This window comes from Mastacembelus armatus, chromosome 9 (genome assembly GCF_900324485.2).
Source record: "Mastacembelus armatus chromosome 9, fMasArm1.2, whole genome shotgun sequence".
NCBI classification, from domain to species: Eukaryota; Metazoa; Chordata; class Actinopteri; order Synbranchiformes; family Mastacembelidae; genus Mastacembelus; species Mastacembelus armatus.
In genome coordinates this window covers 19,120,403-19,191,882 of record NC_046641.1, presented here as the reverse complement: position 1 = coordinate 19,191,882, position 71,480 = coordinate 19,120,403, and the positions used below count along the sequence as shown (strand labels likewise).

The 71,480-nt window shown below is 39.0% G+C and overlaps 4 protein-coding genes across 8 annotated transcripts in view; all 4 read right to left on the bottom strand.

The window, feature by feature from the left end:
• castor1 (cytosolic arginine sensor for mTORC1 subunit 1) overlaps positions 1-8,759 on the bottom strand; it is a 16,256-nt gene extending 7,497 nt beyond the window's left edge. For both annotated transcript variants that reach the window (XR_003296508.1, XM_026321949.1), the window contains exons 1-2: positions 8,501-8,759; positions 1,463-1,533 (exon numbers count right to left, since the gene is read on the bottom strand). Coding sequence is in view for 1 of the 2 variants with exons in the window: in XM_026321949.1 (XP_026177734.1) it covers positions 1,463-1,533; positions 8,501-8,631 (202 nt within the window). In the remaining variant the exon portion in view is untranslated. The remainder of the gene's footprint in view (positions 1-1,462; positions 1,534-8,500) is intronic.
• Positions 8,760-9,560: 801 nt separating this feature from the next.
• nipsnap1 (nipsnap homolog 1 (C. elegans)) lies at positions 9,561-16,633 on the bottom strand. 2 transcript variants are annotated; one of them, XM_026321959.1, is made up of 10 exons: positions 16,513-16,633; positions 14,625-14,752; positions 13,987-14,032; positions 13,475-13,569; positions 12,939-13,009; positions 12,613-12,753; positions 11,948-11,979; positions 11,726-11,820; positions 11,129-11,212; positions 9,561-10,359 (listed from the first exon to the last, which is right to left on the bottom strand). In XM_026321959.1, exons 1-10 carry the CDS (start codon positions 16,587-16,589, stop codon positions 10,295-10,297), a joined length of 834 nt encoding a protein of 277 aa, XP_026177744.1. In that variant the 5' UTR covers positions 16,590-16,633; the 3' UTR covers positions 9,561-10,294. The 2 variants fall into 2 exon arrangements, with proteins under 2 accessions (XP_026177744.1, XP_026177745.1); XM_026321960.1 differs by having other exon boundaries at positions 11,777-11,820.
• A 493-nt stretch (positions 16,634-17,126) lies between these two features.
• On the bottom strand, positions 17,127-27,281 carry lrrc74b (leucine rich repeat containing 74B). 3 transcript variants are annotated; one of them, XM_026321941.1, is made up of 10 exons: positions 27,039-27,281; positions 25,988-26,177; positions 25,209-25,351; positions 23,257-23,389; positions 21,970-22,176; positions 20,099-20,208; positions 19,251-19,366; positions 18,733-18,811; positions 18,197-18,292; positions 17,127-18,098 (listed from the first exon to the last, which is right to left on the bottom strand). In XM_026321941.1, exons 1-10 carry the CDS (start codon positions 27,129-27,131, stop codon positions 17,982-17,984), a joined length of 1,284 nt encoding a protein of 427 aa, XP_026177726.1. In that variant the 5' UTR covers positions 27,132-27,281; the 3' UTR covers positions 17,127-17,981. The 3 variants fall into 3 exon arrangements, with proteins under 3 accessions (XP_026177726.1, XP_026177727.1, XP_026177728.1); XM_026321942.1 differs by having other exon boundaries at positions 18,760-18,811; XM_026321943.1 differs by having other exon boundaries at positions 25,287-25,351.
• Positions 27,282-30,591: 3,310 nt separating this feature from the next.
• nos1 (nitric oxide synthase 1 (neuronal)) lies at positions 30,592-61,854 on the bottom strand. The gene is made up of 28 exons (XM_026321919.1): positions 61,133-61,854; positions 57,921-58,020; positions 54,118-54,252; positions 50,506-50,651; positions 49,884-50,046; positions 49,537-49,628; positions 46,997-47,138; positions 46,767-46,906; positions 45,679-45,853; positions 44,894-44,995; positions 44,180-44,374; positions 43,585-43,670; positions 42,836-42,980; positions 41,864-41,968; positions 41,723-41,781; positions 41,516-41,632; positions 40,063-40,237; positions 39,684-39,822; positions 38,250-38,328; positions 37,891-38,084; positions 37,304-37,473; positions 35,823-36,033; positions 34,837-34,924; positions 34,522-34,643; positions 34,054-34,202; positions 33,423-33,617; positions 32,085-32,203; positions 30,592-30,683 (listed from the first exon to the last, which is right to left on the bottom strand). Exons 1-28 carry the CDS (start codon positions 61,849-61,851, stop codon positions 30,668-30,670), a joined length of 4,278 nt encoding a protein of 1,425 aa, XP_026177704.1. The 5' UTR covers positions 61,852-61,854; the 3' UTR covers positions 30,592-30,667.
• Positions 61,855-71,480: the final 9,626 nt, after the last annotated feature.

The window sequence follows — 71,480 nt, the reverse complement described above, 5'->3', positions numbered from 1 at the left end:
TGGCAATATATGCCTTTACCAAGTGTGTTGGTGTAAAAGGACTCAATAAAAAAGGCTGGATGACGACTGTAAGGTGCACAAACAAAGTTCTATTATTAGGTGTCCCAAGAGTGTCTTCAGGCAAAGCAGGGTACATTCTGATAGAGGGCTAAACTAACAAATATAAATAATAATTGGTTACTCTATTATCTTTTTGACTGATCTAACAATTTTTAAATTTCAGAAAAACTGTTAATGACCAATGCTAAGAAAATACAAACCTAAAATAAAGTGAAAGAAAGAAATCATGTATGATTTTTATAAAGTTACTTTAAAAAATGCCCCTCATCAATCCCAACTCTGACACACATACCATGGCATTGTTTGTGTGTACATTAACTACTGCTTGTGTGCTTTTTGCTTGTGCACATATCAAACTGCCCTTAAGTCCCTACAAATTGTTTAAATGAGGGCAGATTAAACTTTCTATTTAAAACCTTTGTAGGTATGAGGCACCAAATAACAGCAGCTGCACACAGAAACACTCATATCCACCAACCTTTTCCATCGGTGGAGGTGTACCAGCGAGGCAAAAATAGTTGGTTAAAAGGGCCATAAAATAGTTGAAATTCTTGAGAGCACATGAGCTCTCTTTTTTCAGGTACTCTTGTAGATTATATGACTATATACACCATTTCTACCGCATGAGGTCTGTGAGGGAAAGCAGGAAGGAAGGAAATAACAATGGTGTGGTAAAACACAGCAGTCCTACAGTATGTTGGGGCCCAATTCTAAATTGCATACTACTTCAGACCATATTCTGTAACACACAGAACACATCTTCCCTGAATCTTTAGAGTGGTCACAGTGGATTCTGGAGGAGCTACTCACAGCTGATTGTAGATAATGGTGAGGCAGCTCCGTGAAGACCCAGCAGACAAATATCAAGGTACTGAATCTTTTGAAGACCAGCTTATTTTTTTGTGCAAAAGAGCACTCCTGTGATTTAGTATTGCAGCTCAGGAAAAAAAAAGCTCATAATTGATGCAGAAGAGGAAGATTTCCTGACTTGCAGCTCCTGTAAAAGTGATGAATCCTATGATTTCCATAATGCAAAACCATGGCACTTTTTCTAGATCATCCCAGTCTGGCCAATGCAGACCTTTTGAACCCCACATCCCAGTGTGTAAGTGATTGAATAGGAATCCACATAAAGCATCAAACTGGTTTTAGTTCCCCTTAAACTTTCCAAATTTGAAACTGGCAGCAGCTTCCTTAAATCATCATTCAGTTGACACCCATCAATGTATTTCTTGCATCATTTTCTGTTCTGTACAATATGTTTTATTACATTAATATGTAGCTGCCAAACATAGCAGTGCATGGATGATTATATGATAAAGACTTGTTGTCTATGTTGTCGGCCTGTAGTGTAGAATTGAGAAGAGAGGACAAAAGATGCGTGTCCACAAGGGTGTGTTACCTTTGAATCCTTCCTCATCAAGGACGACGGTGTAGTTCTCTGGTGTCTCTGTCAGACTAAAAAACTTACATCTGAAACAGAAGCGGAAGTACAGTTGAAAGGAGAAGAGGGGTTGGAAAAAACACAAAGGAAGAGGTATGGAGGAGAGAGACAAAGACAGTGGAAGAACAGTGTTATTAATTTGCAACAGAGGTTTATATTTTCATAGTATCAGCCACCAGGAACTGAATAAAAAGGGTTTTTCAAACTATGCACTGGGTTCAGGATGGTCACTGATGCAGCACTGGCCCAGGCTCAGCATTATGTCTACACAGACCCTTTGTTCACCACAAATAGGGTTTAACAAACCGAAATGGGGCAGTTACTAAATGCTGCATCAATGCCCGACCAGGCAACACCACTCTAAATGTGACATTATGCATTTAAGTTTTAGATTATATACATGCATCTGCTATGAAACTCAAGTTGGAACTTGTTCCAGTGACTCTGCACCAGTTTCACTAAGGTCTGCATTTTACAGGCTTTGACTCATTCACTTATCCGATCTCTGAATGTTACTTTTGCAAACTACTTCTATCTTGTTCTAAATAAAGAGCCACATGGATTAAATACAGTATGTGAGAAGACAATGCAGTTTTACTAACTGACACAGCACATTGGGGTTACAAACATACAAAGGCACGGGAGCATTGTATGTATAACTTTTATAGAGTTGTTAAAGGAACATCAAATTCTTTGATTACAGTTCACTGTACTTTCTCTCTCCAGTTTGGTATTAGTATCTTCATTAGGCTTGGGGCCAAAAGCATTTGCTTTCAAAGGCTGCTGCTCGGTCTGGCCAGTGGTCAGTTCTAAATGTTGCAGGAGAGCAAGAAAAAAAATAAAATTAAATAAATAAAGAAAGAAATGAAAAGCTCCGATTTGCATCTCTGATAAGTGTCTTCTCCATAGCACTGGCGGCTTGGGCTCATTATGGATATTGCGGGATATGTTTCTCAAAAAAGCTGATAAAAAAAGAAAACAAGTTGTCATAACTTAAATCAAAAGTGCAGATAAAAAAAAAAAAGACTGTATGATGATTTCATTGATAAGGAACATTGTGAATGTCATTTAAAGAAAACATTCAAACTACTCTCACACCCAAACACTCATCACACTTTGCAGCTCTTGTAGTGCAAACATAAACTGGAAGCGTGTCAATTCCTGGATTAAAACACTCTATTTCAGGCCAACTTTGTGATTTAGGCAAATAAAGTTTGCATTAGATACAGTGGGTACGGAAAGTATTCAGACCCCTTTAAATTTTTCACTCTTTGTGTCATTGCAGCCATTTGCCAAAATCAAAAAAGTTCATTTTATTTCTCATTAATGTACACTCAGCACCCCATCTTGACAGAAAAAAACAGAAATGTAGAAATTTTTTGCAAATTTATTAAAAAAGAAAAACTGAAATATCACATGGTCATAAGTATTCAGACCCTGTGCAGTGACACTCATATTTAACTCACATGCTGTCCATTTCTTCTGATCCTCCTTGAGATGGTTCTGCTCCTTCATTGGAGTCCAGCTGTGTTTGATTAAACTGATTGGACTTGATTAGGAAAGGCACACACCTGTCTATATAAGACCTTACAGCTCACAGTGCATGTCAGAGCAAAGGAGAATCATGAGGTCGAAGGAACTGCCCAAGGAGCTCAGAGACAGAATTGTGGCAAGGCACAGATCTGGCCAAGGTTACAAAAGAATTTCTGCAGCACTCAAGGTTCCTAAGAGCACAGTGGCCTCCATAATCCTCAAATGGAAAAAGTGTGGGACGACCAGAACTCTTCCTAGACCTGGCCGTCCAGCCAAACTGAGCAATCGTGGGAGAAGAGCCTTGGTGAGAGAGGTAAAGAAGAACCCAAAGATCACTGTGGCTGAGCTCCAGAGATGCAGTAGGGAGATGGGAGAAAGTTCCACAAAGTCAACTATCACTGCAGCCCTCCACCAGTCGGGGCTTTATGGCAGAGTGGCCCGACGGAAGCCTCTCCTCAGTGCAAGACACATGAAAGCCCGCATAGAGTTTGCCAAAAAACACATGAAGGACTCCCAGACTATGAGAAATAAGATTCTCTGGTCTGATGAGACCAAGATTGAACTTTTTGGCGTTAATTCTAAGCGGTATGTGTGGAGAAAACCAGGCACTGCTCATCACCTGCCCAATACAATCCCTACAGTGAAACATGGTGGTGGGAGCATCATGTTGTGGGGCTGTTTTTCAGCTGCAGGGACAGGACGACTGGTTGCAACTGAAGGAAAGATGAATGCGGCCAAGTACAGAGATATCCTGGAAGAAAACCTCTTCCAGAGTGCTCAGGACCTCAGACTGGGCCGAAGGTTCACCTTTCAACAGGACAATGACCCTAAGCACACAGCTAAAATAACAAAGGAGTGGCTTCGGAACAACTCTGTGACCGTTCTTGACTGGCCCAGCCCAGTCCTGACCTAAACCCAATTGAGCATCTCTGGAGAGACCTGAAAATGGCTGTCCACCAATGTTCACCATCCAACCTGACAGAACTGGAGAGGATCTGCAAGGAAGAATGGCAGAGGATCCCCAAATCCAGGTGTGAAAAACTTGTTGCATCATTCCCAAGAAGACTCATGGCTGTACTAGCTCAAAAGGGTGCTTCTACTCAATACTGAGCACAGGGTCTGAATACTTATGACCATGTGATATTTCAGTTTTTCTTTTTTAATAAATTTGCAGAAATTTCTACATTTCTGTTTTTTTTCTGTCAAGATGGGGTGCTGAGTGTACATTAATGAGAAATAAAATGAACTTTTTTGATTTTGGCAAATGGCTGCAATGACACAAAGAAAAATTTAAAGGGGTCTGAATACTTTCCGTACCCACTGTAAATATCAAGTCCACTAACGCAAGGAGACTGGAAACAGCCGTGCTATTGGACTATAAAGCTTTTTTTTTATGTTTCATGCTAGACAGAAGCCATGAGTAATTTCTCCAGATAACCTCTCTTTGTTTTCTGTGAAACCCTTAAGGAAGCACAACATATTCCTGTTTTCTTAAAACATCTCACTGAAGAAACGCCTTCCTCTTCGTCTGCTTATCAGTCAGCTGAGGTCATTACAGTAGAGACAGGCAAATTCATGACTTTGCAAAAAGTAATCCCTGCCATGAGATGGGACAATCACACCACAGAGAAACAGAGAGCCCTGTAACACTAACTACCAGCTGTGCTAGCAAGCTTGCCAGCTCATTGTGTTGTAATACCCTCCTCGTTTCCCATTAACCCATTTTTCCCAGCTCACAGTTTCCTGCAGGTAGTGTATGCCAAGCATCAGCACTGCACAGGACAGTCACCAAGTATGGAGCTTTGCCATATGGTGTGTTTTTTGGAGAAGATGGTGGAGGCTGTTATATTACACCAGCAAGGCAACCAAACTCTGGCAACACATTGGTAATGTACTGTAAAAGCATCCTGAGGGAAATCCATCTGTCAGACATCTGTGCTTGTTTGGTTTCTTGTTTTTGATGTACAGATAAGGTTCATTACATTATACTGACAGGCACACTGGAAAATTCATCATCTATTCTAAAGAATGACATTTACTTACCACAAGTACACCAGTTCTTATGAAATCAACTATTACTTGATATATCATGTTGCAGAAATGGAATCTAAATTTTCCTCCACCTTCCTTCCAAAAAAAAAATCTTCTTATTAAAATTAGGACTATGTTATATGTCACATAGGATAAATGCTGTGTATGTAAATATCTCCACACAAAGCTTTCTGCCCATCCACCATTCTCTCCACAAAAGCAAATAAATGGAGAAACAGATCCAGTGAGAAAACACAGCACCTAAGGGTCGGGTTAAGCTCATTAATGTCACTCCCTGATTACAGTCACTGAAGATTTGCAAGGTTCAGCCTATCAAGTGTGAGAAATTGCTGCTGCTCTCAGTTGAAGACATGTCTTTGGGCTGTTGGAACTAATCTGACATGTTTGTACAGCACTCTGTAAAACACAGTCTGTATGTGATCATTGATAGTAACGAGTATGTTCTATTTATGCATGAATAAACACAAAGGGAGGCAGACTGAACATAACCAAAACAGACAAGCAAGCAACAAACAGCGAGAAAGCTGCTGAGTGGGGAAGATGAAAACCAAGCACATAAGAGTTGGGACTTTGATCTGGCTGCACAAAACAATAGGAGGCAATGGCCCTGGTGGCAGTGTCTCTGCAACTGACGCTCCAGCTGAAGAAACATGATAAGAGTGCAGTAACAGATGTTTCAGAGTGTGTTCAGAATGTGGAGAGTGAGCCTCAAATTGTTTCTGCCCCACCTGTGGACAACCAAACTGTCTGCTGCCTTTGTAGAATCCTACAAACTGATTTATAGCAATGTCACAGGCTGCTCTTTGGGAAAGACAATGGAAAGACTTTTTTGTTTTTTAAAACCCTGATCGTTGTTAGGGGTGGTGGGAATTGAGAGGGGCAGCCTTGAGTATATGAGGGCAGCTAAGCCCAACCTTGACAGTTCACTCCCCAGTGGGTTAAAGGCTCAGTTAAGGCATTGTTCCAACCTATGTTATTGTTAATGAGCCATTGGAGCGAAGAGGGGGGGGGGCTGCGTGGAGCCTGTAGGGCTGCATCCAGAAAAGCAACCACTGATTGTTATCAGACTCATGACTCCAAACAACTGAAGACTACAGACTACTTTCAAACCCAAGGTCCATACTTTTTTCTATGGTAGGAGAATTAATTCACATGTTCAGACATTTAATAGAATCTAAATATACAATACTGTGCAAAGATTTTAGGATGTTTGGATGTTTTAGATTCTTATCACACAACACCATCAGGTGTCTGATTGATCCCAGATTCATAGTGCAGCCCACTGTGCAGGACAACAAGTCCATAAAGAACTAATTACAGCTCATAAAGAACTACTTTCAGGGGCAAGAAGAACCCTCATCTGCAGCAGATGGTCTGACCCCCACAGAGCCCTGATCTGGGCAGTGTGGAGTCAGTCTGGGATCATATGATAGACACAAACACTGGGACAGCCTGAATATACAGAAGGACTGCAGCAGCTTCTCCAAGGTACCAGGAGAAACTGTGGAGAACCACTGCAAATACTGATTAGATTTAGGTTTGGTTCCCTTTATGAAGTTAACTGATAAATGAAACACTATTTATGTCATTTATGTTAATCATCATCTGTGTGTTTTTAGTGCCTAAAAATTTTGGACAGTACTTTACGTGGCTGAAACATATATACACTTTTTTTCAAGGAGACAGCAATTTCCACACTTAATCTCGACCATATAAGCCATAAGAGGACACAAATGCCAGGCCTCAAAACTGACCTAAACTTGCCGCTTTTGACCTGTAGTTGTATGACTACAAACAGCTGATGTTCACAGCTTAACAGAATAGTTTGTGTGCCTCATCTTATTTCTAGACAGAGGAAAGATTTCTCTGACCTCTTTCATCCTGTATTGGATGGTTCTAGAGGAAAATCTACCTCGTACCAAGTGGGATAATCCTGGCTCCTACAAGTGATTGAAATTCTACTCAGGACTGTTTTCAAATCACTTGGTGCAGTTGGTTGTTTTATAATGAATAACAGAGGCCTGAAAAAGGGACATGATGAAAATGAACCAAGGAAATCAGGCTGTTCTTGCTCCACAATTGTTCTGAGTAGCCATGAAGTCGATTTTCTCCGCCACTCCCCATTCTGTGTTGCCTACAGATTACCCCTCTATCGAAACAGAACAGGAAAAACAAGGCAAAACACATCCACACCACAGTATGATGACATAACTTTAAAGCCCACAAAACACACTGAAAAACAAACAAGCCTGTTAATCCAAGGAAGTGCAGCACAGCAGGGCTCTCCTGGTTCATTCTGGGCTCCGTTTACTTTGTTTTTTCCAGACACAGTACTTTACAGATCCTGTTCAAATGCAAATGTAGGCTCACACTTACATAGAATGAAGTACTGGCTGTATACTAACTGTGTGGACACAGTTCTGTTGTATCTTGGAAATACACATGCAGTCACAGTAAATCTCTACAAGATTCAGTTATTTAGTAAATATATGGTAAAAGTCAGAGACACTGTGCCTGGTATGGACATGTGGAAGGCAACAGTATTGACAAATACTCAGAGACAGATGACTACTGGTGAAGACAGCGAGGCCTGAACAGATGCGAAATGTTGGATACACATATGAAACTCAAACTGCATTTCTTACACATCACATGACAAGATACAGAAAATGAATTCCAAGAAACATGATTCACTCATGCAGTCATATTGCCTGGAAAAGCAGGAGCTGTTCTGTAGCCGAGACACGGTGGTTACTTAGAGTAAATGTAAGATCTAGACTTCTGATGTAACTAAGTGCAAAGGTTATGAGGAGGAACATTTTCCCACACACCTTGTTCATGACAAATGTTGCTGAGCCACTACCTGACCTACAGTAGATATGTGTGTCTGCCAGAGCAACACACAATTATATAACAATGAGAGGATATCCAGGGATTAACTGAAAACACATACTTATGCCAACGTGAGAGCAGGGCAACAGGCAAACTGGATGAGTGTTGGTAAATGAGGTCTGAGGTCCAAGAGAAACAAGATCCAACAGAAATACAGTTGGCTGCATTTGACTGACTGGAGTACAAAACAAATGCGTATGAACATATTGCGCTAATGAGCAGCCTTCACTAAAACGGTGCAGGTTTTAGTGGAAATGAAGACTAGTAGTTTTTGGAAACATTCAATTCAAAGGAATATTCTATATTTGCATGATATGTAATTTTCCAATGTGAAATATCGGCGGTGAACTACTGTGAACCCCTCCAGCTCACATTACAGACAGTGCAGTGCATCATTCATGGAGACAGAGCGGGACATGCACAGACATACAGCCCAATAAAGGCCCGGCCACACAGTGAATGACTGGATTACCAGGCTGGTTCACGCCGAGCTGATATAAAGTCAATGAGTCTTCTTACCGAGTCCTGTTCCGGAGAAATATCAGTTTAATCAGGGGGTGTGTGAAATTCACCAGTCCGTTCTTGGATATACTGGTGACCCGCAGCCTGTGGTCCAGTATGTGCAAGTCCATATTCTCGTCTGGGAGCATGCGGCGCAGTAGAAACCCTCCTAGCTGACTGATATCATTTCAACAACCAATTTAAGCCTGCATGACGAGCACTGCCGACGAACAGAGCAGGCACGTTCCGCTGTGCTCACCTCACAAGCCGAAAAACATCCGGCGCAATCCGAGACCAGCCCCGCTGAGCTAGTGTATATTCAAATAAGGGCCACCCCCACGCAGGACACGCCCCCCTCCGCTTAAAGCAACAGGTTTTATGAACATGTTTCTCACATGCTGAAGGTGTGGAAAGTAGGGTTCCGATTTGGCTCTTGAAAATAAAAGTCACACCCTATTATGACAGGTATATATCCAAAACTACTAGACTGTCTCTACAGGTATTAATAACTCTAAGAGGTTCTCAGGCTGTTTTAAGGGTGGAAAATACAGAGTGTTTCAGAAAGGCAAAAATTATAGCATAGTCTGGATACAAATGCAATTTTATGTTGCAGAATGTTGATTTTATTTCTGACCCCAAATGATCATACTTAACCTACAGGGAGGGTTGGGAACACATCGTATTATATCAGACATTCGCTTCCATTTACATTTACTTATTGCCTTATTGTAATGACATGTGCATTTACATCAACACTGTTTCAACATTACACGGCCCCCTAACACATATTATGATACATAGATGAATTACTTAACTAGTTTGGTATGAAAGAACTGGACAGGACACCTCTAGGATGAAGTGGCTTTCATCACCCAAGATCCATGCCCAACCTCACTAATGCTCTTGTGCCTGAATGGGACCAAATCCCTGCAGTGAGTCAGAAAAGACTTTGCATAAGAGTGGGTGCTATGGCTGCAGTAGCTGTTTATTTTAAGGTAAGAGGCTTTTCTTTGGTGGACTCAAGATTTGTACTACCCTCCCAAAACACATTGATTTTAAATCAACTGAAAAGATCTTCTATGACATATCAATTCAACCATTTTTTAGTAATCTATTAAATTACAGTAAATTTTTTTTTTTTTTGAAGGAAAATTTCAAACATATTCTGTGAATGTGGTATTTGCTTATCACAAATTATTTCAAGACAAGACACTAGCCTTTTAGAACATGGAAACCTAAATGCTTTTAAAACTAAAATTACTATCAAATCATTAAGCTTAAAACTTTAATTCCCATCAACATAGTTTAGCTTAGTTCAGATCCAGTTTCTCTATTCATTTAACACTCTTAAGTCAACCTTTATTTTGAAAAGACTGGTCACTTTATACCAGAAGTTGCACATGTTTGTGCATTTAGCAGTTGTGAAGCTCAGCCTGGTTCACAAGAGTGTAAAAGGTTGGATGGAGCCTGTTCTTGCACTGTGAAAAACAAATACACAATACAATACCATAACTCATGATTAAAATGCAGTAAACATAATGAACCTTGCTCTACACAATCATAACATAAATTTTATCATATTGTGCCACACCATATATACAACGTCAGTTTGTGTTTTGTTGGTTCCATTCGTCATTCTTTTCTCCACATTTTGATCTAAACCTCTGGAAATGTAAATATTTCAGGATTGGCCCATACATACTTAATAAGCCAGGTCATCCAACAGATCAAAAATTACAGTAAGACCAAAGGTGTTTTAGTGTTGCTGTGGCTGTAGATGAATAAGTTTTGGTCATCCAGTTCACGGTCTTCTCATTGCAATGGGGAACTCTTGGTGGGAATCATTATTCTAGACTCCATGCTTCTGATCAAAGGCACTGTGAACAAAGAGTTAAAACAGACATACTTGAAACTTTGATTTAAAAATTTTACACCAATAAATCATTTGTAATCAAAGTGAAGCAAAGTATCTGATCCTCTCGAGTTTAACTGTGGCAAAATAAATTGATTTGATATAATATAGAAAGATTCACAGCTAAAACATGATGTCCAAGCAAGTTTCTGTAGACGGCCATGATAAAACTGTGGAAAAGGTATAACACCATTCCTAAAGCTCAACTCTTCCAAGAGTTGTGTTGGCCAAACTGAGTAACCAGACAACAGTCTTGGTCAGACCACTCTGCCTAAGCTGTAATGCTGTCTTCTGCAGAAATGTGAGAACAGAAGGACAACTACCTACGCAGGACTCCATCAATCAGCTCTTTATGACTTCTAGCTCTTTATTGAAGCCACTTTAAGTAAAAGGCATACAATAACCTGCTCAAGCACTATGTCAAATACCAGCCTTACATCCGTAATTACTTGAGAAAATGTAATACCACAATTGCTGTAATTTATACTCTAAACATTTTAATCGAAAGATTATACTCTAAATATTTCACAGTCCAACCCAAATAATTTACAATCAAAACTTACTGCACTGCAGACATCAACAGACATCAAATCACCCTAGATAGGTGGATTTGTGACAAATACATATTGCCTCATTCACATATTTCATAGTTTCATATTAAAGTACTTTAATTGGCATCATAGGAGTTCTGAGTAAGAGCTGGATTGGTTTTTGTGTGGGTAGAGTGCTGTTACCTGTGTAATACACATTTGCATCCCATCCCTCCTTCTGCCAAGCAGTGTTTCTCGTATCCTCCCGGGACTGGAGGTTTTCATAAGCTGTTAAGAGACCAAACTATCTTCAATATTCAAGATTTAGGTCAGTGTAGTAAAACAGTCTGCATCACTGTGGCCGCAAAAAATAATGTGATATGTTATTCAGACTATTGCAATTACATCCCTTTTCCATTTGCCATGATCTTTGGCAGAGGTATAGTTTTATAACATAAAACAAATAACTCCCATTCTTTCCTTGAAGACTGCATGCTTTGTTAGTTTTGTTTGTAGTTTTTGTTATTACAGACATACAACTTAAAGACTGATTTGATTGTATATAGTTAATGCAGACTTATAGGCCATTCATTAACTGTGTCATGTTTCATTTGTTCAGGTTATTGTGAATTTGTTTTAACATGAAAACATATGACCTCTAACCTGAGTGTACAATAAACGATCCATTTCCACCCCAAATACATTATATCTGTTTATAACTATAATTTATTATTCACTTCACTAACTTATGCCCACTTCCCAAAAATGATGTGACATTATACAGTACATATATTTACTCACCCCACAAGTGATGAACAACATAGAGGTCGCCAATCTGTGAAAAGAACCCACCTACTGCCTCATTGTTTTCTTGTCGGTATTTGATTGCCCTTGCCCTGTTTTAAAACATGTTATTTTCAGGATTATATTGATTGGACCATGTCTAATGATGTTTAGACTGGAATGAGTACAGGTACAGTTTATTATTTATATTTTAAGGAAACAAAGCTTGTCAGGCCTTACCAGTGGTTGCCCCATTCAATCATGGTTCCTGGCTAAAACACATGAGGAGGTAAAACGTTAAGATTGTTCAAAATCTAACATAAGATATTATGTAGCTCTATTATCCCTTCAAAGAGATTTTTTTTACATGGAGTCACACATCCTAAACACTGAAAGTGTGAGCATTTTATCCAGCATGGTGAAACAAGTTCAAATAGAAACATACTGTATATCTTGTTCATGTTAAGCAGTCAGTTCTATGCAAGATTTACTGGCTATATTGAGAATTTATTAAAATTAAAATTTTTACTACTTCACCTGGTACTTCTCTTCTCAACTTCTAACTACAATAGGTCAACTATGAAAAAGTGTGAATCAAATAGGGTGTCTTAGAAAGACTAAAATAAAAAATAAAAAATTGCATTACTCAGTAAACAGGCAGCCCCAAACTATACAAATTCAAAAAAGATGGAAAATGGGTTAAAATTCTATGCTGCGTGATGTATAAGAAGTATACTACATATGTTATTTTGTCATATTAATAAGTAGACTTGGATTTTTTTCTTAAATGAAAGTACAGCTTGAGAGGAACAATGCTCATCAACTACCAATGTAAACTTATGCAAAAATATTCAAATATATGTATGTCAATGTAATTTTAATATATACTTAACATATGTCAATACCTTGAGGTAGTAGGTGCGCATTTCATAGATGTTTGGACCTGGTCTAGGCAGGGGTTCATTCCAAAAACTGAATTCTAGAAGAAGCTGATTTCGCCTTGAAATCAACATTTTTGCCCGCTCTTTCCGAAACTCTAAATACTCCTGAAGAAAGACACAAATGTTTTTAATAATAATAAAAAAGAAAACACAAAGCTCTACATAAATTCAGCTAAGTCTGGATAAAACTCAAATCATTGACGATTGCATTTTTAATATCAAGCTTTTCTTTGCCATCTCTACATTAAATTTATTATTGTGTGTAACAAAGGTAAGATGCAACAGTACACCTTGTTATTGTTCAACTTCGTCAGGCATTCAGTCAAGGCTGGGTAGCCTCCTCTGTATCGCCATATGTGTACTGCAAAAACAAAACAGCAGATGTCACTGTAGCACTGTGTGAGGACTAATGCCACCCACACGTCTAAGAGAAGAACCTCTATCAACATGTGATCCTTTTCTGCTTTCACTGAATGCTCTTAATGTATATCATACACTGTAAATCATAGATGGAAGTGCACCTGGTGAGTCATCTAGTTGCATCTTTACATTTTTCTATGATGCTGTGCAAAACAATTCACAGCTAAACTGCAGCCACTCAAAGTAAGCATTTATGAGGCCTTGAGACAGAAAATGTAACGCAGTCTTTGGAGCAAACACTGACTGTGATCAATAAGAGGTGACAATTAACACTGACTGTGATCAATAAGAGGTGACAATTAACACTGACTGTGATCAATAAGAGGTGACAATTAACACTGACTGTGATCAATACGAGGTGACACTTTTCATCAAGCTTTCTGTTTAGCGTTTCACTGCTCCTTACCAGCTTGGTCCTGTTCTCCATACCAGGTATTCCAGCTACCAACCACCTCACATGGGTAGTCCTGGTCCTGATGGAGCCTCTTTTGCACCTCAGCCCTGAAGTCAGCATATAATAAGTACAAACCCTTAATTCTCACACTGATCCAATCAATATGTGTACTGTTATTTGTTATCAACTCACCACAATAACCAACTAGAAGCCTTGGAGAAAACCAAAAATGTACAATTATCCAACCTGCTATTATACTTGGACATTATACATATAGACTCAATTTTACACGAAATTAATCTTTTCCATTATAATGGAATAAAGACACAATCTTGTTAATAGGGAAAAACTTCTATCATCAACAAAATTAACTAGTATATGTATAGGTATCATCATTTGTCCACTTGAATATATAGATAAATAAATGTATATCATTGATATACATTGCACCACTGACAGAAATGCAATAAAACAAGCAACAGGCAGAAAACAACTACAGTGGTGAAATTAATGCAGGAACTCACTCTAGAGTGTTGTATGCTTCCAGGCACTCTGGTTTGATGTTGTGAACTGAAAAAAAAAAAAAATCAGACTTATCAGAAATGGGTGTTTTTTAAAATACAAGCAACAATCAAATTCTTCAACAAAGTAATTTCACACTCCGATTCAGCAAAGACTTCTATATACAAGATAGATTTGCTTTCAATAGGTTATAGGCTACGGCTGATAGAGTGTTCAAATTGAAATCCCTACATGATGTGATGTACGCCACAGAAAAGATCAAAGCCTAGGAAGAATGATAGGTTTCTCTGCAAGAGTCAGACAGTTATTACTGTAGACTCAAAAGAAAACCAGACAAATTGTTTGGATGTGTCTTACAAAACTTCACAGCCTTGATGCATCATAATGTTAAACATCAACTTATTGCCTGTGTGCAATTATATTACTTTTAGTTTTCACATAGGTCAATTAGGCCAGTGTAGAACTGAATTAAGCAAAGACAAATGGATACCAGACTGCTGAGACTCAAATTAAAATCTACTACATTATAATATGCTGTAAGTGTATCACATTCACTGGCCCCTTAGTGCTTCGCCCTATGCAACTGCATGCTTAAAAAAAATAAACCTTCACTTGGGTGTAAGTAAAGTCTTATGCCTACATTGAATTTTATACAGGTTGCTGGTCTCTTTCTTTGACAGCAGGTTGGAGTGGGCATCTTTCCTGGCATCGACTTTGTGCACAAATAAGGAACGGAACCAGCCTTTGTCGCTGCTCTCTGAAAAACTCCTACACAGAAACAAGATGAAAGAAAGTTTCACAAAGGCTCAAAGCAACAGCATTAAACAGAAGAGTTGTTAAAAAAAAACACTTAAAAGGAACATGAGGATGTGTGTGACATATGGGCTAAAAGATAGTCATGCTAATATCCTTTGATAGGAAACACATGAACACCGTATGAGTGAGTGGGCTGAATGCCATAGCTTGTGTCTTTGGCACAAAACTTCAACTCACCCACTGCAGATGCAGAAAAAGGGAATATGATTCACTTTAAGAAACTTTATTACAGTCTAAGTGGCATTCAGCATTTGAACAGAGTCGGACATCAGAGAAATAAGACTTAAATCTCTCTTGTGTTCTGGCTTTTCTTTCAGGATCTCTTCCAAGGAAAGTGAATTATAGAAGAGTGTAATGAGGCATCTCAACATACAAGGACCCTTGTAACCAGTAATATTATTACATCTATGTGTTTTACTTTGATGTATGTATTACTATTGGTCAAAAATCACAAAAATATGGAACGACGGGGTGGAAGTTGGAAAAAAGTTAAAACTGCCATTATATATATATATATATATATATATAGAGACAGACAAAAATATAACTACTACTTCTTCTTTTCCTTTCTGCTGCTCCCTTCAGGGGTCGCCACAGCCAATCATCTGCCTCCATTTAACCCTATCCTCTGTATCCTCCTCACCCACACCAACTATCCTCATGTCCTCCTTCACTACATCCAAGAACCTCCTCTTTGGTCTTCCTCTAGGCCTCCTTCCTGGCAGCTCTAACCTCAGCATCCTTTTACCAATGTATTCACTGTCCCTCCTCTGAATATGTCCAAACCATCTCAATCTGGCTTCCCTGGTTTTTTCTCCAAAACATCTAACATGAGCTGTCCCTCTGATGTCCTCATTCCTGATCCTAACAATCAACACAAAAAAAGTGTCATTGAAAACATGAAAAATGTCAGCTGCTTCAACAGCCACACAAAATATGCAGTATTACACACTGCTCCCACACTCGGCATATCCAAGGACATTTTAATGACTTTCAAAGCATTTTTATAAACTCATAACTCTGAAACCATTTAATGCTGCTTCAGTGTCAAGGATAACCTCAATTTCAGGATTTTTCACAGCATTTGAAGAGTTGACCTAAAACCAGCCCAAGGAGAACAGTACAGGCACACTTATGGATTAGGGAGCTATATTTTGCATATTTACTTCAATGTGGCACTTTCAAGGCTGTCTGCTAATTCACAAACATTTCTTAATGCTTAATTTTGTCATAACTTTCAAGGTCAGTGGGACGTCTCTTTTAATAACCTCATGGGATAATGCCTTTAATTGGGAGCTATAATTAGAACTAAATTTCCCATGGCACCATATCAAAAAATAGCATAGTATAGGATTCAACCCAGGCATACAAATGCATACAGTGTGTGAAGGCACAGATACAGGTCTGTACCGATTTAGATAGTTGCTGTAACTTACAGGCCAAAGTTCAAAGGTCCCACAAATGATTAAGTTAAAGCTGTTTGTCTTAGTAATGACCCTAATTTATGACATAAAGCTAGAACATAATGTTTTACACACTGGACCACTTTTAGCCAATTAGCAAAACCTTTCACAAGGGAGATAAATAAAATAAAACGTGGCGCTAACAAAAAGACCACGAATAATAAAGAGTAAGGCTAAACGTCTGGTTTAACATTGTTAGTTAACTTGGTTAGCAAACATGATTGTTAGCTAACATGAAAACACGTTTACCTGGAGACCTGGCGCAGATTCACACAACACCTGAACAACATTTGCCCTTTAGACACCACTGAACCAGTCGTCGCCATGTCTCTGTGTCGAGTAAAAACTTCCGTCGACACGTAAACACGCTGTTCTGGTTAGTCTGGTTAATGTTTACCTGCGTGTCTCGGATCGTTTCACGGAGAGAGCGCATTTTACCGTGGGCGAACCCGCCGGAGATTTAAAAACGCGCGTACCCGAGTGACGCAGTACGCATTAATCAATACGCACAATCGATCAGACTTGATTAGTTAAATGGGCTTTTCTAAGAAAATGAGAAAGTTAGAAACAATTAAGCGTTGCTAAAAACTTATTTAAACCTGTCACTGAAAGCATAACATTCAAATTTAATGTTTAATGTTCAAGGCTCATGTTATTTTATTATAAGACATGATTTTAGTCATATTTATATAAAGGCCACATAGGCATCTATATTACATACAGGATCAAAGTTAGAGAAATGCTCCCTTTCAAAAAGTAAAACTAAATTGCTTAATATATGAACTGAATTATTGTAATAATGTGGAACTAGCTTTGGTTTTGTTGTGCTTGTTTTTAATGAAATAAAACTATCTCTGGGTTGGTACTTTTTATTCATATATTTCAAGATTATAAATGTAAGTAAGTAAGTCATAAACAGCAAGATTATACACAAGTGCATACAATAGGACCTTTATTACTAGATATTTAGCTGTTTTTATAAGTAATAATATCACATAAAATAACTGGGTTAGAGATGGTTTTTGAATGTGTGTGTGTGTGGGAGGGATACATGTCTCCTAATGACAGCTTACTCTGGCTAACACTGTTTGAGTTGTTCTGCAGTAAACAGGTTTCTCATCTAGGCTAGTAGTGGGCCATTCTTTCTAAGCTGGTTTTTCTATTAGACTAGTCATGCAGTACTTAAATCCTTTTAATGCAACCCACTTTCACTTCTTTTCATACACAATGCAGTGCTCCCTGATCCTCTCCATCATTCTACCCACTGACATTATATAACATCAAATCAGACCATACCTAAAAAGAATCAAACTCGATGTCTGTATTGTATGCCCATTTTAAATGACTTTAACAACACTATATTTCAAGCTGTTGCTGCTCTGTATATAATGTTTCTTTTGAAAAATGTACAAACTACCTCTTAATTATCTTTAGTTTTATTTGGTTGGGCATTTAACATATTTAATTAATCTAAGATAAGATGAGAGAAACTTTATTAGTCCTTGAAAGGAAATTCAGATAGCTATAGACACATTTCTTCCAGAAGGATATGGTCTAATGGTTCTTTTTTTTTTAAAAAAAAGACATCTTTTTAAATGTGATATACTTGCAGGCATCTGTCCTTTGATTCATCCGTTGATGACAACGTCCACAGGGCTTTGATAAGACTTTTTCCAATCTTTTCTGGCATAAAAATACAGCAATTGCAGTAACACTATTCAAGTTTTTGCTTTCCTGAATGTACCAATTCTTCCCCTGTGCTTTACTGTAAGTGCAGGGAATATTTCTTTCACTGCTGTATACAAGTCTTCAAAATCCTGGTTCACTGTGATGTCCTAAAAAGAGTGATAAAGAGAGAGGGAATACGTTTGTCTACTGCAAAAGGGAGAAGATGCAGAAAAATTCTCACATAGGTGACATATGTGTGGCTTACTGGAAAGTCTAATATCTCCATGGCTGAATGAGGGTTTTCCTGTATAGACTTGAGGATCCCATAGCACCCAGCATTTTGGATAGGATTCATATCCATCTAGCCAAAGAAGACAAACATTAGCAGTGTAAGAATATGGCAAAATGCAGATGGGATTTTGGTTATGGGTGATAAAATAAGTTGTTAGGGCTATGGTGGATTCCCAGCCCTTGCACCATCATGTATGTTTGAACTTTGAAACTTTTAACTAATTGATCAAATTTTTTAGATCCTGAACTGCCCACATTTATATTCTTAGTAAACTTGGGCAATCAACCATTCAAACTCTATTTTCAACTCAGGTGAGCACATGGAGTCAATATCAGATGCTCAAGATCTAACTTAATTTAGTGTATTCTCAGCTGAGATGGGTCCCTGAAAACTCTGCTTGGGCATTGACATTAAAACAAAGTACAGTGATCCATTTATTTATTCCATTTTATCCACTGATGCCCCCCATTGCTTTTGAAGCTAGAACCAATCTCTTTTCAACAGCTTACATTCAGGAATTTGATAGTCTTGTTTACTTTAAGGCCCATGGCGAGATGGATGGCTCCTTCAGGGGGTATTCGATTGTTACTGTGGTGAAAAACAAAAGCAGAAATAAGTGTGTTGGAGCATGAGGGAAGCAATCATAAAGTGTGATGTTTTAAATAGCATTATTTATCCATGGAGCACACATGTCTGGAAATTTTTGAGGCAAGCTTTGTTTTGCTTGAGAAGTTAAACAAAACAAACTTACTTGAACTTGATCTACAGTAGCTGTTTTTCTTTAAGAAAAAGTTGACCAGTCTTTAAGATTTACTGTTAAAACCACAAACCTGGTGAAGCAATCTGACTTTACCATAAAGGAGAGTTTGTGTAAACTTTGTTTCACAGTTAGTAACAAACAAAACTATTTACCATCAATTGTGGCTTATTAAAGAATGATTTAAACTGAAATTCCAGCCTCTCTTTTTTAATGTTGTTGCTGTTATTTAGTCTAATTATCAGATTCCAGCATTATTAAGGCTCATACCTCACATCCAACTCCTCCAAAACGTTATTCTCTTTCAGAGCCTGTCCTAAAGCGATGGCCCCTTCTTTACCAAAGCCATTAAAAGACAGATCCACTGTTCGAAGGAAAATGTTTCCCTAACAAACAGAGAATGGATGATATTAAGTAAAGCAAAATTGAGAAAAAGGATAAGTGAGTTAGCCAGGTAATGATGTCTATGGATAGTTGTATTTGTATAGACTGTATAACTTCCTATTTAGGGTCACGGGGATCTGCTGGAGCCTATCCCAGCTCTCTTTGGGTGAAAGGCAGGGGTACACCCTGGACAGGTCACCAGTCCATTGCAGGACTTGGAACTTTATTTCCTGGTTTAACTAAGGTCCCTTAGTTACAATCAAGGAAAATCTTAATGCTAGACAGAGCAAGGTTTATCAGACTTCCAACTTCGTGGTAAGTGTTTCAGGCAAATTGTTTTTCAGTTTCAATGTGATGATTTTTGAGTTGGGTGTGGAAAGACTTGATTTGTCTGCAGTGACCTTGATTAAACTGTAACTTGGCCTTAATGCCCAACTTCAGTGTTGGACCTCATTAATACATTCATGGCCAAATGGGAACAAACGCCAGGAAATGAAAGTCTGTGTGAGAAGTCCTCCCACATTAATGGAGACTGTCAGCAGCACATTGCTGCTCAAATGTTTAGCATGAGTTCTTTAATACTCACACAAATGTAATATTTAGGTGTCCACATGCTTTTGGTCATGTGCTTTATGAATAATGTAAATTCATTTTCGAAAAGTGGTATTATATGTGTTATTAGTTCAAAAACTAATTTAGCCAAATTTTGAAACACTACTTTCCAAGTGTTTTACCTCCAGTCCATTGGCCAACATCACAGCCCCTCTCCCTCGAATGCAATTCCAAGCCAGACTTAGTGACCTCAACCCTGTGTTCTCTGATAGAGAGTCTCTGAGGGTTTGTCCTTGGCACAAGAAATAAAAGAAAAATTAATGACAGTATGAAAGCTAGTCAACTAATCAGGTTTTATAAAAAGAAAAGAATGGGTCTAATTTGCACTAAATTGTAATTGTTTAGATTTGCTGTCAGTTATTATCATTCAGATTTGTGCACAATATTTTAGATATTTAAAAAGTTTTAGGGGTGGCCCTGCAGTGATTAGCACTAATGCCTCACAGCACGAAGGTTCTGGGATTAAACTTGGATTCCTGCTGCAACCTAACCTTCCATGTGCAGGTTAGGCTAAGTGTTGACTCTAAATTGCCCATAGATCTGTCTGTGAGTGACTGTCTGTGTCTATGTGTGAGCCCTGTGACCTGGCCCAGGTGTACCCCATCTTTCACTCAGTGTTAGCTGGGATTGGCTGTAGCCCCTTTAAACAACCCTTTATAATGTGTAGATTGAGAATGTCATCAGATGTATTTTTAAAATCAGTCATACAAACACCCACTTCTCTGTTCTCTGGGAAAACATATCATATCACCATTAAAATACACTGAGAAGGTCTGATTGTGTTTTATGGCCCAAAAGCCCCTTTTTATTCTGAGGATAGGAAACTGCATGAATTATAACACTAAAATACACTTACTGTGTTTGGTCGAAAAAGCAATAATGGCATAGCATGAATGTCAGAGTGTTTGATTGGTATATTTTCTTTCAGGGACCCACTATATGGAAGAGTACACTCAAAATGCATCAGGGTGTCCTTTGATATTTTTGCAGTGGAGGAAACATAATTGAATATGTGGGAAAGAATAACAGCTGCATGCAGGGCAGTGAGACATGGTGGTGTCCCCTTTTCCTTTCAATCACCTACATCAGATGCTCAGTGCATCCTGATCTGCCATTCCTCCACACTGTGCCTGTCACAAAACCTGTTTGCAGAATATCAGAAAGAGGTTTTAATGAAGGCACAATGAGCTTTGAATGATCAATCTGCTGCTGCCTGCTGTTTAGAAAAAAGGCAACACCAGTCTGAAATGTACAATATAGCTTTTTGTTAAACAAATGTTTTTGGTAGATGAAACATTTATTATTTATAGGCCAGTCAAAAAGGTAAGGGAGATTAAATTAACTTTATTTACTGGTCAAAGGTATGCGAACGTCTTTATTACTCTGTGTATTTGTCCACATATATTTCTGTACTTTTATTTTGATGCTATAGTCACATTATTTAAGCTGCAGCAGACAATTTTTATACAATCGCATGCTTCCAAATACAATTTTTATTTGTCTGAATTTTAACCTGAATCCCTGACCTCATTCCTATTCAACACCTTTGGGGTAGAAGTGGAATACCAAATTTGGGCCAGGTCTCATCATCTAACATCAGTGCTGGAGCTCCCTAATGCAAATGTATGAGGCTAGGCTCCAAGCTGGAAGCTGTTTTAGCAGTACCTTATTCCAATGGGTTTTGAAAAATCTGTCTATTAAAAAGCATTGAGAGACAGAGCTCCCTTTAAAAGCAGGACTCATTTATTGTAAATGTCATTTCTAACACCTCTTTTTAAGGTATTTTGCTATCTATTAATACTACATACAATTTCTAGGTTAAAGTTATCTGGTACTGCTAATTTAAAATATGTGAAAATATGCATATCCAGTGTAAATCTTTAATACCAACTTATTTAAAATGGGAGCAATGAATGCTGATTCATTATTTGAAATGCTAAGGCCTCACAGAAATTCTGAGACCTTTACTATGTAAAATGAATTACTGTGCTACCTGCATGCCCTCCCAAAGCATTGTGGCTGAGGTCGAGGTGCTGTAGTTTGGTGTTGGTCATCAGAGCTGAGCTGAGATCTTCAGCAGAGCAGTCTGTGAAATGGTTTCCAGACAAGTTGAGACTCAGGAGCGTGCTGTTCTCTTTAAGCATACTGGCTATGGCTGTGGCCCCAGAATCCCCAAGATTGTTGTTGGACAGGTCCACGTCTGGGACACACAAATGCAGAGGTCAAAGGTCATCTGTGGTGGAAAGTGACCCAAAGAATGTGTAGCTGGAAAAGGCGATATATTTCCCATCGCAAAATGGGTCCAGAGAAAAAAAAGGAAGAGTTGCAGTTAGATATTTGGTAGTCAGATTACTGTAGAGATTTTTAAAGATTGTTTTAGAAACATCAAATATTAATGAATTCCTTTCCTTAAATTAAAGTTTGGCTTTATCAAAAGTATGTTAGGCATACTCAATTATCATCTATCTTCCCTGAGGAAAGGAAAACAGCATTTTAAATCTAAAGCAGTTCAAACAAAGTATGGTCCCTGAAGCTGTGGAAGCCATACCTGCCATTTTAAGCCACAATAGCAGCATGGCAGTATAGTAATGTTGGCCTGTCAGTAAGCCCATCTTGGTCCAGGCTCAATATCTCAACAACTATTGATGAGGTTGATATGAAATTTTGGTCCCCAGGGGATGAAGCTTGCTGGCTTTGGTGAGATGCTGACTTTTCATCCAGTGCCACATAGAGGTTGACATTATTTGTTTTTACTGAAATACGTGAATGTCAACAGCCAATAAATAGATTATATTGCTCCTAAATGATAATGTTTAGAGTGAAATGGTTTGACAACTGGTTAACAAGTTGCTATAAACATTAATCATTTACACCCACTCTGAGGATCAATTACTTTCATGAACACTTCACTTTCTATAATATGCCCTCACTAGGTCAACAAAAAACAAATCTCCAATGTTGCATATTGATAAAACTGGAATATCATTGAAACCTTGTGCAGAGAAAAGCATGTTAAAAATAATGCCAGCACAGACAGCCTGCATGACTCACAGGAGTCATTCTTCACCGATCCCTCTATATGTTCCTGACAGTATGACTGACATTTAACAAATATTAAACCGGGACCCCAGATGTTAAACCTTGTACTGTGGCATATAGTGCCTTGAGGGAGGAGTATGGGTGGGAGTAAGGGTGGCACTTTTGCCAGAAAAATGTGGCAGAGAATGAGGGAAAAGGAAGAAAAAACATATGTGCATGCTTGAGTATCCAGTAAGACCACCTGTAATATAACAATTTTCCTTTAACATCTTGGCTATAGCAGCTCCGCCCATTCCTTCCATCCCATTATCTCGCAGGTTCAGCTTCAGTATAGAAGTGTTGGTTACCAGGGGAACCGCCAGTGCTTTGGTGCCCTGCAAACAGACAACCAACCCCGCCTCGAAGTGAAATTCTTCTGTTTGTTCACTGCAGTACATTTTCTTATCTGTATTCCAGTTAACAGGGTAGATATACTGAAGCAGGTGGGCAGAGAGAGAGAGCGAGAGAGAGACAGAGAGAGAGAGAGAGAGAGAGAGAGGAATATTAAACCTGTGTGAGACAAATGAAGCAGAAGGGAGATGTGTGGAGGCGTGGGTCAGAAATGAAGCTTGCAGAACATGAAAATTATAGTTTCTAACATGGCTAATGAGAAAGCAGAGAGCATAGAGCCTTATGTTAACTTGAGTTTTTCAAAAAAGGAGAGCAGATACAGTCATATGACCATAATGTGTTAAATGCAGAGTATCTTTTTGTAACATCTGAAGTTCATCAATCTGCAAGACACTTTATCTCCGTTACTGACAGGTGAAGACTTATTTAAAATTGAATTTAATCTGTCTGAAGAACATTACTAATACCAAAACTGCAATGACATGTTAGGGAATGGACTTTTACAACTTCATTTCATTTAAAGCCTCGTGGACCAGTGGAAGCCTGTTAAAATGTGCAAAATGCAAAATCTCTGCTGCTAAGTGCTCTGAGTAATGCATTTTTACGTTTGCAAGGGATGTGTTGTTCTTTTACTCAGAGATATACAACCCCAGAGCAATTTTACATTGATTGGCCAAGACGTCTCATTGTTTGTAGATTAAGTTGAGGCAATAGATTGTAACAGGTACTGTAGTAATGTACTGTATTTCCTATTTGGTCTAAATGTGCCAAAAGCATCTTTGATTATGTAGACCTGTTGCATCTCTTCTGTGTTATATAAGTGACAAAACATGTAGCTACATGCATGATCTCTTTCCTGGGAAAGGACTGAAAACTCCTCAGACTTTCTGATGATCAATGCAGCCCCCCCTGGGGAATGTGACTTTGATTTAATGAGTGAGTCACAGAACAAAGGTCTGGGGTGTTGTGAAACACTGTTGGAGTCTAATCCAGTTTAACATGTCAAGCATTTGCTCAGAATGACAGGATTACATACAGATCATATGTATTCACATTTCCACAAGACTGTTCAAACATTCTTTGCCCATTTACAAAAAAACAAAACAAAAAGAATTACAAGATCTAAAAGATCATACAAAAATTCTTTGGATGGGAAGGGGATTGAACCTCATATTCATTTTTTTTAATGAAACAAAACCCTCCCTTCCCTTGAATTAAAAACTGTGACATCCTTCCCCAAAAAAAGTTGCAAAAAGTAAATTTTTTTATCTGGCCACTTAGGGGCAGCAGAAACAAGTTGTGAACACAACATCACCACCTCAGTAAAATTGTGAACCTTTTAGCAAACAGTTGTTTATTGACACTTCCATCAGTTACAAAGCAACGTTATGCTTCCTGTTTTGTCATGCTTCTGCAAGTCAAATCCTTACTCTCTTTTAGCTCTGCTCTGCCTACAACAGAGGAAAATATTAGCTACTTCATCTGCTAAATGCTCCATTTTTTCACTACCTAACTTTTGGTTTGGTGGTGAGCAGGTAGTATAAAATAGACTTTTAGAACTTTTTCATCAGGCATTTGAAAATGATGCTATAACTACAGCCACCAATGTGCACATTAAGGGGCTTTTAAATAATAAATTAAATGAGGTTTTTTGGCCTATACTTGGATTCCACATCATCAGTTAAATAATAATAAAAATCATATACGTATTTGCACTGAAAATGAATTCAGGAAAAGGATAAAGTACATTATTAAAGTACTTGAACAATTTTTGTATAATACCATAACTCATGATTAAAGTACCTGAGGTCCCAGACCATGATGCATCATAGATAGCTCATTATTTTGCATGTGTCGCAGGAAGTAAGAGGCAGGCATCACCTGTAACATTTCACACGCCTCCATGTAGCATGTCTGCCCTGTCGGGTCATATGCTACCTCCTTACCTGGAACACAAATAAAGACAGTAACTGTGAAATCTGTCTGAATTGTTTGCTTGTAACACCTCTTTTTAAAAAGTAGAGCACTTTCCCCCAGAGCAGGACCTTCTGGGTGTGATATTGAAAACTTCCTTGTGGCTGATTTCGATCTGTCAGGGGAGCTTATTCATACCAGATGGTTTTCACTTCTGGTGAAAAGGAAGCCTGACACAAAGACTGAGATGAAATCATTAAGATGCAGAACAGGGCTCTCCACATGTGTGGGCAGGCGCATGTAGGAGTTTCTGTTTTGTTTTTTCTTTCTGTTTTAAAATCATTTAGAGATTGAGAAGATAGAAAGGCAGAAGGGCAAAGATTAACAGATGGGGTGACCGGAGGGCCTTGCCTTATCAGTGCATTTTTTGATCAAGATCAAATTAAAACTCAGAATCAAAACACTCTGTGCTTCTAGTATAAAATATTATTTCAGGGAGAAAATACCAGGACGAAATGGTTTTGTTAAAACATATCTTACATCACCAAGCCATTTTCTCGCTTTTTCAAGAGAGGGAACATCACACCCTTTATCATAAAATGTAATAACTTTCCATTCAAGTTTATCTGTTTTTTTTTTTTCCCTATCTAAATCAAATTTTTCTATACCTCCGAGCTCCAAATCTGTGTCGTACTCCTCATCAGAGATCACACGTTCCTCTCCTCTGGTCTTCTCCTCTTTGTTCTCTTCATCCTCCGCCTCACCCTCTTTTTCACCTCTGTCTAGCACATTTCCATCAGGGCTCAAGCGTTGATCTTTTGGCCCACACATGTCATCCTCTGTCTGGCTCACTCTTTTCTTAATGGAGAATGACAAAAGAAGACACTGTGACTTGTAAAAGCTGGCTGTATTTGGAAGTCTGAGAAAGAAGATGTTATGGATTTGCTGCGAGTAGAACTGATATCTACATTCTGGACAACTGAGTCCATTAGTGTGGATGTACCATCTCCCATGTCTCTTAGATCCTTCTATTCTTCTTGTCTTTATAACTGCTCCCTTTCCCTATCTGCTTCACTCCTTTCCTAACACCATATCAGGTCTTAGACTCTTTTTATTTGTAGTCATCTGGTGTATTCACTACGTCTCAGTCAGTCATGTCAGAATTAAATAATGCTATTCTGAAATACCATTATTTTGCAGTTGAGTGGCATGCCACATGTTGTAGGTCACTTACTGTGGAGTTACTGCATAGTTAGGGGTTTTTCCTTTTGAAAATGTGCTGCTTTTCTCACACTGCCCCATTAACTGTACAGCCTTGTGATTAGACTACATTAAAGTGTAATTAAAATAAACTTTAAGGGCGAGACTCTGTAAAATTAATTCATGCCATTACACAGGTCAAAGGAGAGATTCATAAAATGGAAACAGCAGGGCTTAGCCCGGATTTTTTTAGTCTACCCAGGGCAAGGAAAGTGCTCGGACATGTCTAGAGATAGTGTTGTGGCTAAGACCTTCATTTCTAAAACCTCATATATTTTCCTGCAGGTTTGTGACATGCTTTGAATTCTTCAAAAAATCCTCTCATGTGTCTTACTCAATCTAAAGCTTTGTAAAATTCTGCTTTCTGAACAGTTCTACATGTCTGCACTGGCCTACCTCGTTGTTCAAACTTCACTTGCTCAAGAATTTGCGGATTCGGTTGGATGGTGAGCGTCTTACCTCCCACAGCGTCTCACTCTGCGTTTCTGCATCATTGTCTTCCAGCACAGAATGCAGCGGTGTCTCCTTGACCACCTTCTTTACGTGAACCATGGCGGATTAACTGTGATACAGAAATCACTTACTTTTTTGTGTTAATGTGATCTGCTGGTTGATCAGAGAAGAGCTGTGAATCAAATCACTGCACTGCATTTGACCTGCAGGTAGTGCAGCATGTGCTCATGCAACCTGTCTTGCTCAATAGGAGGGTCATATCCTTTGGGCTAACTAGAAAGGTTTTTTCTTTTTTTTACATAACAACCAGTCACCAATCAGAATCCTTGTATAAGGTTTGCAAGGCTGGTTTTGTTGACAGGTTGCCATGGTGCTGAGAGGCCTTGCAGCACTGAGCGCTGACTCTCCGAGGCCATGACGACCAGCACTAACAGATGCAGGAAGGGAAGCAAATGGCTTGTTTGCTGCAATGCTCTTTATCCACATCTAAGTCTAACCTTCAGACTAAAATGCTTTAACCTTAAACAAGTACTAGTGCAGGAATAAATCTCCCCACTCTGGCGTCTTTCTTACATAAACAAGAAAAACAAAGTGAGCAACTGTGTTGACATATTCTGTAAATGTTTCTCTTTATTTGTAAGTAAATGCAAAGTCCTCGCAGTGGATGCATTAAACTGGAATATTCTCAATCAATTACACAACAAAGGTCTTTATAGCAGAGGCTGATTGGATCAGAGCTGTTGTTTCTGCAAACACAGAAAAAGAAACCTCTCAAAACTGTATTTCCTCCCATAGCTGTGTGAGAAAGGCCGGACAATCTCACAATGCAGTCTCACTGACTGACACAGTGCTGGTAAATAGACAGAGCGTTATAAATATGAACAGGACACATAAGATCACCATGCATTTACAGGAATAAATGCTGCCATTTCCTCTCCATACCTAAAGGATATGAGAGACACCATAGAATAGGCCTTTTTTTAGTCTTTTTAAATCAAGCAGGATCAGAGTGCTCATTTACATAACCAAAATACATTCTTAGAAAAAATTGAAGTGATATTTTTGATATTTTATGCTTTGCCTTTGAATATATATATATATTTATTTATATATATATAAGCTATGTATAGAAGCTATATCTTGTATCAATTGCTTTCTTGTTGCACATTTTACATCACAGACATTTTTTGAAGGCTCTCACTCTGGTTAAACTAAACCTGCTTAAACAAATTATACAGAAAAGACGAGTATGAACAACAGTGGAAATCTCCCATTCTCCTGACCGTAAAAAGAGCTGAAAAACAGTTGAATACATTTTTTAAAAAGCCAGTCTCAGCAGCTTTTAGGGACATTTGAAAATCACACTGAAATACGTTATTCATGCTGATAACTATTTTTAATTTCAATCAAAGACAAAGAAAGGGAACAAACACGACTCAGAAGCTGACAAGAAAACCCACAGGTTACTGCAAAGTGGATGATCAATAAACAATGTGGACCCTGCTTGAATATATTCAAATTACAACCCTGACTCATTGGAAAGCAGCAAATGACCACAGCAGCAGTCCAGTTGCCTCATGTCTCTGAATGGAAAACTTCACCAGACCTTGTAACAATAGGACTGAACTACAGAGATCAGAACTAAAAGGCATGTGGGCAGTTTTCTGTTACCAAAACACCATCTGTAAAATTAAATCTGCAGACTTGTGACTATGCCAAACCTATGCTTAATTTAAAATCTGATCATTTCAACAAGGTAACAGAAATGAAGCAGAATGATCATATAAAAACACACACCTGAGCACATGCATGTTTACACCCACTCTTAAAGACATGATGATTTCTATAGCAACACATGCTCACAGACATGCATAGTGATGCTACTGAGCAGGTGGCAGGTCAAAGTGAAAGGGTGGTATGTAAGCAGCAGGGTCATGTATAAATCAAGCAGAGTAATGATGCTGATAAATGGGTGGATCAAGTTGTCAGCTGGGTAGCACAGTGAGCTAAACCAGAACTTTGGTCTCCCTTAACAAAATTTCATAAAAGCATTTGTAGTAGAGATACTTCTTTTCTAAGGTAATAGTTTACCATTTTGGGAAAAAGATCAAAATCACTATCATGTACAGTAAATGGGCTTATAGACTGAATATTTCCTTTGCCTCCTTTTCCTAGATGTTCCTGCTTTCACCTGACCAATTATAATTATAAAACCACAAAGTGTATTTTTTACACTTACTTTTGTATGGCTCAAACAACAGAGATAATGCATTAATTTTTAGGTCCTTCATTGGGGGATACTATCAAATTCACCAATTCATTTCCAGTTGTCCTGCATGAAAAAACACAGTCCTCATTCACCTAATGGAGCCAGTCCAGTGATAAAGCAACGGTATCAATGCAAAATAAAAATATAAAATAGTTGCCACCATGTTAACTTTCCTGTCTCACTGTGCTGTAAATCTGTACCTAAACTGGACTATTTGGATTTTATTTATTGACTCACCAGTATCTGAAACAACACAAACCATGAATGCAACTGCAAACACAGGGGTGTACATTTCCTCATCTTATTCTGGGCAAGAAAGCAAATACAAATAAAATGTCAAACAATTCTTTTAACTTGTAAACTGAAGATTCAATTATTTAATAATATTTTAAAGTTAAACATGTTTTTTCTAAACTATTTCCCTCCAACATGATCACTTTTCTTTTATTCTAGTCAACATATCAAGACTCTTCATTTTAAATCTGAGAAGTTTAATTAGGACTTTGTTTGTTAATTTCTTGAGATTATCTTCATATGTAGTGCCAGAGGTTCAGAATTCTTCTTTAGTGTCTGCCCTCCGCATTCATATGAAGCTGCTGTGGGTTAAGCAAGTACCAGATGGGACACATAAGATTATGATGTGAGAAAATGGACAGGCCAGTAAAAGAGCTGCCAAAGAGGCTGATGCACATTGATGGATTGCCTGTGAAGCACTAGAAAATGTTGGGTGAGGCTGTGACAGAATCCCTGTTGTCATAATTTATAGTGACCTGTCAACACCGCCAAATTTATTCACAACAAATTTGTCTCAGTTTTCCTGTCTACATGCCTGTACATCTTTCAATTTTAGAATTCTAACATGTCTGGAACTCCATCCCGACAATCAAAAAACACATTAGTCCACACCTGATTCTTCCTTAAAATGTAAAACCAACATAATTCATACTTAAGAAATGTCTGTGAGTTTGTTATCAATGCCACACATTTCCTTGCAAATATAAAACCTCAATAAAAGCCATTTTACTGTAACAATAACACAGAGTATATTATATTTCTTGAGTATATTCTTGTCTTGGTCATGCATTCACAATGAGGCAGGTCATTACACTAGGTGCACACATTATGAATCAAAATCATCAATTTATAATTTTTGGAAGTATCATCAACAAGCAAAACATATTCTCAGAGAACAGAACATTTCCAACTTGCTACAGACGAAATTGCAGAGCCCAACAGAAATAAAGTATCATATAAAAAAACAAAACAAAGAAACACATTTTTTATAGTACAAAAATTGGCACAGTATTTTTTAAACCAGCTTTGCTCTGGCCTCCAGTTGTTGTCAGAAAGCCCCCGATTCATAGGCCTACGAGCAGAAAACCCTAAGAGGGGGACGACAAAACAAGAGACAGATAGACAAAGAGAGGGAGGGAGCAACAGAGACATAGAAATAGAGATGTTGCAGTCATTACTCATCCAGTGAGCAGGGGCTTTGATGGCCAAATGTGAAATTCAAGTGACAATCAACACAGGAACCATCGTCTATGATGCATTATGTTGGTGCTTAATGAGCCATAGTGGCCATGTAGGGCCCTTGTTTTGCTCTCATGGCAAGGGTATATGAAGTGTCTAATCTTGAATATGCACAAATAACAACGGAAACAAAAACAGAAATGGAACAGATCCATTCGCCTTCATTCTAATCCTGTTAGTGTAAAGGCCCTTCTCCATGTGTTTCTATGGTTACCCACTGTGTTTTCATCTGAACCTACGGGTGATAACACATCGATGTCGCTAACAACTACAGGTTACAGTTTGGCATTAGACTTACACAAATGGCTTTCTGAGATGGAGCTGCTCAGGTTGAGATATGTAAATCTCAGTGGGCTCATATTTTTCTGAAATATGAGCTAACCCGCTGACAGATTTGAGTAAAAAAGCAGAATCTGGGATAATAAAACACCTTATAGCAACTCACTGTGTTGCAGAAAAGATAAGTGAATAATCCTGGTCTGTGTGTTATGTATAAACATTTGACATTACCATTCTTCCTAAATCCAACTAAGAGAGAGACAGACTAGCAGTGAACCACAAATGGAAGGAAGTAAGTTCAGTGTATGAACAAAAAAAATAGAAAGAAAAATGAAATAACAGGTTACATAAATGACAAATGATAAAGCTGCAAGGGCCAGTACAACTACTTAAGCCAGTAATAGCTGGCAGCTTTGTGTGTTAATAAAATAAAGGAAATGTGAAGGAAAGAATCAGTTTTCATGCTCTGGTTTTGCAGCTTAAATATAAAAAAAAATGGGAAAAAATTGAGTAAAACATTTATATTTGTAGGCAAGATGTAAAAGTAAATTGTAAATCTATCTGGCCTGTGGGCTGCTAGTTTGAGATCCCTGTTGTGTATTATTACTATTGTGGTCAAGAGCAGGTCTATGTATTTACTCTGGATATATATAGTCCCAAGAGGATGATTCCTACAAATTCTGGGGACTTCATGTGTTTTTTTTTTTTTTTTTTTGTAATCAAAATTTATCATGACACTAATTGGCATTCATGACCCCTTGAAGATGAATCCAAAAGATTTCGGTGAACCCCTGACCTTTCCTTCAACCATCACTCAAAATGATGAAATGTCAAATCTACTGGGCTTTCTTTTGATAATCATACGATCTTTTCTCTAGTACTGACATTTCAAAAGTTCAAGAGAACTGCTTTTATTTTGATCCAACACACTGAGATTGAACTCTAGACACCACACGACACAAACCACTTACTCATCAGAGTCCTTTTTGCTCTCCTCAATGTAGGCAATGGACTCAGATCGAAGTCGGTTGGTGACCTCATAGGTGCGCAGGGTGACACCAAAGATGTCTTCATGGTAGCGGTTCTCATCCTGGTAACACAAGGAAAATAAAGGCAGAGAGAAAGTGAGAAATGTGTAGCGTTTAGGAAAACGTTTAACAATGAATGACAGGCCAAACAAATAAGAGAGCATGGAGACAAACCATAAAAACAGCCTTGAAATTATAGAAATTGGCTTCTTGTGCATTCTTTCTAAACGAACATGTTAATGAAACATTTGAGCTCTAAACTCTGTGCACACAATACTCATACCATTGTCTGAAAGTGGTTACACCAGCTGTAGCCCTAGTATTTAGCTTTTTGCAAAGAGCTAAATACTAGGGCTACAGCTGGTGTAACCACTTTCAGAAAAGATAAAAGGATGCATACTTTACCCATCCATCATTCTATACTCGCTTATTCCTATTTAGCATCACATGGGTCTGCTGCTATATTGTTCTTTAAATACGTAGATGGATATTTGTATATTGATTGTCTCAAATGTTTGAACTTATTTTTATAATATAAAGCGAAAAAACGAGCACATCACACCAAATCCGGGCTGCACTCCATCGGCTGCCAGTGTGTTTTAGGGTTCATTTTAAGGTTTTACTATTTGTTTTTAAATCTTTAAATGGCCTTGCCCCATCTTATCTCACTGAACTCCTTCACCCTTATACTCCTAGCCGCTCTCTTAGATCAGCCGACCTCCTGCTTCTTGACGTGCCAAAAACGAGGAGGAAGCTCCGTGGAGATAGAGCTTTTGCTATTGCTGCCCCGAGGCTGTGGAACAATTTGCCTTTGCACATAATACAAGTCCCTACATTACCCATGTTCAAAGTACAAAAAACCTATTTGTATACCCAAGCCTTTGGACCGGCGTGATGGGTTGATTAGGGACTGTTTTTATTTTTATAAAACTTTTAACCTATATTTATAATTCTTATTTATTCTTGTTTTATGTATATTTGTTTTTCTCTTTGTTGTGGTGTATGGCACTTTGTGTCAGCTCTTGCTCTTCTTAAAGCGCCTTATAAATAAAAGTATTATTATTATTATTATTATTATTATAATACAAAGAACCTGCCAAGTATAATCACACCTGCTCAAGGGCACCTGTGCAATAGTGAAGATCATTTATCATTCAGCTCATTCAGGATTCAAACTAGCGACCCTCTTCCTTCCTGACACTAACACCACTGCAGGCTGCTTAGTGGTGTTTTATGGTCAACATTATGGTGATGATGTTGTAGTGGTTGCTTCACTCTTACTCGAAGCTTGCTGATAAAGAAGCCAGCATCCTCCAGGCTCATGTTGCCCTGCTGCCTGACAATTTGCTGGACAGTCTTGAGAACATCTCCAGCCATGGTAACATCCCCACACACATAGATGTGTCCCCCCTCCTCCTTCAGGCACTGGTACACAGTTTCTGACAGCTGCTCACGTAGTACATCCTGTACATATTTCTGACAGAGAGACAGAGGTGCATTAAGGAGTCAAATGTAAGAAAAGAAGGAAAGGAGAAAAATGACAGGTAGGGAATTAAATAAAAATTAAAAAAAATAAAACTGTAAGCTGAAAGAATTATGCTCAGGGACTAAATAATTATAGAATTTTTCTTCTGAAATGAGTTATTGAACATCAATATCACAACAAAAAGGAGCAGAACACAACGGTTAGATGACAACAAAGAAAAACAAAATGATAAAAATGTTAACAGAAGTCTTCAAAGTCTCCAAATGAAAATAAATGAGTACATTGGAATAAGCATACTCCAGAATAAAGCAGTGGTTTTTATTAAGACCTTTCTCTATTCTCTGATTTTATTCCAAACCCACACAGCAGTCCAAAGAGAGTTGTGACAAGCTGACTCATCCACACATGGAGAGTTTACACCTGTACCTTTGGTTTGCCGGGTTCTCTGGAATAGGCTGCGTAGAGCTCCTTAAACACTGCTTTGTTCTTGGCCTGGATAGTCTCTTCCTTGTAGATGTGGTCTATTTCAGACTGCCGACAACCAAACACCAGGATCATGGGGCACGACTCAATCCCTAAAGATGACAGGCAAAGACATTTAGTTGCTCCAAGTGGACATGCAAAACTAAAAACTGAAGTCTGCTGTTTTGTGTGTAACAGTGTCTTAATCTCTGACAGAGATTTGATCTAAATTCCTTTATTACTAAGGGGGGCACATGACAGCTTTTAAATGGAAAAATAAATGAATAGGCTTGTCCTGGATATTAACATAATCAGGCATCAAATTGAAGACACTGCCTGCAGGTTCATATGCTGCAGGGAAAATCCATTGCAAAGCCTCTCGGTGAGATAGTGCTAAATACTGCACTAAGGAATAAGAAAAGTAAGACCAACCTTTGTGTTCAAGGTCAAATAGTCTCTGTTGCCAGAAGCTTCTGAATGGGGCAATACCTGTTCCTGGACCCACCAGGATACAAGGAGCTTGGTTGTCTTTGGGAAGTTGGAATGATGGTGCACTAATACAATAACAAGTCAAATAACCAACAAAAAAAAAAAAAAAAAAAAAGAGAAAGAACGTAACTAGTCTAACTCTCAACAAGAAAGCAAATGATCTTATTTTCAAAAATGTCAAAGTTTCATTTAACATGCCACAATTCTGACTCATTTGACATTCAGTGAAATTCCTTGGAAAGACAATGTGATATTTACCCTCGGACAAAACATGGCACCATCTCCCCTTTCTCTATCCTGTTGAGCCATGATGAACACACTCCATGATGGATAGCACCCGCTCCATCTGAAAGGGATAATTACCAAGCAAGCACTTTACCTTTTCGTCTCTCCTCTGCCGCCCACTCACTTTGAGTGCACAAACTAATAGAAGAAGAGTGTCCCTAACATGTTTTCCAAGGCTAAGGTCATTTCTCTCTCTCTTTCTCTCTCTATCACTCATTCTCTCTCTCTCTCTCTCTCTTTTTCTCACTCTCACTCAAGGAAAATTCCATTAATTTAATGATTACTTAACGTTTGTAGTAACAAGTACACTATAATTAACAATACAATTGAAACGTGTATAGGTAATGCAGCTCAGATACTGTGATGCAGGCTGGAATATTTACACATTTTTCTTCCATATGCATTTATGACAGTATCTCTAAACTGAATCTGTTTAGAGATACTGAATGTTCCTGAGGTGTTTCTGTATCTGTCCTCCTTGTAATTAGAATTGTGGTCTGGTTGCCCTGTAAAGCAGATTGCCCTCCACTTTTTTATTTATTTAATTTTTGAGCTGCCAGAGGGTTTTCAAAGTGGCTGAACTATTTGGCCTTTTGATTCCTTGCAGCCACAACACTGTGCCTTTTAACTATAGTGTGACATAAGCTGAGCCAAAGTAAAATGTATGTACTGGACACATACTTTTGAGCTGCTGAACACTGTTTACAAAAAGCCAATGGCTGTGATTGAGTTTATTTAGCTTTTTTACTAAATTGTCAAGAAAATGATCATACAGAAAAAGCCTTATGGAAGAGCCAACGTTTACCCTTCTTTTACCCTTCTAGTCAGCAGAAAAGCCCAAAAACCTGCAGCTATGCTTGCACAGCCATAAATCCTTGAAGAGATTTTAGCTGATAGTCAGCTTGGTTAGGGGACTTCCAGTGCTGAAAAAGAGCCTCTGTTGAGTAGTAGAACCTTACCTCTGCTACGGTAAGAGACCACAGCAACAGTGAGGTGGATCTCTCCTGGGTGCAGGTCTGGAGAGGAGCTGATAGAGTAGTAACGGGGCTGCAGCAAGGGCAGCTGGGTGAGCAACAGAGTGGAGGGCACCTGGATGGATGGGAACTCCTCCAGCACCTCCACAAGTGTCGGATTGTTGTACCACTTCCACTCCTCATACTCCTGCAAGCCCTTGGATTTCAAGGATAAAGTCAAGGTGGGATAAAAGTACAAGCGGTTATTTATTATATTTGATAGCAAGCTTGTTAAGTTTTTGTATTGTTGTGATCCTAATTTTGAGACCAAAGTAACTCCCTTAATAGAAAAAGATGATGGTTTCCTCTTTTAGATGTGTAAACACTTCTGACTTGAGAGCAGGAGGCAGCTGAAAGCAGAGCCATTCACCAGCCAACTGTTTCTGTGTCATCACTGACATCTGGACGTGATGAATTTAGTGAACCACAACAGGGCATAAAATTTGTTCCCAAGTTTTGGTTTGTTCTTGACTGTTCAGTGACTGACACTGTGCCCTTTGAGAAACCTGGTGACACTGATGTACTGTTTAAAATACCTTTCAATGAGCAAACCAATTAGGAAAAAAATAAAAACACAGTTTTTCAACTTACAGATGAGCTTGTGGGGTTTTTCAGGAAGTGAAACAGTTTGTCTTGAAATACTGGTAATAAATATATACGTAATACTTAATGCCTTTGAAACCAGAACACAGTCCTATAATGATGCAGACAAAACAGCTTGACTGTTCTCTAATGCTTGAGAATTGCTGAGAATTTTCAGACAGAAAAAAAGGGTTAGAAAAGTCTGAGAAAACTTCTTCAGTCCTGAAATAAGCTTGAGATTTAGCGCATACAAAAATAAATATGATCTGCTGAGCTGATTCTACTATACTGTTTCTTTTTCAGAATTCAGAAGCATGCATCTTTTCCTTTTGCTGGGGTGACAATGATTCAATGTATGAGCATGTGAGTCACTGCTTGGCCTCAGTATTTCCACACATTGACAAAAATGGAGAGTGAATTGTGGGAGGCACTGCAAGGGGGAAGGGCTCTGGGTTAGAACCATCAACAGCTTTAATTTGGAGCCAGCTCACTCCTACTGTACGTATTTCCATCAGTGCAAAGTGCATCAAATCAGCTTTCAGACACAGAAACTACATCCCATATTTTGATAGCAAACATAAAGAATGTGTTGGGTACTGTTGAGCCTCAAACACATGGTTACTTTATATAGGACTGTACTTTGCAAAGGGGTCTAATAAAATGCGAATGTGTTTGCATCCATATGGCTTTCAAATGCAAAAAAGAGAGCATATTTCTAGCTATAGCCTACGCACCCACGTTGCAAATCCTTCATGTGTCTGGTCACGAATGCTAAGCACTCAGTGCAGTATCAGCTCAATAATTCTAAAGGTCAGTGTTAATGGTAGCACAGTAAGTGAATCTACCTTACTGAGAATCTCTAGTTTCTTTTTCTGTTTCTCATTGGTTGCCAGAGCAGCAAACTGCTGCAGCAGCACAGGGCTCGGTGGAGTGGTTATGTCCAGGAAGTACTGGAAGGCCTGGTAGATGGTGCAGGGAGGGATGCGAGTCTCATTTGTCCAGTTACTGATCACACCTGCAGAAAAGAAGCTTATGATAATTAAAGCTGCAGTCATTCATAGTTATAGAAACAGGAGAAAGCATTTTGCAGATGAAGGCAGGGAGATTAATAATCACCATTGACAATTTTATTTGTCAAATAAATTTTGATAAGGCACACATACTGTGTTTTAAGAAACACCTTGCTTCACAGCCAGTGAAAATCACACTTAAGTCACCCGGTGTCACCACAACTGTTTGCCAATATGCAGCTTCACTGAACAATTTCTGGGCACAGATACTTTGCTGAAGTGTGACTTTACGGTGCCTGCTGAGGCAAGAGAGACTGTTCCTTATTCATGTTTGGATTTTGACATCCTGCCCAGATTTCAAACTGCAAGCCTTCTTAATACAGGCAGCAAAGTAGTGTGACGTTGCTATCATCATCACCCACCTAGGGCAGTGTTCCTCTCCTCTAGGAACTCCACTTTGACAATTTGATTGACAGGTGGCGCATCCTCCAGTTTATCTATGAGAGCTGTCACCAGGTCCTCGTGGTTGCCAGGGAAGATGCCCAGATGGTCACCAGGCTGGTAACTCAGGCTGTCATGATTGTTTGTGTGGAGCCGCACAAATATGGTGGAGCGACTATAAAAGAAACCAGAGATTTAGGGAACAACACTGCACCATTTTCAGTCTGTTGCACTTAGTTCGCACATCACAGTGAACAGAAGAGTGCATTAGAACAATCAAACATTATTTCAAGGCAATGTTTTTTTCCTCTGGAGGTCTTAGGTATGATTACATACATACCTGGATTTGGGACTTTGTAAGTTTTGAGATTCTAGCATCTTTGCTCCATAAACCTTCTTCTTGTGAATACTGTACAATGCTGTTGGCAGACAGAGAAAAATTTACATCGTATACACAACATTTACATTATTTAGACACTGGTCTAAAATAGTATATTTATCTCTAGACCTGATTTGCTTTTATTAACAGAACAAATTATAACTTTTTTATGTCTTGCTGACAGTCATGTGTTATTAACTGCAGAGCTAGAGACAGGAGGTGAGCAATCCCTAAACCCATATCTTATCACTCTAATCACAGTATTGATTAAACAAATAAGATACTGCAAGTTTTAGATGTGTGGTAGATGATTTTTGGACCTCTTACAGAGCCACTCTAGTTGTTTCTAGTTGTTTCTAGTTGTCTCCCACTTCCAGACATAATGGTAAGCTATCAGTAATTGCCTGCCACTTGGTTCATCCTTCATGCACGGACTGCAAGCGATATCAAGCTTTTCATCTAACTTTTAGCACAAACGTGAATGAACACACTTCCTGTTGCCCACTATCCAATGCACTTAACTGTTAATTGCGTCTTAAAATGAATTTTTTCCTAAGTACACCTAGGTAAAGCTAATGTTGTCATAAAACAGTTCCCAGTACAGTGTACCTGTGTTAATGTCTGCTTTTCCTTGAAACTGTTTTAAGAGCACACACTAGACGATTTCATGCCTGATTTTGGCCCAGTTGCCCCCTCCGTCTCTCATGGCCTGATTTGAGGCTTGTCGCAACTCATTATTTGTCTAAACAAACCTCAAGTGTGTGGTGTCAATACGATTACTTTACTGCTCCTGATCAAGTAGGAGCCTGTCTGTGGAATCACCAACATGATATCAGTACTACAAACTGCTGGTGTGTGGTCTCTCAGTCTGGTTGAATCGTCTAGTGTGTGTTCTTTGAGGATTATAACTTTAAGAATCAGTTAAAACTGTCCTCATGTCTGTGGTCTCCCATGTTTTAAAATTGGTGAAAATTTCAAAAATCATCTAATGGGAGGCCAGCCTAAGGGAGGTGTTTTAAACTGTATGATTTTGGTGGATGCAGTTTGTGGTGTTGTAGATTTGCAATGTGTTATAAGTATTTCTTCATTTTGTCAACTTCATGTATATCAATGAGGGACAAATCTATTATCAGGGGTCAGCATTTCGGACTGTACAACTCAAACCCTCTAGCTCTTGAAATCCAATTGCATTCTAATGTTTTATTCCACGACAGTGCCATAACTCTCCACTGCAGGTGATGTACAGTAATGGCTGAGCCACTGGTCTTGATCAATAACCATTCCACTGCAGATAGATTATAGTACAAAATGTGTACTATGGTGCTTATTAGCACTTCCTGTCTCTTTCATATCAAGGCACTATTATAACTCACTTCTCATGGGAATATTGCTTACCGTCTGTGAGGGCTGGTGCCTCAGCTGTGTACGTCAAGCGGAACTTGCTCTTCTTCCAGCTGCGGTCATTGCTGATCAAGGAGTCGTTGGCCTTCTCGATGTTCACATCATCCCCAACACAGAACACATCACAGGCAGCCTTAACATGTGACAACACAACCATAGGAGAGAACATGATCATTATTTAAAGCTTCCCTTCACACCTACAGCAGCAGCTGAGCATCACACAGGGTTAACAAACAATTTGGAAACTGTGTAGTCACACTGTTATGTTGACCACTGAGGTTGTTTTAAAGATATAAGAAGGTGTACCCATTCCAAGCATACCACACCAAATGAACTGAACAAAGCCCAAAGGGTCTTAATCCAAGAAACGGACCTTAAAAACCTTCTTGGCCCAGGTTCTGAATGACTCTTCCTGGCCACAAAGCTCATCTCCTTCTCCCATGCGTAGGATGCGCTCCCCCCCTAGCTCTTCAAACAGCGTGTCCACAGCGTGGGCAAAGGCGCAGAAGTGTGGGTAGGCCCTAGAGCCAAGGCCAAACACTGAGAACCTAAACAAAGACACACATGAATAAAGAGACAGAGACAGAGAAGCAGGTAGTGTTAAAAAAGAAAAACATAAACATACACAAACTGTGTATTCAAACTGTGGCCACTGAGTCCACATTATAGGCTTGGCCTTTCTTCCCTCTTCACACAGTTGAAAACAGCTGACGTGTTTATGAATGCATGTTCTCTGGGCTGGTGTTTACACAGATGTAAACATGGAATAGAGCACTTTTCTGAGAACAAACAAGTCATCATTTAGCTGCTTTCTCATGAAACCGTTAACAGATTTCAGGTCTGTGTAAAATTTCTCATGTCCTTTTCAAAAGATCAACTAATCGTCCACAACAATAAGTCATCCCTGCTTATTAAAGCAAACGTGTTAAGTATTTTTACAGAAATTGTTGTGACCATATTGTTTAAAAAACCCAGTAATGTGGTGGGTTGACCAACAAAATGTAGTGTAGTAACAAAATGAAACTATGGATTGCAAATGCAAGACAAGTTGTGGCCCTAATTTTTAAAACATCTGCAGACTTTATCACTTACACTCTTCCTTTTTATCATGCCAAAAATGTAACTACCTGCAAGAAACCTAGAATTTCTTATGGCCAGTTTCTATGCCACAAAAAAGTACTCCCAGAACCCAAATGAGTTCTATTTTTCTAATTTGTACTATTTCACAACTATCCCTTTTGACATGTTATTTCTGTTTTCCTTTGAGATCACACTTGCACCACACATCCTCACACAAACAACTCAGATCAAACTAACTACTTTACTGCATCTGTACTGATGTATTCCTTTTCTTGTCTTTGTTTTGTATTGTTTTTCGTGTACATCCACTATTTCTTTCATCATCCTTGTCCTGTCTTAATATTGTACTAGTGTATTGTGTTATAACCAAATCATTTTCATCGTTCATTATCCAACACATCAATACTGACTGGTGAGATATTTTTTATCTAATTGTGTAATTACTAATTTTAATTGTGTAATTACTAATTTTGTAATTTGCAAGGTCTAGGGTGTTGGAAAACTTTTGGAGAGGAAGGTTGCATATAAGCACAATTTCAGCAACATTTCATGGCTGTTATTACCATAATTTAAATGTAAAGCAATTCCTGACTACATGTTGATTTTGTTGACATCATTTTTGACTACATCTCTTTTCACTTGTAAGTCAAGAGATTATTTCTGGGTCACTGCAAAAAAACATTCTTTAGGCAAGCCTAACATGAAATCCTCATGACTGTGTATGAATTTTGTTTGGCTTTGTTTACCTAACATTAGCAAGAGGCCCGGTGCTCTCAAAGTTGATCCTGGTTTCTGGTTCATCACTGGAGGACTTGCGATTGTCAGAGTAGGAGGACACACTGTTGAAACGGACCTTGTAGCTCCTGGATACAGAAGACAAACAGAGATTTGACACACAAACAAATGTGAAACAAGTTATGAAAAATATGGAAAGTGACAGAGAATAAACCCACTTTCTGTCTTCTGTGTTGGATGTTGGGTGACGCATCTCCATTAAGGCAGCTCCAAATTTCTAGAGCAAAAAAAAAAAAGGTTGTTATTAAGTTGTGTAACCATCCTGTGCTGAACTGGAGTTGTTAAATATAAATATTTACCTCTCCATTTTCAGGTGGATCACCATTGCCGAATGTGCTGGTCACCACTAACACTAGTGTCTCATGCTCCAGGTCCACAACATCATATTCATCCATTGACATGACCTGCAGAAAAAAAGTGTATTGGTAGGGGAAGTCTTTAGCCCGCTCTTGTCTCCTAGACACACGCTCCATACAACAAATAACTTGAGCATGTAAATTAGGGCTGCACACACAGCCGCTGGCAGAGGAGGAGGAGGTTGTAATGACCACTCTGTCCTGGCCTCTAACGAGATGATAATATGCTGCTGCCACACTACAAGTATCCAGGATGCACACCACTCAACATGATGGTGTCTGCCACAGGCCGCGCTTGCATTTTGTGCACACGCACGCACACAACCAAAGCCGGGAAAAAAAAACAAAAAAAACAGGCTTTCGCCCCAAAAGGAAGGCATGCCCCAGGCATTTGCATCATTCCTCTGCTCCATCTACACACACCCACTCTGTGTTCCACACACTCGCATGCATGAAGATCTTGTATGATTGATCACACTGGGAAAAAAAATGGAAGGAAAAATAACACATGACCTGGAGGAAAAGCACATTGTGTATGATTGAGAGCAGCATGTTTTGCTTTTTTGCTCCTTCTTTTCTCTAAACAGATTTGCACAGCCAGGGGCTTCAGGATCTTGTCTTAAACTACTACACTGCTCTATGCTTCAGTGGCTAAATCTTGCCTACGACCTTCAGCATTTGACAGTATGAGAGGAGAAGAAAATATGACAGAAGACAGTTTCTTTTCTCTACCTCTCGTCCACTGTACTCATCTGACATCTGCTTGGCTTCATGAACCAGAGGGTGAGAGGGAAGGATATGGGGAATGATCTGATGTCTTTGAATTCCTCATCTTTCAATTAGACGGTGGTACACTAACATGTCAACTCCTGTTCAACTTTTGGATAAGGTGATGCAAGGTGGGGGCAAGCATACCTTTGCGTCAAATGCGTGCTTGAAGATTTCACAGAGAGTTTTGGCATAATCTTGTGATTTGCCCGTCTCTGTGGCAAACAGTATAGTGGCTTTCACCCTCTTGGCCATGGCTTGGCCCATAAGCTTGGCTGAAAACTTGACAGCCCTGCAGAGATGAAGACAGACAGTGAGAATAGAACAAACAGATATCACATGACAAACATTCAATGCTTAGTGATTTAGGGGCATAGTTTGCAACCTTTAATACTCAGTCATGACCAGAAGAGTTTGATAAAACATTTGATAATGAGCTGGTAAAACTAGCGGTGGAAGGTACTGTGGTTCACTTCAGCAGGCACCTGACATTATGTCAAGGTATCGGATGGATGACAATTGTGATTACCTTGCTTGTCATATCCTCGAGGCAATTATATTAATAGCAGAATGTACACGCACAAGAGTGCATGCATACGCAGACAAAACACTGACAAAGCTCTGATTACTCCCTGAGGGGTTGATTGGGTGAATTTCACTGCTGAGTAAACCAACTTCCTTCTCATTTGTCTAACTTTTGTCAGGAAAGTAATTACTTGTTTGACCTAAGATTATCAGACACACATGCTTCAACAGATCATCTTTGACATTTAAGGCAGCAAATTATCTTTGTCTCTGTAAATGCAGAGATAAGAAAGGAAGCATATGACCATATTTACAAAACCAACTGCATTGCACTGTTTTTGTCTTATATGTTTGTATGACTGGACACTCACTTGGCAAGCTTCTTGAATCCAATTGCTCTTTTCTTAGTGGGTGTCCCATTGACTCCTTTCCACACATGAGTATTCCAAGGATCAGGCTTTTGCATATGTAAAAGGGAAATAGAGTTCAGTGATTGTCTTTGTTTAAGGTTCAAATCTATTCCAAGACAGAGATATCATCTGCAATCCACAGTATTTCCTTGGGTTACTTGGAACTTTAATTCACTATTTGCTGTATATGCTTTCCTTTAATATGCCTCCCCTACTCCTATTCTAGGTAATGATTTCCAACTTTAATTTCACTTAATGACTTCCTTACTATAGCTTGGCAGCTAACCAGTTTGTAAACATGACTGCACGTCTATAAATGTGCTGATGCCCTCTGCCAAAAACAAAACATCCCATGAATTGCTTTACGCTCTACTGAAGCTAATGTCAGTACAGATAGTAGTATCTCTGGCTGTTTTATGGTAAATGCATCCTATGGGGAAGAGATAAAGCTATAAAGCACTATAGGCACTTGATGTTTTAGATTTCCAGATTAAGGTGTTTTTTATATAGAGCTCATAAAATGAGGGGTTTCTTATCATATAACCATTCGTCTCACCTGGTACTCAAAGGAAGGGGTGAGGCGGTAGTTGAGCATTTCTTGGTGGAAAACTGGTGTGATACTTCCTGACATGGGAGGCACAATCCACACCCAGTCTCCAGGACAGCCTCCACGCACCCGATACTCATTTTCCATGTGCTTCATAAAGGACTCTGTGGCTGAGTGATGGTCTACTATGGTCACTTTGCATGACTAAAAACAGGGAGCACAATAAGATAAACAGGTCGCTTATGTAGTTTCTATTATATTGATGGGCATTTACATAATTAAAGTGTTTTTTCTAATATGTTTTAAGTTAATCTCATAATAAAACAAAATTCTATTTAAAATAACACTATTCCTGTTAATACTATTAGTAATGCATAAAAACAGCGTAAACAGTGTAAACAGCGTAAACAGTGTAAATTTTCAGCACCACACTACAATCACTGCCACTGAGTCTACATTACTGATACTGCATTAGGGTTGGGGTAAAACCTGGACAGCTCACCAGTCAACTTTAACACCAATGAGCAATTTAAAGGCAAAAATCAAGCTAACCCCCATGTCTCTGGACTGCTGAAGGAAACCCAAAGAAAAACCACACGGAGGGAGGAAGAACATGCATCCATACAGAAATGGCCCAGTGAGTCAACAGTGCCTGTCATATTACTTTATATGAGCCATATATATTACTGTAAATGAATCACATATATATAAGCATGAGTCTACCTGGAAGCTGTGGAGAACAGCAATGTTGATCTCTACCAGCGCTTGGTCTTTCCAAAGGGATGATGTCTTCCTGGTGTCTAAGGCCATTTTGTTAGCAACCTCCTACATAACATAGAAAATACATGTATTATGACTCCTCTGACATGAAGCTCACTGTACTGGTTGGTATTAGTAGTTGCTGAAATGCTTCTTTATTATGGAAATTTTGGTGGCATGAACTTGAAAAATCTACAGAATTTAAAACCCAACTGCTGTGTTATCCCACTTAGAGAACATAAACATTTATTCTGAACTTTGGATATGACTATATGTGTCCATTGTTAGGAAGCTTATATTTAGTTTAGATTTTTCAAAATCATATTTGATTGGAGGATATTTAGTGTCAAACTGGTGCTAGTTCATAGTAAACAAGTTTTTCAAATTAGATAGAATTTTCTAAAATGTTCTCCAGTCTGTAACAGTGGATCATAAAGGGGAAGACGACTTCAGTCTTTATATTGTTAAGATTTGCTGTTTGCTGTTACAGAATACATTCAGGATAGATAAATGAACACATATTTTGGCATAAAATCCAAATTATCACAGGCACAGGTTTTACTCCTTCACAAGTGCTAGTATTCAGCTTTCTCCTCAATGTGAACAATTAGAAGTTTGGTATTGTGACTGGGTCATTTGGTGACACAACACATGCTCTTCTGTGCACAAATCTTCAGTCAGTTTGTGCCCACAATGCATTGCCCCCTTTCCAGTGAAGCATGACTCTGTATTTTGGCACAACACACTACCTCCAGAATGTTGTAGCGTGAACTGTCACAGAAGTCCCTCACACCAATCTCTGTGCCCATGTACCAGCCACTGAAGGGGCAGCCAGTGAACTCCAGACCACCGATCTCCAGCAGCATGTTGGAGACCGCTGGGAGGCCGTACCACTTCAGGTTCAGGTCATTGAACCACTCGTACCTGAGCAGAACAGAACAATGAGATAGCTCAATTCATTTTATTCCCTACTGAAGTCTGGTAAATATCCAACATTTGTAATATGCACAATTATGAGCATCTTTAGGAGCACAGGTACATACCACTGAGACATATCATGAAGAAAAACTGCTGCCAAAACAAACATTAACACAAAGAAACCCACTTTAACAGCTTTTCAGTGCTGAACGAAGCTGACAAGACCTCAATCTAAATCCCACCACTCACTCCTTGCACCCTCTAGGGGGACTGATAGCATTGCTTTCAGTGTATTATTTGCAGAGCTGGGTTTAATCTTGTGTAATGATGAGACACTGCTGGTGGTCGTGGCCTGTGCCAAGTTGCTGCCAGAGCTGAGGGCCAGTTGATGCAGGGTATGGAGATGCCAATTTTGGGGGAGTCTGGCAGGACGATCAGCCTGTCAAGGGATTCTGAAATGCTTTCTGTACCATGCAGTGATGTAGTGTCAGCTCTGTGTGCATGTGTGTTCGAAAGAGGGAAAACTAGTGTAGCAGTAATACTGATTATGGCTATTATATACAGCAGATTAATTCAATACTGCTGCTTTTCTGCAGTGGCTAAGAAAACTTTCCTTAAAAAGTCAAGTAAACACAAGAATAGAAAATAGGAGGAAACTTGAAACCACCAACTAACAAGCCCCATGGTTACCACAAAAGCAGGCATAGCAACAGATCAAGCATGGTTAGCTGTGCTTTCTGAGAATAATCAGCACAGTTGGACCTAATCAGACTTCTTGGCTTAAAAGTACCCCATTGTTTAAGAAGTGTTATTAAGAGATGTGTGAGTGGGTGGATGTCTTTTTGTGCAGCCCCCTCTGTTCTTGTTTTGTCTTATTCTATGTATTCTATGTATGCTTAAGTGAGAAGGCACAACTCACTTTGGGTGTGTGATCGGCACCTCCAGGATGAGGTCTTCAGGGATCTCAAACAGCTCAGGATCATTTCCATTGGCTTGCAGTAGGAGGGGCAGGACATCAAAACGACCCTTTGGAGCTTTCCACCCCAGCTGCATGCAGATCTAGATACCAAAAGCAAAACGTGAGTGCAAATAAGATACGTCTTCTTAGCCTTACCTAATGGGCTTAAAAATACAGGTCCTCTTATGTACCTCAGTAAATTCAACATTAGCAGGGTCTCCTAAGATCTGTCCATCAGGCTGTTTGTAGCCTGCATAACGAATCAGCTGAGTGTTCCACACCCGAAAGTCATGTTTGCCATCTGTCCTCTGAGGAAATATGGTGATGGCTGACCTGCGACAAACAAAGATAAAAAAAAAAAAAAATCATAATGTAAATACATGTTATTGCTTTTCCTGTAAAGCAGTGATTGTAATACAATTAGATACATAACCTGTGCCACCACAGTCATTTCTTAGATCATTAGCTTGTTGATCAGTGCACATACAGTACTGAAAGAAGCTGTTCAACAAAGCATTAGATGGTGAACAATATATGGATATTTAAGTGCATTAATCAATGAGGTTGCTAACAGATGGTGGATTTGTGCATGTAATCTGGCCAAAAGCCATTTTAAATTATATGAAAAGACTCATAGCAGGACCAAAGCTAAAGCTACCTTTGGTCTGTTCCACATTCCTGTGGTGTTTTAATGCCATGACTGGGGCAAAAGTGTTAATACTGCTAAGCTGGTTATAAGTCCCTGAGAAGGGACAGCAGCTGGTGTGAATCTGGGCCAGTTGTGCTAGTTGTCCACATCTGCAGGAAACATCCGCTAGGCTTGGAAAAAAAAAAATTTAGTAAAACCACTAGTCCAAATCTCTATTTAAAAAAAAAAAAAAGACAGAATATGCATAATTGACAGAATACACTGGTTTACAAGGAGAAAGCCTCAGAAAAGAAACTAGCTCAATTTCACAAGAATTGGGTCACTAATAAAGGAAAATTAAGTCCTGAGTGTTAATTGGCTCCATCTTCCAAGATACAGCTTTAGGTCTAAAGTGCATCAAAATAAAGATGGGGTGTGCAATTATGCTCCATAACTATTCTGCAAAATGTGATATAGCATTGAGAATGGTGCCACACCAATCATTATAAAGTTATCTTTTTATTGATACCAATAACGTAACTTTCTATTCATTTATTGGTTTTTCATGTAACATTTGTATGTTTTTTCATGAAAAACTGAGTCTGGGTGGGTTGGTCCAATTGCTGCGTAGCTTCCACCGCACTTTGTCGAGAAGTTAAGAGGCATCATGCTCATCAAACACCCTCCTCCCTTGTAGGCAAATATACTCGCCTGTGTGTAGATAATTATAAATCTTTATTTGGGAAATATCTTGAAAACTTTAGCAAACCAGCACCTTTATCACCTGTTTTCTAATTCATCTAATCAAAATATGTAAGAATTAGCACATTTTATCTTGTAGGTCAATAATTTCCCACAATTTGTAGACCAGTGATATTATTTAATTATAAATACCACACCAGAATTATTTAAATATGCTTTACAAATTTCCTTACAGCAATTCCATGATATTGGCACCATTTTCTAATCTGGCACACTTACTTAAGGAACTATATGTTTTAACTAATTGCATTTTAAATGCCTTACCACTGCATTATAGAGAGGTTTTAAGTCATTAATAATAACTAGATTTTCAAGTTGTGAACACTCACTTTAAATTTTGTAATATGTTAGAAAGGAGCTGCAGAAATCTGGACCAAAATACTTTTCTAACTTCTTAATGCTACAACTGCAAACTAGATTATGAAAATAAAAAAGACATGATGACAAATTAAAAGTGAGAAAACAGCAGAAAACACAATAAAAGGTAAATGAAAATATAAATCTGTATCATTATCAGTGAAGTGATAAAAAGAGCCAGTGGGATTTTTCTCAACCTGCCAACTCAGCATTTGTTTTGATTAATCACTTATAATCCATGAAATACAACTTATAAGTACTTAATAAATACTTGTTGACAGATTTTTACATAACATATCATTTGGGACCACTTAAAAACACCTAATCTAGTCTTGTGTTTTGCATAATTTTAGGGAGCCTCTCTTTTTTGTAATTGACAGGTGATTTTAAATAATAAAATCATCTCCAAACTATTGCAACATGTTGCAACAGTACCATATGTTTATTTATGTGTCCATGCTTATTTATGTTAAAGCGGGCCAGACAGAGAGAGCTGCAGCCAATACACTGTGCTGGTTCTCATCAACATGTGTATCCTAGCTGTCCTTCCCAAGGCGAGGCTAGGTATAGTAACGAATCAGAAGCTATCCATCATCCAAGAAGTAAACACGAGGTGTCACATGTGATTAGGACTTGGCAGAAAGTGAACAAGAGCTCTGCAGGTCTGACAAATGACTGCTTGTTAGTAAGGTCTGCCGCCTCACCAACAGGGCAATGATTGGTGCCGAGACACTGACAGATAGACAGGCAGCAGATAGTGTGAGATACAGCATTAGGACACAGAGCGCACACTGACAGATGGGACAGTGGGTCAAGTCGGGGTAGCCAGAGATGGAGAGGGGTGATGAGAAACATGTAGCGACAGATGGGGCGAGGAACAAGTGCAGTAGGAGGAACACAAGCAGAGCTGAACAAAGGGAAAGAACAGACAACAAAAGGAAACAAGACTTGGTACAGACTTGAGCTGTGTGTTTAATTTTTTACCTCAGGTTGCCTTTGTTAGTAGCATACTTGATGTGATTACAGATGTAGTTGTACATTCCATGAGCTGTTGTGCAGTCTCTAGCATCAAAAACCTGGTAAGCAAACATAAAAACAAGAGATCACAGTCTGGTTTATTCACTGCTTTTTTTTTTTGCAAGCAGATATATGACTGCAACACAAAAACAAGTAATTGTTACTAGTTCTCTGTGTGTTGGATAATACAGAAAATATATGAATGTTAAATGTTAAAGGAAATATTACCAAATAAATTATGTGCATTTAACGGCATGTAAACCAACATAGCATTAATAGCCAGATGGAATGATTTTAGACAAACTGTAAACTACCTGTAGTTTGGACCACTGGATCCTCCCAACACACCGGGCAGCATTCCTCCAGGCATGCTTTGCTCCATAAATCAGTTCAGTGTCTTTCAGCTGGTAGGTTCCTGAAGCTTCAATCTCCTTGGTCACCTCCTCCAGTCTGTCCACATGGGCCTTAGAGCCATACCTGCATGCAGGACAGGTGCACAATGACAAGTGAATAAGAAACATGCGTGCTTCTTAAAAAAATATATACTATGTATGAAAAAGAATATCCAAAAAAATCTTTCAAAGGTGTGTCCAAAACTAAAAAAAAAACAATTAAAATAAATAAATGAATGAAAAATAAATTCCCACAGTTCAGATTTTATGGTTATCTGTACACCTGTTTTTCCACAGGTGTAACTAAAATGACCAATAATTATAATTGTTTCATAAAATAAATAATTCTTATGTGTTACTGATGTCTTTCAAGGTATGCTAACTATAATATACTATTTCTCAATGAAAATATGAGGTGGGCTACCAGGCTAAGTAGCTAAACTAATAATATCACACTGATACCTTCAACTCTTGTCTTCTCAACATTTTCTATTTTAGTGTGTTTCAAAAAAATGTTATTTGGTCTCATACAGGCTGTACTTGCCTTTTGATGGAGGTGTAATACTGGTCTATGAAGTCAGTGGCCAGTGGAAGCAGCTCTTCTTTGGATCTGACCTCATCTGGTTTGTGAACGTGCTGGTTGGGTATCATCACAGAGCCAATGCACACATTTTCAGTGCAGATTGGCATCTGAAAAGACAAATAACATGGCAGACAAGGGCTTGTTTTTAGATTTCTGCTTGTTTTTTCTTCAGTGCAATGAGATGCTTGAAGAACCAGCTCATGGTAACATATGGTACATTTCTTTGGTAATATATGTGCAAATATCCACAAAATGTACTTCCCAGTCATAAGTAAGTAGCCATAAGTAACAGCAACAGAAGCTACCCTTGCATGACTACAAACCTTTGATTGTGCACATATCAAAGAAGTGTTAACTACTTTACCAAGAAATTTGAAACATCAAATGTAAAAACTTGGATGGAGAGCAGTCAGCAGTGCAAAGGGTAACTCACAACAAACCACATCCAAGTCTGTGTTGTGCTTGAACGGAAAATGAAAAGCAGCATGGTATCCCTTTAATTTACAACAGACAGAGTTATTGCATTACCATGTATATTTATTTATCTTAGATTAACCAGCTTGGTGTTGGTTCTGTCTGATATGAAACAGACCATGGAAATGCTTGAATCACACAAATTGAATAATTTTAAAGAAAAGAAAGCCCTTTCCCAGTCACATTGTTTAAAGTAGGTCCTTGTTCATCTTTTAACTTCAGCAAAGCATTATCACTACGCCCTCTTTCACACTGAGGAAAAAAAGGTGTTAATGCTGTCAGGATGCCAGTGAGAAATGTCCCAGTGGGTAAATATCTCTCCAGTATTTCCCCAGGATAAAACACAAAAGGGTGACAATCAGAAATAAATCAGAAAAACCAGCATTCCAGTATTCACAGCCTTAATAAAACATCCATCAGCACTAAAAGGTTTTCAAATATACCAATTTAATTTTCTCTTGTATCAATTACATCATAACATGTCCCACTTGACTCAAATAAAAAGGTCAGTTTTTTGTATATAAGGGATCACAACTGTTTTACAGTTTTTTTCATCATATTGCTCACACGGGGCTGGCATGGACGTTAATGAATGAGTAAGTCAGTGAGTCATGGATGATATCCTTTCATTAAGCAGAGACAGGACGACAGAAAGAGTGAGGAGGAAAGGCAGAAAACAAGAAAACAGAAGCAAAGGGAAAATTGCTCATCGCTGAGAGCAACCTTGTGTGGTCAGTTTAATATGATTAGAGCTGAAGTCAGCTGTCACTTTGGTTTGCCGTAAATGCCTTCACCAGCTCGGAGTGATCGAAGGAATGAGACAGAACATACAGCAGAAACGATAGCACAGACATGCAGCCAAGAAGGAAATATTACAAAGACCCCAGCGCTGCTAAAATTGGCTTGTTATACTGAACCACCCACTTGCACTGTCCAAACACTCAGGCGTGGACTGGCAGTTCGTCCAAAATAAACTTCCCTCCATGTCCCTTCCAATGTATCCAATGTATTTAATGCGATAAAAACAGAAGAGAAAAAAAATGTTGAACGAGAGAACAAACACAATATCATAGCCAGTCAAAACAAAGGAAAAATGGAAAGGAAGCTGACTTACAATATAAGAACAGACAGCCAAAAGATGTATAAAGGCATAATTCTAAAAAATAAATAAATAAATAAATGCTAAGAAAACATAACTGTCAACATGAGCGAAAAACAAAGATACAACAGGAAAACAAGGAGAGTAAGAGGTGATGAATTAAAAGTGGGAAATGGCTGGGGAGAGGAGTGAGTGTTAAAAATAAAACAAAGGAATCACTCGTGCTCCAGCACGTCCGCTCATCATACCGCTCTGGGCATTCATGCCAGCCAGCTGTCCTTTTCGAAAAAGACAGATCATTCTCAAATACAGCAGCGTCTGATATATAATAAATCTGAAGATGCCATTACAGGCCATTCATTGGGATGCACACAACAGCCTGTCCGATAAGTCACTAAAGTAATTAGGCTGCTGCTCACTGTTTACAAAAGGCTGCAGTGTTTTCGGGGGTGAATGCTTAAACAGTGGGGCTCACCTTGTGCTTGGTAGACTGGTGTGATAACTAAAGAGAAAAACTTAGTCTGCATGCTAAAATGGAAGAGAAAGGGTGGACAGAGCAGTTGATAGATGAAGGGAGATTAAAACTTATCACAGAAACACACTTTCTTAGCAAAGTCATTGCTGTGTGTCCGCTGTGTTACTTTTTTAAAACAAAGTTTTTGGAAAACATTAGGTTAGAAAGTAGGTCAGGTGCTACTACTCCTACATTTTGTTGGTCTTGTCATGTTACAGCTGCATAAACCCATTTATATCAGAGATCTTTGAATAAAAATACCAAAACTAACATGTTTGATTTCTCAGCCCCATTTCAGAAAAGGCAGATTTTAGGGCCACTTTCTGGCTACATAGTAAGGTGATGAATCACTAACAGTTCAAGGAAGCGCTCTCTAATGTATGACTAGTTAGTGAGAAGCAGAGAATAGGGACACCATGCTGTGCTATTATTCTTCAATCTACTTGACTTGCAAATTATGTGTTCTAAGTCTGCAGGCTAAATGTTTGTTCAGTCAACCGAGACACTATATTTGATGTTCATTAGTGCCCCTAAGATTCTGTTAAAGGCCTGGGTATTTGTCACCTTCGTTAGTTGACCTAACGTACGAAAGCTTTGCTCTTTGCTGTGACTTACTGTAGCCTACATGTCGATACATTAGCCTACATTAAGATGCTTCTGCCTGCCACATATGTATCTTGGTAATCAGACATTCAGAGTTACTCTTACAAATGTATTAAATCAGAACAACAGAAACCTTTTCAAGTTATAATGTCATTTCATTGTGACTGCTGCCATCTTTGGAAACTTGTAATCTTTCATTTTTGCTGACAGATGTCATAATGGTACGGGCTCATGGTCATTTCTGAAGGATTGCACTGCATCTTATCACCAAATGTTTTAAACACCTTTTAATTAATGGCAGGCCTCAAAATGTTCCTTGCTGAATCAACAAAAACTGATAATTATTGAGAAAATATCTAAACATTAATTATTCAATTAGTCAATATTTATTTATTTTTTCAAATATGATCAGTAAACCTTTTAAGTGTTTCATTTCCTAATTTATGAAGATTTTGCTCTTCTTCTGCAGCCCTAGAGTCAGCAGACAAACATAAGTGTTCTCAACAGAATCTTAAATAAAGTTATTTGGATTGCGGGGCTGTTGAGTGCATTAACATTTGTTGCAGGGTTCATGCTCTTAAATCAAGGGCTTTCAAGAGATTTTGTTGGGTGTATGTGGCCAGAAACAACAAATCCCATTCAGACAGACAATTAAATCTTTTCAATTTAGTGGAGGGTGTAAAGGCATGAAGAAACAATTGCTCCCAAGAGTCTTTATTCAGATTTCACACTGGCATAGAAACCCTGGTTCCAGGATGACTTGAATCATGACATCAAAAGCTTCCTCATCCTTTCCAGGATAGTCCCTGCAGCCGCAAATATAAAAGCTGCCAGCAGATTTCTTTATTCAGCCATTAATTGTACTGATTTCCATATACCTTACCTTGCTGGAGTTGTGGTGAAGTGTGTCACTGTAGATAGTACCAGTCTCCCAATTCTTGATTTTTATGAAGCGGGGGCATTTGGAGGGGCTGCCATTTTGTGTCTTAGTGGGGGAGGTCCTGCCCTGGGCTGGAGGCTAGAGGGAACACACAAACAAGTATATTTGGGTTATTACTTCATGTCTTTATCTTATGTCTGATTAATACATTCTGACATCTGAGCCACCTTTAGTGCAAGTTATTTATGACAGTAAGTCATGGGTCACCAACCCTGGTTCTCAAGGCCCACTGTCCTGCTTGTTTTCCAGATATCCCTGCCCTACCCACTACTGATTACCTGGATCAGGTGTGTTCAGCCAGTCAGAAACTGGAAGGGCAGAGATAGTTGAAAAACCAGCAGGACAGTGAGCCTTGAGGACCAGGGTTGGTGACCCCTGCTGTAAGTCATACTGAAGTAAGCAGAAGAGTGATGGAGCACTCACACTGTGGGAAGTGGACACTGATTTTTTAGATGATAACCTGAGAACTATCTGAAAACATCTTTAACAAGGCTTTCACAACCATAGTATGGCAACGGGTTTTCTCTCTGGACTCTTTCTTTGGGAAAAAATCAGTTTGCCATTTTGAATTAGACACTCTCACAGACTTTTGTACAGAAACTACTTGCAGTTTCTCACTGATCCACTTTATTTCCCACTCAAGAAAAAAGGCAATCAGCATTTAACAGCAGGTTGATGGCAAGCTAACTCTTAGCTCACTGGGATTTTCAGAACTGTAGCTATTGACTGATGAATGCCTGCAATTTAACACCAAAGTCAACTATAAGCGTTCCTAGAGGAAGCATTTCTGTTTGCCGAAGATCAGAGCAATCAATCCCACACCTTGGAAGCTCTTTCATCATCTCCTACAGCATTGTTAATCATACAGAGAGCAGCTCCTGAATAACAGTGACAATCATCATGCTCACCGGGAAGATGAATACCAACACTGTCACACTGGTTGAGTTTCATTGTCATTGCAAGTCCTTTCAAAGAGCAGAGAGGAATGAGGGGGTCTGAATTGAATTTGATTTTGCACACGCTGAGAGTAAAGAGCTGATAGTTCCCTTGTGTTCAGACTCTAACAGCAGTAACCCCCTACTGTGCGGCTCAGATGACACACTGTTATCACTGATGTTGTGGACAGGAAGAAAGCTCATTGTACCGTAAAGGGACTCTCAGTCAAACAGGCAAAGAAAATCGGATGTGGAGAATTAAGGTTTGTTGACATAAAAAACAGAGCAGTTATGTATTATGTGAGTTTTAGGATTGCCGGTCACTGACCGGAAGCTATAGCTTTGGCATTTACATTTAAGAAAGACACTTTTCTACTAATGTCAGATAGAGATTTCAAAAAAAGGCTGTTTTCATTAACCTGTAAATGTCAGTTTACCTTCTTTACTTTTACATGTGCACTGATCTTACATTTTAAATGTCAGAGTCACTGTGGAAGGATGAACATCTTTTGCCCATTAAAATATTTCTTGAGCTCGTCAGCTAATGAATGACTACTAAAATGAACCAAACAACATTACAGGTAAACTTTTTTGCAAGGGTCATAGATCAATAGCAATAAATGGAGATTGCCCATTGTAGTCCAATTGACCTTTGTTAAATATGGGTGTGACATTGTCCGGTAGTTCGGGGTCAAATCATCAGAGGGCACGTCGTGCCTTTGTCACAGATTATTTTGGGGGACCAGTTGGACAGAAATATTAGATTTCCCCTAGAAAAATGTAAAGGAAAACTTTAAGTGTAATCAACATTACAGGCTGGGACCTGACTCAGTAAATATTGGAACAAAGTGACTTCGGGCTATGTGTAATTTAAGAGTGTATTAAACAATGTGTTTGCTCTGATACTGTATGGTGAAATTGTTAGCATACCCAGCTGTCTGCAGAAGTACCTCAGGATTATTTATAAAGCCACTGAACACATAATTAACAAACTTCCTGGGTTTGTAGACGTCATCTTTTAAAAATGCCCCTTCCGTAACCACCACATCCAGCATTGAAACATACACAGTCAGCTGGTGTTCTCAACCACTTTTGGACCTAACAGGTTTATTGAGGAGCTAGTTCCTGCTTTTAAAATATGCCATCATTTCAGTCTGTAAAATTGACAGTTGTTGCCTGCATAGGATGTTTTTTTTTTTTTTGGCTGCCACTGTACATAGGTAGGATCCATTTTTAAAAATAAGTAAGAATTTCAAGTTTTAAACCTGCCACCATTAATACTGTAGAATAAAAACTATTAAACTAACACACAAACATTTGATTAGATTTTGTGCTTAATTTAAATCATGAATCAGGTGAAGATGCAATAGAAGAGAGAAGACATGGAGCTAGAAATGAAGCAAACAGAAGCTAATGTGATGAAGATAATCTCATCATGGGCTGTAATCACCAAAGTGTTTCTGGTAAATGCAGTTATGCAGGTTACTGCAGTTACTGATTCTCATCAATAAAAAGTTCTGATGCGAAAAAGGAGATGAGGATTAGACAGGAAGAGAGAAAAAGACTGACAGCCTGAGGAAAGGAAAAGTACATTATCCAGCCGATACTTAAGGTAGCAAGTAAATTTACGGCTTGACAATTATCACCTTATTCAGTGATGATTAACCTTATTTCTTTCAGGTGGTTTGTCCACAACTCATTAGCTGGTGGAATCTGAGAACATTTTGCTGCCTTTCCTTTGCAACAAGCTTATTAAACATAAAATTATGCAGGAGCAGAAGCTTAAGCTGAAGGCGCATGGACGGTCCTTCACCAAAGTGAGAAACCTAATTAACAGGCCATCAGCATGTCACTTTAAGTCCTTGTTACAGAAACACAACTTTTCTGAAACTACTTCACTTGACTTTTTTTTTTTTTTTTTTTACAAATAGTGTCTAACTTGAGTCTACTGAATTAAACACTTAGCGGTCAGCCATCAAAGTTAGCTTCAGTGTCTAGCACAACACCTGCAGGGGAACTTCCTGTTGCATGAGTCACAAGTGTAGAGACTCCTGAATACACAGCTTCATTGATTTTACTTCCCAAACATAATTTCTTACTCAGGTAAGCAGGCTTATTTAGTCAGCACACACACTCAAGAAAAACATATGGCTTCTTAGCACATCAGGCATATGTATCTTTTCTAACTACTGTCAGGCATGCATCATCCACATCCCATCTCCCATCCCCATCTCTTTCTGAACACACACATATTCTGACAGGCATGCACATTAATGCTGTCTGCTCTGCAGGTCTGAGGGGTTGGATCATTTCAAGAGGGGCCACATTTGACGGAGTGAGACAGATCAGCAGCTGCAAGCATTCATTAGGCCTCCTGGAATCATTTTGCCCCATCCGGTCCCATTGATGAGGCCTCTAGCAATGTCACAAGTGGGTGGATGACATGGACCATGTGCAGATTACGACACTATCCCTGTCACAGACACTCAGACTTGTGGCCAGACCTTCCTGTGTGGAAGGCATAAGCTGGATTTAATACTGCACCAGCTTGATTTAATGCCTAGGTGATGGGATCTTAAGTAAAAGCTTTATTGCTATGTGCAAAGAAGCAACACAGATGTTCATGCTCAGTTTTTGAAAGCATGGGATGGGCCAATAGATGTACATGCATTATACAGCTGAAGAGATTAAAGTGGACAGGATCTTTAACTTACTGATTTAGCAGAGTATGGCTGCAGAAATATATGCTAATGATTATAAGATTTCTCTTGAAGATTAATTTGTAAAGGTTGAGAATTTGTCTTATTTTACCTTGTCAGTGTCAGCGTTGTGCACCACCGGTATGTTTTCCTGCATTCTGTCATTATCTGATGCCAGCTGGGGAGACGTGTCATTTCCCACACCAAGGTCCCTAGAAGTCATACACAAATTTCTGTCAGGTGTGTGAGCTCACATCTGGTGGAACACTAGTTTATCATGTTACTTTAAAATATTTGTCAGAACATTAGGTGATGTTAAAAACTGACAACCATGACACACTTTTTATAGTGGTCTGTTTTTACCTTCTCCATATTTGGCATTCCTCCAGCAAAATGAAAAAAATCTCAGGTATTGATTAACCTATATACCTTGGTGTGATACAGTAATTGGTCCGAACCAACACATCAGGATTCACGGGGGAGATTTTAAAAAAAAATTGAGTCATAGCTTCACATGTTTTCAAAATATATTACATTATGTTCTCAAATTTTACAGAGCAAAGTAAAATTGATGAATAATTGAAGAAACAACTTACAGTAACTGTTGATGTTAATTTATGTAATGCTTGGTGTTTCATGGTTCCCCCCTTTCATGTGTTTTCTGTCTGACCAGAAAGGTCATCCCAGCATATTCATTGTTCATGGGTGGAAGGAAGTTCATGGAGGTGAGAGCTACACCATTTTGTCCTGTCCAATGTGTTTACGTCTCAGATAATGTTTCTGTCATGGACATTAAATTTGAATGAATAAAACCCTTAGACCCTTAGTGTCTTTTGTCCCTTTGCTTGGTTTGTCCCTGACACACATATACACATGCAAACATGCACAGACAGTAAACAAGTCTATTTTAATAAACATAAACATGTACACCCTCTAAAATGCTGTTAAATGAATCACAATTTCTAAAGGGTCTGCACACCCACATACATGTTTTTTTCTGCTCAGGACTTAGTGGGTGTCTAGACAGAGCTTGGCTGACATCTATCAGGCTCTCCTGTATTAAATTTTAGCAGCTGTTGCTGTGCTACAGTGGTTACAACTTGCTCCTATGTGTAGGCCAGTCTCAGAAATTTCTCACCACAGCTCTGTGAGAACCTCATTCTGAGAAGTGGGAGAAAACCACAAAAACTTAAAATAAAGATGAATGACAAGGTGCGGACAGGGAGTTAAAAGCTCATTTCAAAAGGTATACTGATATTCCGTCTGCGAATTTCAGTAACTTTAGCCCCACCTTGATTGTGTCGATTCTTTTCGAATAAATAGAATGATGCCACTCTGAGCTGTAGCTGTCCTGAAAGACTAAATGAAAGTGGGGAGGGGAGAGCCCTGGGCCGCTGCTGTGGTAAACCACACAAGACATGAATAAATACGGCAAACTCATTGGTGTGTGATTTCCAGTTTCCTCCTTGAAAACACCCACACACAAATTGCCTCCCACTGTCTTTCACACCCCGCACCCATATCTTTCTCATGAGCACGTGTCCATGCTACTGGTAAGTCCTCAGAGGCATCCCTTTTCTCTTTCTCACTCCCTGTCATATTGTATCTCTTTATTAAGGCATTTTGTAAAAAGCATATTTATCCCCACAATTCAGAGGTGGAGCTCCCACATGCAGAAACAAGAGGAGCTGCATGTGTCATTTGTCATTAGCTCTGACTTTGAGATAGAGCATCATCAGCCTCATGCTGAATTGTAAATTTGTAACCACTTCTGCTCTGAAAACAAGCTATCAGTTATAATGTGCCATTCTATTCCAGGGAAATTGTCATCAAAAAATAATTTGAAATATGTTACTGCACAAATGCACCCCGGAAAAAAAGATTTTATTGGCTATTCTCATCACAACAACCTTTCCTGTTAGGTTCCATTTCTAATACTTCAGAAAGCCATCTTCCAAAACTAACAAAGAAGAAAAAATTACATTAGCTGATTCACTCCTGGTGCTGACCAAATGTCAGCATGTTTTAGGTTGTCCATAAGCTTAAAACCCAATTTCTGCACACAGGCAGCCACATTAAGAAACCCATTTTAGCAAGATTTTCTTGTTCCTGTTTTTTTTTTCCTAAGCACACCGCCCTACAAAGCAATGAATCACTCAAAGTGTATTTATGAAAGAGAGGAGGATGTGCACGGACTGGTCAAGAATGAGATATTGATTGAAGGAGACTGTAGCCCCATTTGATTTCAATTGGATGTGGGAATACAATAGCAGATAACTGAAACACCAATCAACAATACACTGCACAGACCATTTAGAAAGCATCAGAGATAGAATATTGGTTCAGACTATATCAAACCTTTAAAATGGTCCAGATTGAATGCACAGTAGAAACTAAAAACAATAAAAGTTCAACATTTCTGAGTCTTTCTCAAAAAATGTTAAAAGTAGAATGAAGTTCATATACAAAACAGTTACTAATTTCACATGTCACAACTATTTACTTTCTGTGACACTACTGCACCTGACCTCAAATACCCAGAAGAGACTGTCTGGAAGAAGTTTTGCTCACCTGCAAGTTGAAAAAGAATGGTCTAATGACAAGTGTGATGAGTCTTCGGTTGCACTATGCAAATTGGGGTCTAGTATGTCACATTAATATACTAATAGACATAAATACTAATGAAGGAAACATACCTGGCTCTACTAAAGTATTGATATATGGACAATAGCAGAATGTCCTCACATTAATGCAGATTACAATGACATTCTGATATATGCTAATGCTTTCCAGGAAACTTACTGTGGTTTTACTAGTCTCAGAACAAACAAATAGGATAGCTATAATAAACCAACTCAGAAAGTTTCATTTAAACTATGGTAAACTGTGAATGACAGAAGTTTACAGGGACCTACTTAAAGCAATTATTATAGTCATTTAAGAATGGCAACTGAAATGGTCATGACAAATGTTGTCATCTTAATTGAGGTTTGCTAGAGACCAGTGTGCAGACATTATTTACTTGGAACTGTACACTGAGTCATATTAGCTGAGTGACAGCCTGTCTGTAACAACTAATGAAACACAGCTGGTCAGGTAGTTTAGGGACTGTAGCCTGGCAAAGTGAGTGGGGAGCCTTTCTTTCAATTAAAGAACCAGGTGCAAGCTCTTGTATTAGCCAATAGCCACATTGTTGGAGTCCTTGACTTAAATCCTGGCTCTAATTCTACCTGGGCTCTAACGCCAACATACACTGTGGAGCAGAACAAGCAGAAAGACACTTTAAGTAAGGGATTAGGAAGGTAGTATCACATCACATATTACCCAGACACTTGAATCTCTGCATCCCGTTTTTCTGCATTCCGTTGGCCTTCTCCATTGATTTCTTTTTTGCTGTTTTTGATGAGGCGCAGCACTGGTTCAATCTCCTTCAGCAGCTCATTATTCTCCTCCATCCCATTGCACAAGAGCGCTCCACGGGCCCCGTCCCTCATCAGCAGAGGGTCCTGGGCCTGCATGCCTCCCCTCTGCAGAAGAGACTGGGTGATAGGTGGGGAGGACAGGTTCTCAATGGCCCTAAGCTGGGGCTCCTTGACCTGCTGCTGCTGCCCAGGTGTGAATGGACTGAGAGGAGAGTAGTTCTCATAGGACTTTGAGGCTGGAAAGGCAGGTCGTGTGACCCTCACTGTGCGCTGGCGGCCATCTCCAGACAGGGTGGTCTCCAGGTGTGTGGTGAAACCTTCAGGCCCACGAAGGATCAGTACAGCATGGCTTTCAGGTGACACATTCTTCAGTGTCTCCAGCGCACGTTCATAGGACAGGTCCACCAGGGGCTTGTTGTTGACAGCCAAGACAATGTCGCCCACCTGCACCAGGCCACACTCCTCTGCTGCACCACCACGGATGAGGTCTGACACAATGACAGGCGGCTTGGACACCCTCTGCTTCACCAGAAAGCCCAGACCACCAATCTTCCTCTTGAAAAGACGTACTGAGATGATGTTGGGCTGCAGCTGGCACACTGTGGGCTCTGAATCCTGCATGGTGCCCGTGTGTACGTGTGTGTGTGTGCTTTTATGTGAGTGTATGTTTGTCTGTATGTCCCCAGGGATGTTTCTGAAAAGCAAAAAACAGAGAAGGAGGTAGGGAAATAGATTTCTATTAGTTTTACAGGAAAGTGCCTTCACAGCATCATTTGTTTACAATGTGTTGATATAACATCAGTCAAATATATGTAATTAAAGCAGAGAATACTACATAGATCATTAAGTCCTATTGAGCTAGAGATGCAAAATGTCATCATAGGCATGAAAAATCTTTAATCAGGTGGACAGACCACCTCGTGCCTCTGTGATGCTTGTTTTGCAACACTGGATAAATTCAGTACAGCAATAATGTTTTAGAGGCAAATATTGGCTTAGCTAGAGTAAATGAAACTTCAGGTTTTGGAAGAGCGGTATTTACTGAGCCACTGTGAGGGAAGAAAATAAGTATTTAATAAGTATTACTGTAGTATAAGTAGTATAAGTACTGAGTGCAATTTGTGATACTTCCATTTGCAGCTACTTTATACTTGTATTCCACTTCATTCACATAAAAACATTGAATTCTGCAAAATGATTCACTTTAGGTTGGATAGTTTTAGTATATTTGTTTTTGTTTTTTTTGTATTTTACATGCTATTTATTTATTTAAATGATGTGAATGTTTGTGCAAAACTAGTTTTCTCTATTTCCAAGAAAGAGGAGAAAAAAAGTTATTTTCCTGCAAATTTAAGTTGCAACAAATTGTCTGCAGAGACAATAACCTTTGAAATCACTATTTACGCGGTGTTGAAATACTGCATTGCCTGTGATTATTGCAGCTACGCTAAAGAAAACAAAAACAAAAAACTGTCATACAAGTAATATTTGCACGCCTTTGTTTAATCACCACAGCTCAAGTTTTGAGCGCAAGCAAAGTACAAAACAAAGACGATCCCTCCGTCCCGGAGTCCTGTTACTTCACCCTGTGCTTCACTGTCCCTGCACCTAAAATCAACTTTAAGAGCAACAAGACGCGCTGTGGCCAGATTCTACACTAATGCATGTTCTCCCACTGACATGAAGGTACAACAAGCAAGTTGCTTTTTATTGAATGGCTGCATGTGGCTTCGTCTGAAAGGTAAAGCACAGGTTAAAAAAACACAGGTCAAGATGCTTTCTGTGCGTGCAGCACGACCAGGCACGCGGCGTGTCAGGGATAATTCAGCACCAAGGTCAGCGCTCCGCCTGTGCCGCAGGTCCACCGGTGTTTGTCTCTTTTTTAACTCTTCTGATGAAATGCGATATAAAACAAGCTTCTCCTGAGAGAAATTCATATATTACTGACCACGAGCACAAAATCCAAGTCCACATCCACTGATACGACGCGTCGTCACACATTCACAGTCAGGTCCGCAGTTCATGGCTTTAGGAAAAAGTGGCGTACGATCATAAATATAGACTCAGTTGTCTTGGGGCACAGGAATAACTGATATGTGCGGCCCTTTAATCCGCACAGTGTGAGGCTGCACCCTACTAAGATTAAAGATGACCAATATCGGATGTGAATATTGATGGAGATGTGCAATGAATATGAAGCTCTTTTTTTAAAGAAGGCTGCAATGTGTGGCTTGTAGGATGACTCTATACTGTTTAATATTAACCACAGCTAAAGCAAACATAGATGAATTATTGCCCTTATACCATTTTATATCAAATACAATTTTACAGAACCTATGTAGGTTCTCAGATATCAAATAAAAAGAATACATAATTATCTACAGTCAGAATTCCGGTTTGAAACTATTTGTTGGCTGTTCATTCATTTGTAGTTAATTGGCATTTGCTGATTTGTTGCCGTGGTAACATTTTCCTCTTATGTAAAGTTTTGACTACTTTCCCCATGTATGTATAGAGACTGTAGTTTGCATTTAAACCACTGGTTTCTTTTCAAGCTGGCTGGGCTTCATAAATGGAGTAGCCTATAGTCTGTGCGTCCTTCATTTGGGAATTTGGAAGGTACGCGCGCAAACATAACGTGGGGGTGAAAATCAAACAGTAACTTCATCTGACCGTGCTTCAGACAAGCAGCTGGTTTTATGTCTCATATAGTCATCACTCAACATGTAACAGCAGCAAAAAACAAAACGAACTATTTTTGGGGCCACAGGTTTCAATTCTGAATCAGCAGCACGGAAACAAAAGCAGTGTGACACATTTCCTCAATAACTCCCTGAGTGAAAGAAGAATTTCGTTTCCCTCTGACTCCTGTTGTCAAGAGAAGAGACAGCACATACGCAGCCACTGAAGTGCGTGTTTCTACAAGAGCACAGCAAGTAGCAGCCTTTAAAAATACATAACCTACATTTACAACAAAATACGAAGAAATCTCAATGATATTTGAATCTTATTAACAACGTCTCCCTGCACAGTAAAGAGTCTTTGGGACTTAAACATGTAGGGACAAGTAAACAAAATGTGTAGTTTGGTTTCACTGTGCACTGCTCTTCTCCTTTGCATCAGTACAATCGGCAAAAATGCACAGGAGCGTGAAATTAATTGTCATTTCCCTGTGCAACAAGTTATGTCGATTCTTTTCGGTAAAAAAATAAACGAACAGCATCAATAAGGTTACAAACGACCAAGAGACAGAGATGTTCCTGTTTTAGCTACAGGTTAGCACATTATTCAGGAACGCTCCATCCATTCACAGGAACTGCTCTTGCCACATTCTCATCCTCCAGCGGAATGCGCAGTCTAATTTCCCACGGAGACAATAGAAACACTAAAAGGAGCACAGTGGCTTAAAACGGAGAACAACTCACCCTGAAAACAAAGTCACTGTCGCAAAGACCTGCTGCAGCGAAGTTGGTCTAAAACTCCTGCGCTCCCGCGTCTCTCCCTCAGCAGCGGCTGCACAGCTCTTCCACAGACGCGCTCTGCCTCTCTAGAGACGAGGCATGCTTGCGCCTCTCCCTGCACCGGGGCGCCTTATAAAGACAGAGCAACGGGAGGCACGGTGACGAGGTGGGAGAGAGCCGTGCGCGGGCATTTAAATCAACTGTAGGAGGGTTTGGTTTTTGTCGGCTAAGCGTCACCACTCTCCGCACATCACACTCCCCCTGGAGTCCACTATAGCCTTCAGATGAAAGGCGAGGTTAAGGAAAAGGTGCGGCGCTGCTAAAACACGTTTGCTTATGATTTTGATCTTCTTGAAGTTGCAGTAAAGTCCGATTCACCGTGGAGGATAAAGCCCCGAGCAGTGATCTCAACAGAAAAGACAGACGAGCAGAAGTTTTTTACTGTAAATTCATTTCGGGGGTTAAAAACATCTACTTTGCTTGTTTTCCACTTAACACCCCTTCAAATCAACTCAGATCATACACAAAGTGAAAACACATGCCTTGGCATTATGACAAGACTCATTCATTAGTTTTGTTTCAAATACATTAAAAAACAAACATGAGAGCTGCTGAACATAAACGGCAACAAGTAAATAAAAGCCGTAGCCCACTGTATATAACGGGAAGACAGAACCAGCTGATCCTTCAAAACAAGTAGCCTCTGTAGCTTCAAATGGGAGGAGGAAAACAGGACACAGCTCTTTAAGTCGCCTTTGTCCTATTGTATACAGGCAGCAGGAGACTTGACAATGGTAACAGCAATGAAAAGGCTGGGAACTGAACTTTAAGTTAACAAAAACAATGACTACAAGAAATACTAAAATCAGCGATTAAAATGAAATTACTCACCTTTCGTGTTTTTTTTTTTTTTTTTTTTTACAAAACCTTAATATCAAATGTAGCTTCTGCAAAGTTGTGTTTGAGGTTAAGCAGAGAAGCAATGGAGCTTCATAAAGAGGCAATAATAACATGGTGACCAGCTTTTCTGAGAACTTTTCTGAGAGCTGTCACTGTAGCTGACAGATTCTAAAATCTACCTGCCACAGGTTTTTTACCAACTGTTTTTTTTTTTTATTTGAGCTGCAGTGTGTAAATTATGAAAAATAACATAAGACCTAGCACATTTACGCATGATTACATACTGTAGGTTATTAAGCCATTTTATTTCATAAGGTAAATATTTAAACTCTTGAGGAAAATACCTACATTTGCTCTCTCTGTCACACACACACTCACTAGTGAACCGTGAGCTGATAGAAGCTTCACTCGATGAGTTGAGCAGATGAAACTAAAACATTTCTCCCTGTATCATCATCCCCACTCCCACTGTAGTAGTAGTTGCCCAAAGGCCCTTGTGGAAGGTCGCTATCACTGGTGCCATGACCAAGTGCTGAAGGCGGTGGCAGAAAGCATAGTTGGCACCATCCGCTTCAGTAAACACCATCCAGCCCCAAAGTGGAGAACTGCCTTTGTCAAAGCTGCAGAGGAACCATAGACAGCAGGGTGGAAGGTCAGGTCTCCTCCACACAGCTTCTGACTGGCAGCTGCATGCCAATCTAGGGAAGCAGCTGAAGTTCCTTCAGTACGTTGCCAGAACATCACTTCGGCCAGACATAATCACTTCTGAGGCAATGAATCAGCTACTTATGCTGGAACTCCCAGTGCCCTGGGAGGAGCAAATGGAAGAAGCGAACAACAGAAAATGCGCAAAGTACCAGGAGCTGGTGGAGAAGTGTCGGGAAGGGGGCTGGAAGACCCACTATGAGGTGAGCTACAGAGGCTTTGCTGGACGCTCTTTGCAAATTCCTCAAGCAACTGGGCCTCACAGAACTGGCTAAGAAGAGGGCCATCCAATCCATGAGTGAAGCTGCAAAGAAGGCCTAAAGGTGGCTGTGGATTAAGAGGGTTGATCCCCGGGAGTGTTTGCTGCTGGGACTCAAGCTGGGGTCTGATCAACCCTGGCTGGGTCACCTGGGTGAGGGTGTCTGATATTGAAAGACCAGAAAAACACAACAAACCCAGGTTACATCACTGTGCATCTAGAAGATGCATCTTGCACATTGGATTAGACCAACTGGTGACTCTAAATTGCTCATAGGTGTGAACGTGAGTGTGAACGTTTGTCTGTCTCTATGTGACAACCCTGTTAATAGACGATGGCAATCTGTCCAGGGTGTACCACACCTCTTGCCCAGTGTCAGCTGGGATTAGCTCCAGATGAATGGATGGATAGTCTCAACCATGAAACTATTAGATATTTTACTGGCATCACAAGAGTGTTGACAACATAGCGAACAGAACATTGTCTGGTTTGTCTCCTCATAAATTAACAATAAATCTGTGGATTTGTTTCTCTAGTTATGTGAAAAAAGACAGAGGTGGTAATTAAAGGTTTTGGTGTTGTGAAGTGAAAGGTGGTTAAAAACAAATGCTGGTTTTGCTAGTGGCCCAGTCGTCACCAGGTAACTGCAACACACCTGATAAGAGTTAGGTCAGAAATGTTTTGGATTCATGTCATCTTTTCTCTACAGTTTGATTTCAGAAACACAAGAAGTGTCTTAGATTTGAGCAGAAGACTGATTTTGAAACTGGGTGCATTTCTGCTCAGGTGGACAAGCACAAGGGGCTGACTGGTTTTATCTAACTGATGTGTTTTTGGGGTTGTTCTTTGTGGTTGCTTTGGGTCACCACCAACGTATTTCACGGCTGTGCATGAAGCAGCAATGTTACATGTCCAGGCTATGTCACAGATGTCAACAAACTGACTATTTTCTTCATTAATCTACTAATCACTTTGTCACAAAATGTCTGAAAGTAGAAGAAAATGTTCATTGTATTGTCCAAGAGGACATCTTCAAATGTCTCATTTGGCCTTATGACGAATATTTTCACTGTACTATCATGTAAAATGAAGTAAATGAGCAAGGAGAGAATATTTGATGTGAAGTGATTAATCAATAATGTAAAAAACCTGCAGATTTATGTTCTGTCAGCTGCAGAGTCAGATAACTGGTTCATCTCAAATGTCTGAAACAATGTTCTCAATAAATGCTAGAAAAGACGTCAACTTGGATCACCTGTGACGCACTGGTGATTGTAAAATACAACAAAACCAAAACAAACCTTGAACTTGTTGAAGCTCAACAAGGTTTTTCAGTTCAACAAATGTTTTTGTCTCTTTCTCTTTTAACTTCATTTAATATCAGTACATGGAGGGTTGTTAAGTAATTTATGCCATTTGTGTCATTTCTTGGTGAAGTGTGTGTCATACCTACCGTTATCACCTGGGTATCTTGATACTGAATAATCTGTAACCACAGTGCTGTGTACGTTTCTCTGTGACTTGTTCCGCTGGACTTCTCAGTAGCCTGCAGCAGTTTGTACTTTCTAATGCGCATTTGTGAACTCAGGTTTTTGCAGTCACCCTGGGGTCAAAAATCATTTTTCCAAAGCAAAATCAACATTTACATTTAGTGTTTGCTTCAGGATCTTTTCTTGTTTAAACTTATTTTTAAAAAATGGTACATAGAGGGTTGTTTGCATTGTTTCTTTTGTAGACATGGGTAGTTTCATAGTTTCAGTTACATAAATCAAAAATAAACACAGGAGGAGCTACAGTATTCATAAGAACCTAATAATAATTAAGACTACTCCTTACAGATTTGGATTACTAAATATCAGGTCTCTCTCATCTAAATATCTGTTAGTAAATTATTTTATAAGTGACTTACTCTGGCTCACTGAAATCTGGCTGCAGCAGGGAGAAAATGTCAGTCTAAATGAATCAACTAGCCCCCAGTCATATTAATTGTGATGCTCCTTGAAGCACAGGCTGAGGTGGAGGAGTAGCAGCAATCTTCCACTCAGGCTTATTAAAAAACCCTCGACCTGTACATAGCTCATGTCAGAGCGTCACTCTTAGCCTCTCACATCTAAACTGTAAAACAAAACAAAAAACAATTCTTAATGTATATCTTGAGTGCTGGAAGACTTCAGATGTTGAAAATATTATCCTTAACACCACATTTAATTCAGTATTAAAATCAAATGGTTTATCTCAATGTAAACCCACTTACTGTTCTGACATATGGCATTGAGACTGAACACTTAAAAGTATTTCCCACAAGAGCCTGTTTTGTCTGACCATTCTTTAATAACTTGAATTTAGAATAATGGATCACACATCATTTGGGAGAAAATTCCACCACAGCAGTGAACGAACAGCAGCCACCTCAACTTGACTCTCAAGTTGATTATCGTGCTGATAGTACTGCAGTCTCTCTGCATAAAACATTTGATACTGTTGCCCCTCTGAAAAACAAAGTAGTCAATTAGAGGAAGCTAGCTTCATGGTACAGTTCACAAAGCCACACCTTAAAGCAGTGAAACCTGAAAGGTACAAGAATTTTTTCAAGTGTGAAAAAACAGTGTAATAACAGTTAAGAAAAGGCATCCATAATTATTAGACATAGTATATTTATCTATAGTAACAGCTATGAACCACAGGCATTCAAGATTGCCCAAATCAAAGCCTATGCTAGACCTAGGAGTTATCATAGATCAATATCCAATTTCCTATATTTATTTCTAAAATTCTTGAGAAAGCTGTTGCAAAACGACTATATGACCAATTGTGCAAAAAATATTGTTTTTGAAGGTTTTTAGTCAGGATTTAGAGTACATCATTGTACAGAAACAACTTAGACAAAAGTCACCAACGATCGTCTCTTAACCTTAGATATTGGACTCGTCTCTGTCTTGCTTGATCTTATGTGCATTTGACATCACAGCACGTTATTACAGAGACAGGTGATTGCAATTAAAGGAACAGGCTGGTTCAAATCCCATTTAGCAGACAGATTCTAGTTTCTCCATATTAATGATGAACCCTCCATGCCCATAAAAGTTATTCATGGAGTTCCACAAGGTTCAGTACTTGGACCGATTCTTTTCACTTTATACATGCTTCCCTCAGCCATCGTAATTAGGCAACATCAATTTCAACTGCTATGTAGATGACACTCACCTATGTATGTATGCCTATGTATGAAACCCAAATCAGTTAGCCAGATTTCAAGCATGTCCTAAAGACATAAAGGTGTGATTGAACAGCAATATTCTACTTCTATATTCAGAAAAAAATTATTTATTGTATTTGGGCATAATATATATTTAACAATATAGCTACTCAAGATGGTACAGCTTTGACTTTTAATACAACTGTGAGACTCCTTGGAGTTATTTTTGACCAGTTTGTCCTTTAACTTACACATAAGACAAGTCTCTAGAACTGCCTTCTTCAACCTGTGCAATATTGCCAAAATAATGAACATCATGTCTAAAAATAATGCAGAAAAACTAGTCTGCATTTGTTTTTTTAGGCTAGACTACTGCAATTCTTTACTGTCAGGATGTCCCAATAACGCTAAAAAAAAAGCCTCCGGTTAATCCAAAAAGCTGCAGCCAGATTTCTGATAAGAACTATTGGCTATTAGTTTCTCTTCAGTTGCTCCCTGAAAAATTTAGAAGAGAATTTAAAATCTTTCTCTTTATATATAAAGTCCTTATATCATTTCAATAGAACACTTTGCTCTCAGAGTGCAGGTGTATTTGTGGTCCCTTTAGTTTCCAAAAGTAGACTAGAAGGCAGAGACTCTAGCTATCAAGTGTTGCTTATTGTTGCTGTTCTTTGCTCTCTCCTCTATCTAGTCACCCCAACTGGTTGAGGCAAATGGCTGCCCAGACTAAAACCAGTTGTGCTGGAGATTTCTCTTGTTAATGGGTATTTTTCCACTCCACTGTTTCCAAGTGCTGCTCAGGAGGGATTTGTTGGGTTTCTTGTAAAGTGCCTTCAGATGATTTTTTTAATTGTGATTTGAGGCTATTGAATTGAATTAATCTGAATTGAATTAAAAATGAATTCTCAGAATCTGGTCCTGAATTTCTTGACACTGGCTAAATAATCTTCAGCCCCAGTGCTCTATTTCTCTGTTACCTGTTCATGTGCACTTCTCAGCAATTTGCATTTTCTAAGGGGTATTTATGAAATCAAAAGTTTTAGCTTTTGAACTAGGTTGAGCACATTTTCCCAGGGCTAAATCCAAAGGCATTTACATTCAGTATCTCACCCAGGGATGAAAATTGACTTTTTTTTCTTGTTTATTAAACTTAATTTAAAAAACCTTGAGAGTTCTTGTCATTTATGCCATTTGTATCAGTTCTTGTTGAAATGTGTTTGGTTTTTAGACCTGGATGGTGCCAGTCACATTGTCAGAATTGGGTTCATTTGGACTTCGCATTACAATCCAGCAACAATTTGCATTTTCTAGGTGTAGTCATGAACTCTTGAGTATCACTGAAAGGTTTCGACAGTCTGCCTGGGGTAAGAACAAATTTTTTAAGGTTTTTTCATTTCCTCTAGTGTTATTTATTTTTTCATCCATGTGCTACTGTGGCTGATGGATTCTAAAATCTACCAGCCAGTCATTTTTCACTATAATTTTTGACCGTTTCTGTGGGATCATCTGCCTCGCCTAATTCACGTCGACAACATGGAGCAGTTCAAAAGGTTTTATTTGCGGCAATAAATTTACAGCAATAATCCAAAATTCACACCGTTTCTGCTAGCCACCCGAACCTTTCGCTCTGGCAGCTCAAAAGTACAGTTCTCTGGCCTGCAGCGCTCCTGCCCAGGCTGTCAGTTCCCCTGGTCCAGTTCAATTTTCCTGTCTGTTGATGGTAGCTCGT

What these genes read in the sequence shown, in the direction of transcription:
- nos1 (XM_026321919.1), bottom strand. Translation starts at nt 61,851, where the DNA reads ATGCAGGATTCAGAGCCCACAGTGTGCCAGCTGCAGCCCAACATCATC. An exon ending in GTGCCGATCACACACCCAAA is followed by an intron (nt 45,854 to 46,766) that starts GTGAGTTGTGCC and finishes TGTTCTGCTCAG; the next exon opens with GTACGAGTGGTTCAATGACC. An exon ending in CCCCTTCCTTTGAGTACCAG is followed by an intron (nt 43,671 to 44,179) that starts GTGAGACGAATG and finishes CATATGCAAAAG; the next exon opens with CCTGATCCTTGGAATACTCA.
- lrrc74b (XM_026321941.1), bottom strand. Translation starts at nt 27,131, where the DNA reads ATGGTTCACGTAAAGAAGGTGGTCAAGGAGACACCGCTGCATTCTGTG. An exon ending in CACAGATTTGGAGCTCGGAG is followed by an intron (nt 25,352 to 25,987) that starts GTATAGAAAAAT and finishes TTTGTGTTCCAG; the next exon opens with GTAAGGAGGTAGCATATGAC. An exon ending in AGACTATCAAATTCCTGAAT is followed by an intron (nt 18,293 to 18,732) that starts GTAAGCTGTTGA and finishes TTCTTTGGCTAG; the next exon opens with ATGGATATGAATCCTATCCA.
- nipsnap1 (XM_026321959.1), bottom strand. Translation starts at nt 16,589, where the DNA reads ATGGCGACGACTGGTTCAGTGGTGTCTAAAGGGCAAATGTTGTTCAGG. An exon ending in TGGAGAACAGGACCAAGCTG is followed by an intron (nt 13,010 to 13,474) that starts GTAAGGAGCAGT and finishes TTGTTTTTGCAG; the next exon opens with TACACATATGGCGATACAGA. An exon ending in TGTTGTTCATCACTTGTGGG is followed by an intron (nt 11,213 to 11,725) that starts GTGAGTAAATAT and finishes GTCTCTTAACAG; the next exon opens with CTTATGAAAACCTCCAGTCC.